General features: G+C 41.8%; 2 protein-coding genes across 3 annotated transcripts; one reads left to right on the top strand and one right to left on the bottom strand.

Moving 5' to 3' along the window:
* Window positions 1-19,652: 19,652 nt before the first annotated feature.
* LOC121551752 (glycerol-3-phosphate dehydrogenase, mitochondrial) lies at window positions 19,653-60,333 on the bottom strand. 2 transcript variants are annotated; one of them, XM_041864488.1, is made up of 18 exons: window positions 60,218-60,333; window positions 49,974-50,080; window positions 49,654-49,662; window positions 48,762-48,933; window positions 44,742-44,866; window positions 43,497-43,594; window positions 42,540-42,703; window positions 36,967-37,131; window positions 35,706-35,850; window positions 34,535-34,728; window positions 30,959-31,093; window positions 30,324-30,499; window positions 29,275-29,406; window positions 28,363-28,521; window positions 27,213-27,325; window positions 26,833-26,911; window positions 24,015-24,113; window positions 19,653-21,880 (listed from the first exon to the last, which is right to left on the bottom strand). In XM_041864488.1, exons 2-18 carry the CDS (start codon window positions 50,073-50,075, stop codon window positions 21,719-21,721), a joined length of 2,229 nt encoding a protein of 742 aa, XP_041720422.1. In that variant the 5' UTR covers window positions 50,076-50,080; window positions 60,218-60,333; the 3' UTR covers window positions 19,653-21,718. The 2 variants fall into 2 exon arrangements, with proteins under 2 accessions (XP_041720422.1, XP_041720427.1); XM_041864493.1 differs by lacking the exon at window positions 49,654-49,662.
* A 3,124-nt stretch (window positions 60,334-63,457) lies between these two features.
* Window positions 63,458-70,189, top strand: LOC121551741 (nuclear receptor subfamily 4 group A member 2). Its single transcript, XM_041864480.1, has 8 exons — window positions 63,458-63,631; window positions 64,227-64,331; window positions 64,570-65,441; window positions 66,010-66,139; window positions 66,306-66,469; window positions 66,852-67,054; window positions 67,216-67,394; window positions 67,508-70,189. The coding sequence occupies exons 3-8, from the start codon at window positions 64,572-64,574 to the stop codon at window positions 67,762-67,764; spliced, it is 1,803 nt and encodes a 600-aa protein (XP_041720414.1). The 5' UTR covers window positions 63,458-63,631; window positions 64,227-64,331; window positions 64,570-64,571; the 3' UTR covers window positions 67,765-70,189.
* The last annotated feature ends 1,900 nt before the right edge of the window (window positions 70,190-72,089 follow it).

Below are 72,089 nucleotides of genomic sequence, written 5' to 3'. Positions count from 1 at the left end.
TATCATGTCATTACTCTTTGCATTCACTCACTGATGCATGTATTTAATCTCATCCAGGTAAATTGGTCCACAAGTGTTGTAACATTAGTGTTTTTTGTGGTCTATTTCCAGTATTTCTGTCTATTTGCCATTGTTTTATGGATTTACAGTGAGGGAAAAAAGTATTTGATCCCCTGCTGATTTTGTACGTTTGCCCACTGACAAAGACATGATCAGTCTATAATTTTAATGGTAGGTTTATTTGAACAGTGAGAGACAGAATAACAACAAAAAAATCCAGAAAAACGCATGTAAAGTATTTGACCCCCTCTCAATCAGAAAGATTTCTGGCTCCCAGGTGTCTTTTATACAGGTAACGAGCTGAGATTAGGAGCACACTCTTAAAGGGAGTGCTCCTAATCTCAGCTTGTTATCTGTATAAAGGACACCTGTCCACAGAAGCAATCAATCAATCAGATTCCAAACTCTCCACCATTGCCAAGACCAAAGAGCTCTCCAAGGATGTCAGGGACAAGATTGTAGACCTACACAAGGCTGGAATGGGCTACAAGACCATCGCAAAGCAGCATGGTGAGAAGGTGACAACAGTTGGTGCGATTATTCGCAAATGGAAGAAACACAAAATAACTGTCAATCTCCCTCGGCCTGGGACTTCATGCAATATCTCACCTCGTGGAGTTGCAATGATCATGAGAACGGTGAGGAATCAGCCCAGAACTACACGGGAGGATCTTGTCAATGATCGCAAGGCAGCTGGGACAATAGTCACCAAGAAAACAATTGGTAACACACTACGCCGTGAAGGACTGAAATCCTGCAGCGCCCGCAAGGTCCCCATGCTCAAGAAAGCACATATACAGGCCCGTCTGAAGTTTGCCAAAGAACATCTGAATGATTCAGAGGAGAACTAGGTGAAAATGTTGTGGTCAGATGAGACCAAAATTGAGCTCTTTGGCATCAACTCAACTCGCCGTGTTTGGAGGAGGAGGAATGCTGCCTATGACCCCAAGAACACCAACCCCACCGTCAAACATGGAGGTGGAAACAATATGCTTTGGGGGTGTTTTTCTGCTAAGGGGACAGGACAACTTCACCGCATCAAAGGGACGATGGACGGGGCCATGTACTGTCATAGGGGCGGCAGGTAGCTTAGTGGGTAAGAGCGTTGTGCCAGTAACCGAAAGGTCGCTGGTTCTAATCCCCGAGCCGACTAGGTGAAAAATCTGTTGATGTGCCCTTGAGCAAGGCACTTAACCCTAATTGCTCATGTAAGTCGCTCTGGATGAGAGCGTCTGCTAAATGACTAAAAAAAAAAAAAAAAAAAAAAAAATCCTGGGTGAGAACCTCCTTCCCTTAGCCAGGGCATTGAAAATGGGTTGTGGATGGGTATTCCAGCATGACAATGACCCAAAACACACGGCCAAGGCAACAAAGGAGTGGCTCAAGAAGAAGCACATTAAAGTCCTGGAGTGGCCTAGCCAGTCTCCAGACCTTAATCCCATAGAAAATCTGTGGAGGGAGCTGAAGGTTCGAGTTGCCAAACGTCAGCCTCGAAACATTAATGACTTGGAGAAGATCTGCAAAGAGGAGTGGGACAAAATCCCTCCTGAGATGTGTGCAAACCTGGTGGCCAACTACAAGAAACGTCTGACCTCTGTGATTGCCAACAAGGGTTTTGCCACCAAGTACTAAGTCATGTTTTGCAGAGGTGTCAAATACTTATTTCCCTCATTAAAATGCAAATCAATTTATAACATTTTTGACATGCGTTTTTCTGGATTTGTTTGTAGTTATTCTGTCTCTCACTGTTCAAATAAACCTACCATTAAAATTATAGACTGATCATGTCTTTGTCAGTGGGCAAACATACAAAATCAGCAGGGGATCAAATACTTTTTTCCCTCACTGAACAAAAATATAAACGCCACATGCAACAATTTCAAAAAATGTACTCAGTTACAGTTCATATAAGGAGATCAGTTTCATATGATCCCGCAGGTGAAGAAGCCGGATGTGGAGGTCCTGGGCTGGTGTGGTTACACGTGGTCTGCGGTTGTGAGGCCTGTTGGACGTAGTGCCAAACTCTCTAAAACAACATTGGAGGTGGCTTATGGTAGAGAAATGAACATTAAATGCTCTGGCAACAGCTCTGGTGGACATTCCTGCAGCCAGCATGCCAATTGCACGCTCCCTCAACTTGAGACATCTGTGGCATTGTGTTGTGTGACAAAACTTCACATTTTAGAGTGGCCTTTTATTGTCCCCAGCACAAGGTGCACCTGTGTAATGATGATGCTGTTTAATCAGCTTCTTGACATGCCACACCTGTCAGGTGAATGGATTATCTTGGCAAAGGAGAAATGTTCACTAACAGGGATATAAACAAATGTGTGCACAAAATTGTAGGGAAATAAGCTTTTTGTGTGTATGGAAACATTCAGGGATCTTTTATTTCAGCTCATGAAACATGGGACCAAAACTTTACATGTTGCGTTTATGTTTTTGTTCAATATTAGCCGGTGGTCTTTTGGAATGTAGAATGTGGGACACATAAAACATGTATGAATGTATCTTTTGTCATTCAGAACTATTTTATTTAGACTATGCAAGAGTAAATTATTATTGTTGATTAATTTTGAATAATTGCACTTATGTTAATGTCATACTTTTACTGTTGTCTATCGAATGTATTATATGAGTCTGCATTGATGCTTGCTGAGGAGAGGTGTGTGCAGCGTAGAGAGGCTCGCCATTTCATGTCAATGCTTTGCACTGCATCTCATCCAGAAATAAAAGACCAGAATCAGCAGCTGTGTGTCCCGTGTCCAGTCAATCTACATGCACCACAACGCAGAACCAAAGCCAGAGCGTTGTAGCCAGCACATTCACACATAGGCCCAGACCGGCTACACTAACAATAAATGAAGTTCCATTAATGAACATACTGTAGAAGCTTAATTACTTGTGATTGTCTTAATCTGTCTGGGGAGAAATTGCATTAAATTAATTTGGATATACATAAAAGTTAAGTAAAGAAAGAAACAGTACACAGAAAGTATGGTGAAACAATTAAGAAAGTAATAGTAATTTAAATGGTAACCGGCAAACAGATCTTCGCTTTAGAATACAGTGTCAAGGCCCTGTAGGTACACTGAAACTTTGGTCAAACTATAAAGAAAGTAACAGTAAAGTACACAGGAACTATGGTGAAACAATTAACATTTAAGAAAGTAATAGCAATTTACATGGTAACAAGGGAACAGCTATTTGCTTTAGAATACAGTGTCAAGGCTCAGAAACAATAGTGTAACTATAAAGAAATTATCAGTAAGTTACATCATCATTTCTTATAGTGCTGAATTTAACGACTGGAAAGTAATAGGAAACAACAGGGAAACAAGACGGAAACAAGACGGCAACGACAAGGTAACTACCCAGCTACAAGCAAAGACCCAAAAGGTACATTTTGAGGTTGGCCCACATACTGTATACGTTTCTCAAATGTTTCTGTTAAATAAACAGTCTTTCTTCAAAGTTTCAACTACATTCTGAATAACTTTATGGTGCTACTGAGAAGAGGTGAAATGGCCTTAAATACTTACTACATAACTTCTGCTTATTAGCCTCTATTATTGAAAGTTATTCAGTAACTAATATTAGTTTCTACATATCAACCATGAAAATTCATCACACTTTATATCAGTATTTGGCCTCTACATACTAATCTTATTTCCCAGTTGTTTCCTGTTACTTTCTGGACGTTACCCTGTTATGTCAGCACTGTAAACTAAAGTGCTTCCGAGGTCTTATTCACAATCACATGAATGATGATTAACCAAATTATACTTTCCGCTTATGTCGTGCATAATTAAGGTAATTCTGATACAATGAAAATGCATTTGATGTGATAAGATGATAAGATAAGAAGTACTTGGCCTATAGGCAACCTCTATTTCTGTATTGTACACCAGACTTGGTTCAATGTAGCTTTGAGCTGTTCGATGAGAGCTCCAATCCACCTGTGTATTGGGGGAGGGAGGGTCAGTGTGTTGAAATATTTCAAATTCTCCCCCATACACATGGCACCTAGTGGATCGATGGTTGAAATGTGGATGATGCCTCGCCTGGGCTCGTCACTGTACTCCTGTAGATGGACACTTCCTCATTATACTACAATACACTTGGCACTAAAGGTCACTCAGAACATAATCACACACAATCAAAACCACAAACTTCATACATCAAGAAGACAGTGAATAGCTGGAGGGTTTATTTTCTACTGCCACAGAAATTCTCCCATTTATATAATCTGATAGTGGGAGGGGTGACATGAATTAAGAACCCACTCATATTACAGTTTATTAACTTTGACTGTGGACAGTGATGCAAATGAATGTGTATATGAAGACTTTACATAGACTTTTGAGATTTACTCAAATCACTTTTAGAACAGTGTTTGATAATGATTTTGATTTGTGTATCGTTAATGTCTGCACTCCAACGTCAGACATTTGAATTGTATGGGTACAATCGAAGAGCTGGAGCTTGCTGTCCAATCAAAAAAAAATTCTGAACCCGGTAGCAGGTTGTCATGAAAAGAAGCATGTGTGTGAGAGCGAGAGAGAGAGAGCGAGAGAGAAAGAGAGAGAGAGAGAGAGAGCGAGAGAGAGAGAGAGAGAGAGAGAGAGAGAGAGAGAGCGAGAGAGAGAGAGAGAGAGAGAGAGAGAGAGAGAGAGAGAGAGAGAGAGAGAGAGAGAGAGATAACCCTCTCCAGCATATTAACATAATGAGGAAAACACACTTAGTGGGCCATGACCTGATGTCATGTGATTATACCATGATTAATGATATCCTTTTACCAAAACACCCAGCCCAACACTCTGGGCTTAAAAACCACCACATACTGTATCTGATTGCTTTGATCAACTCATGTTCCTTTTCTCTGTGGGCCTTGTTTTGTATATGTTTGGTTTGATCCCCAACAGTTTTGTTTTATTAAAATAATACCTATTTTGTTATATTTTTTGCTGAGAAAAAGTCTCACTTTAAGATGACTTTTGTTTAAAGGGACAATCCGGAATTGGTACATCTATTTTTTGACTGTTGTATTTGAGGAAGACAGTTGGAGTAAAGGAGGGGGGGGGGGGGACAATGACCATCCACTGTAAAAACAGACCTTAACAGGTTCCATATAAAGTCCAGGTGTGGATACATACACGTGTGCTTCTACTTCCCATTGGGTCTGAGGTGCAGAAAGAATTGATTCTGTGTTCCTATTAGGATGACATATAGGACCAGTTGGAGGCACAGCTTGAAACTGTTCAACAACATGCAGTAAAATAACCAGTCAAAGAACCTGTTCAACACATTCCACAATGACTGTGAGATGGTCTCGAAATGGTTAGATTTTGTCTGCCTTGTCCAAGCCAGAATGGCCCATAGTTGCCTGTCAAAAACAATGAGGAAAAATCTGAGACTTGAAACCAATTTTGTCTGGTTACCACTCAGTCTCCTCTCCAGATAACAATATGCACTGCAGTGGATGACTCAGTGTAAAATATTTCCCTCTGTTTTGCCTCTGTCCAGACGCCATGCAGACACAAAGCCTTCAGTGTTTCCTGGATAAAGGCTCCAATATCAGTCTGTCTGCTTATTTGCAAGTGGGATGAATGTTCATTTATGCAGTAAAAACCTTCTTTGTAACACTTTTATAGCCCAGAGGTGTAGATTTACATCTTAGGGACACAATGAATTTTTGCCTGTTCAAAAGGGGGAGACAGGCGCCCGGCATTCTTTGGCCTCCTACACCACATTGTTCTATTGTTTTTAAACCTCACTGCCACCGAGGAGCACCAGTAGGTGCAGGGCCTCGTGACCTTTGTATGAACTTGGGCACAGGGTGACGTTCTGGCACTCTATTGGTTCAATATGTGTTGTTAAGACTTGCACATGCCTAGCTGAGCTTCCTTATGTCTGGACTAGGGTTGCAAAATTCCGGGAACTTTCAATAAATTCCCTGGTTTTCCCAAAATCCCGGTTGGAGGATTCCCAAAATCAGGAGGGAATAAGCAGGAAATCCAGAAAACTCAAATCAGGATTTCTTGAAAACCAGGCAATTTATTGAAAGTTCCCAGTGTAGGGATTAGAGCATTGCATTGCATATAGCATTATGTTCATTCATAGACATATTGTTTTGTAAATGTGTCCCAGAGATATATAAATATAATCATCATCATATTTGCTGTTAGCAGACTAGCAGTTGCTATTTGTAGTGATGTAGTTGTAGTTCTGTGCATTGAGTAGTATTGTGTAATTAAATGAGAGGTGTTTCAAGCCTCAGGGGGATTGCTGCTAGATTTCAGTGGAAAGGTTCCATTGTGCTACATGTATATTTTCAACAAATCCGACCTGCATCTGCGTATAGGGCTGTCAAAAAATTAAATGAAAAGTCATTCTAATAGGTGACCTCTGACCTACTTCATATTTTCTGTCAATTATGAAAGTATGAAGTCATGCATAATTATGAGGCCTATTAAAATTCACCAATAATTTGTGTTTATGCGAAGTTACCACTTTATTCCACAACTGGTAGCCATGCAGAACTAATGTGTCACTCCCAAGGAAAACATAACTGCAGCCATTTCAACAAGAGTGCATTGTACTATTACATGAAATATATATTACAAAAATTACACGTTCATTTTTTCACACACTGGCCATGGATTCAAGGGATGCGTTTACAATAAATAAATAAAAATGTGTATTTACTGTACTGTGCTCTTTCATCAGTTGTTTGCGTTGCTAGTGGCTGCATTCAGTCTCAATGTGACACCACTATGGGCTAATTGTTTTTTGTTAATGATACCTTATTCACCAGTAAACGCTACGCAGGCCTCTTGGGCTCTTGTGTAACTCAGGTGTGTGTAATTAAATTTCTTAAGGTCAACCTCTCACCAGGATGAATGAGTGAAATTGCATAGTTGACCACTTCAGGGCTAAGATCAAAATGCAATTAACTATAGTTAATAGATCTGTATTACAATGTAAGACAATGATATGGATGGAGCTCTATGGACACGATTAAACTTTTATTTATTTGGAAAGTATGAAAATAAGTATTGGCTAATTTGATAATTTGACAATTTTAGGACAAGTGTATCTGTGGTTAATCCTAAATGCCAATGTAAATACAGTGTAATACACAATCACTTGATTTGGTTTCTCCCACAATAAGAGGCAGGCTATGAGATATTGATCAGAGCATATCCTGGTCAATCAGACTAAATGATTGCCTATAAGCCCCTGCCTCTCCAGCTGGCTTGCAGGCACGAGGGTATCCAGAGGAAACCAAATTATGGAGGCCCAGATATGAGCCGGCTAGCTACTGATAGTCCCCTGCAGTCTTGTGGAACCGAGCAATGCAAATGTACAATAAACAGTGCCTAAGCTTGGTGGAGGTCTTTCAATCACAGAGGGCAATAGTTCAACCCCCGCCATGCATAATCCCAGCCTTGAAACCCCAGGGACTCGGCGCTACTCCGCGCTCCAACCTGCTCAATGGCACAAAGATATTAGATAGCCATATGTAGATTCACAAGGTAAACAGACCTCTCATGATAACACAATACGCTTCCTTTTCAACCTGGAATATATTTAAACTCAATTCTGTTTTCTTCTGCGGGAAGGCAAAAATTGAAGGCTTAGCTTTTTGCCACTGCCACCAGAATTCCTTGCAGCTGTTTACTTTGTTTAACACCCTGATATATCTCTTGCTAAGAAGAAATTGGTATCTCTTCTCCATGAATTACGTTCCCAGTGTGTTTGTAGTATACCCCAGCTTGGACTGAAGACCTGCTGATAGAGGAAGGGGCCTGCATGGTGGAGGAGTTGGCGTGTGTTTTGAGGGAGGGATGGTGAAAATATGAAAATCACTGAAAACCTCACAAACCCATATGACAGAGAATTGGCACAGTTAATTGGCACAAGTTACTTTCAGAATTGCTGTTCAAAAAATGATCAAAATCAGTCTAAATGGTAGTACATTTAATATGTCATTAGTTTGTTAGAATATGATATGATCTAATTATGATCTATTACTTATGATAGCTGGTTTGACAGCAGAAATGTGGAATCACGTTCCCCTACCTTCTACCTCTGAATATGACACAACACTTGATTTATACCAAGGTATTTTAAGGGTTAGGGAAGCTCCTCTGTCTCTGTCTAAGATGCTCTTTCACATACACACATGGACGACTGACACACTCATTCACGCATGCACACACACACATGCACATGTACACACATGCACACACACACACACACACACACAAAGCGCAAGTTGAATAGAGCGTCTGTCTGTGTGGGGGAGGGGAAATGAGAGGGGGCTGAGGGTTGGGGTGGGGGGTGACGGTGGGGGGTGACAGCGTGCTCCAGGTCCCCGTTCCCCCACTGGTCCCCCAGCAGCCCAGCAGGAGCCACTCCAGCCTGGAGAGAGGATCCTTCCAGCCAGCGGGACATCCAGGGGTGGGGGAAGAGCCATGGAGAGACACAGCACAGGCCACTTTAGACCCCCCTCACATTAGACAGTGAAAAGAGCTCAGTGATGAGGAACTGACACTGATCATCCACCCCTGTCTGTCTGTCCATTATTTCAGACAGTGTGAAGTGACGGGAGAAAATGTCTTTAAAGTCAAATAGATGATCTGCTTTTTGTTTGTGACAAATGTAGCAGAAATAGCCACAGGAGATCATAGATACTGCTAAGGTGCTCTCAAATAGCTCTGCTCGAGGGAGATTATGGTTCAGGTTATTTTCCTTCACATGAGGAGAAATACCATTATTTTAATTTATAAATAAAAAACAGAAAATTCAGTCAGAAAAAACATGTACATTCTATAAATATTTTTAGATATCATTATACACTTTCTGATGTTTTTGCTTACACCATAAAGTCAATTTATTTTTGGTGTCAAAAATCTTTATGCTTGACTAATGTGTTTTATATTCATCACAGAACTTCTAAGGGCGTTATCTCAAAGCAGACTAAAACAGAAGGAGTAGCTACTTCCATCCCCTGTAAACCACGTGTGCTTGTTCAGAAATGTAAGCACTCGTGAGTGTGGGATGATAATGACGGATAATAGGATTCTATTAGCCGTTCAGTTTTTGCACGCCTAATAATTAGATGAATTGAATGACACTAATTTAGAGAAAATGAGAGACCCAGTGGTGTTAATGCAACCTGTGTTTCCAGATGCTCGTCTCTAAACAGCTAAGTGAACTACCTAATCATAGGCCACCATCTGGGAATTCCTCTTCGAGGCAGGAAAAGAAGATGGTGCCATTACAGATTTTAAAACAGGCATCTGATGGTACAACTCACCAAGTTAAAGGGCCCATTTAGGGTCTCTTGCTAACGAATACAGTCGTAAATTTGCTTCGCACCCTGATTATTAACTTCCAGTTCATTTAGGCACTGCCGTAATGTTAATTTCAACTTTGTAGATGAAGGTAAATAAAGTCATTACCGTTTGTTCGACATTAGCATATCTCACAGGTGTAATTCTCCCAGAGTATTGCACTGAGACTGCTTCCCTGCTTCCTTCAGTCAAATCATTCAGTGACACACCAACAAAGATGGGAGACTGACTAATTTATCGCAAAATTTGCACCGGAGTATAAAAAATCATGCAAATGAGCAGGGTTCTCAATTGGAAGACACAACATTTGGGTGACATTAATCAAAGAAAAATATGCAGACAAAGGTGACAGTAATCCCAATACCCCACATAAATGGCACAGCTGTGATTCTGCTCATCCTACACTTGTACAGTATGCATGGACTGCAACAAAAAATGCCATACATTAAATACCTCTCTACTTCTTTCTATCACACATGTGGAATAGGTCATCTAACACCTTTAATTTTTGTTCTTTAGTCCAACGACTATGCCTTGTTAAGGAACATTTGACTAGTTTTCACATATATATATGTGGTGTCTGCTAACCCCCTATCCTTGAATTATGATTTAGAATCCTTTGATCCTCTAATGTTGTCTTATACAGTTCTTCAACCCAAAAGTTCAGAGTCAGTTTTGAATATGAGCAATATGATTGATATTGATGTGACATCCCTTATAAGCATATGGTCACTGTATGTTGAAATCCATATCTTTATTAGTTCCATATACAGTAGACACTAGGGGAGGCCGGGGTTGATTGTCTCACGGCTTGGTTGTCATAGTGCTTATTACTCCCAATCTAGAGGGCTCTGTGTAATAATTTGAAGATGAAAATGTGTGAATTCTTTGAAAGAACTCATCCACCTGGTCAATTCATGTCAGCAGGACAAAACATTTGTGTTTTTCATAGGTATTTTCTTTATAAATGTTTGAATAATGCGAGCATACATGATAAATTATGTTTGTTGAAACGAGGAAAGGGAGTTGCTAGGTCAAGCCATATGGTAATTACCATGGGGGGATGGTTGTCACTATCAACTCCATCATAACCACATTGTTTGGGACATTGCCACTACCAGTATATACAATAAATCCCAAGCTCTATTGTGCCGTTGCTATAAAGACCTCCCTTCCCAGTAAACATGAACACCTTTGGCCGACATATCAAAATGTGTTGGGAATATGTAGTGTGGATAGCGTTTGCACATTGGGAAGACGTTGCCGAGACATCAGAATAGAATGTTGATGCCTGGCCGACGTATAAACAACGTAGAACTGTAGAATTTAGAATGTAACGTTAGGTATTCTAAATGCATCTGTGAGTCTTGCCAATTAGCAAACGATGTCTAAACTGCTCTCTGTTGGGCAGAGGTATCTGAGTTTGTTGCCTCTCTCTCTCATGCAATTCTTTTCTGTCACACACCCCCACACATGTGCAAACACACGCATGCAGACACAGATTTACTCAAAATGTCATATGTTGTTCTCAATGCATAGAAGTCAGATCTTTGTTAGGAATATCGTTAGATCAAAGAAGGGCTTGGCTATTTCTAAGACTCTTTATATGCTATATTGCTTCATTTCTTGTTATAAAAAGGAAAAACTACTAGCAAACATTGTGACAACCAACTCCATACTGTGTGACAACCAACCTCGCAATGTACAGAGTGTGTTTGATGGCTTTTAACACCATGTTGGAATACGATATGAGGATAAAGACCTTGGTCTTTCTATTGAAGTTTAAAAGAGTCTTGTAAGATAAACTGGTGCTGAGAAATACACACAAGAGTAAAAAGTGTGACAGCCAACCCCAGTCCCCCCTAGATAGTCCAGCAGGAAAGTGAAATAGTCCAACCTGAATGTGAGAAGTCACAAACATAAAAATAGACCTATAACAGACCCATTGACTTGAATGAGGATTCCCATTCTAGCGATTGTATTTCTATGGTCTTAATAGTACATGATAATGTACATAGGCCAGTGTCCTCTATTAGAGAGCCGTGCAGTGGCAGCACCACACCAAACTGTCTGCACTCCTCTTCCCTGAGTTGTAGTGGAACCCGCCTAATCCCCCCCAACAGAGCCGTCAAGCCAGCCTGCAAACAGAGCTCAACATGGGCTCTCCCCGCGTGGTGGGAGCAAACCAACATCATAACAAAGGGTGTTTATGGAGAAAAAAAAAAGATTGTCGTGCAGCCGAGCAGAAAGGGCTTAGCAGTGATCAGACCCCGCTATCACCTTTATCCTTCACCATTCACATTGAAATGCAAATATCAAGGCAGGGTTTCCACCCGTGTGCCACTCACAAATTGAAAAGCAGTTTTTATCTATGCAAATGCAAGCATGGTAATTGAAGTTAATCAATCAATGCTAGCTTTCACTAAAACCTTGAACATGATTGAATAAAGTAATTATCATTCAGGAGAAAATAATGAAGTTATAGACAGCATGAACCTTATTAAAGGAGGATTTTGAGTCACAATGGCATAAAAAATCCTCCCTCAGCATCCCCCTCTTCTCTGTTGCTCTCCCTTTCTTTCTTCCCCCTCGTTCTCTCCCTCCTTCACTCTTACTTCATATTCTCTCTCTCACTCAGCCTTGTGTGAAGCAGAATAATCAAGTTTAACTATTGTACAGACAGTATTACAATAACATCAGTCCACTGTAATAAATTCATGCATATCTGAAAGATTACACCCAGTTTTTATTATACAGTATATTATTAAGTTTTGTAACACATTATTACAATAACTGAAGTAATCCTAATTAAGTTTTATCCAACAAGTGTTTATTTTCTCCAGTCTGGCAGCTCTGTATCTAAAATGTACACCTGGAAGAAAAGGTAACAATCCTTTAAGCGTAACTAAACTGACCGAGCCCTTTCTAATTCATACTTGATGTATATGTTCTTAGAGGGTAAAATTACACTTGTACATGGTTGGGGTTGTAAACGGTTGGGGTTGGGGATGAAAAAGAGATGTCGGTGTCAAGCATTTTAGAATGAAGCCTTTTTCCCAGCTTGCACCTGTCAGCAGTGCTTCCAGTAATTGAGCCTTGCAGTGTCCTGTGGTTGGCTACCAGTTACCTGACTCTGGGCTCTGCTGGGCACCTGGCACGACCATCCTTCTCCTCATTGTGGGGATAGTTAAAGGCCTCTGGTTTGTCACAGAGTTTAATATGCACCCTACATAATTATGCAGGATTCACAGTGCTATCAAACTGCAATTCAAATTAGTTCAGGATTAAAGGCACAGAACAGTACTGGTTCCTTAATTGCATTGTACTGCGCTGATCACATTCAAATAGCCATTACTCATTCCCTCTGTGGAGCAATAAGTCAGAGGGATTAATACTGAGGCAGGTGACAGGGCCAAACCATTAAAAGGCAGTTATGCAGAAAGCATGGCTGGTTTTATTCACGTTAATGAAATCAGCGAAATGAAACTGTAATAGATTTATCAAAGCTCAGATGGATTTGCAGTAAATCAGTTTGATTCAGGCAATCAAACTGGACAATAGAGATCGTTTTCAGCTACAGCAATGGATATCAGGAAGCCAGCATGTGAGAAGTGCTGATATTCTTCTTGCAAGGATTTGGTGAACAACCGGTGCCTAGGCCCTATTCCCAGAGTATGGCTGCTCATTGCTGTCAGCTAAACGGTGCCAGTGACTGATAAAACATACACCCCACCAATCTCCTCCCACATCCTCTCTTTCTCCCTCTGTTTGTCTATGAATTTATTAACTCTGCTGTAATTCTGGCTTGCTAAACAGTGCACACTGCACACTCATATGGATGAGAACTTAAATTCACTTGCATCAAACGGATTAGCATTGAAATCCACCCACTCTCCTTCTCAAAGCTTGTCCAATGATAGATTCTCTTAACTAGCATGATAGCGATGTCCAATAGAGGGTGCTAGCTGGACAAAACTAATGAACAATTAACAATGAAATGTAGCTAAAGAAAGTAGGAATCTATTAATTAAATATATTGATGTTATTTTACACAGCATATGATTTTGAAATATATTCATATTGAATGCTATGGGAAATCAAGCCACGTATTCAACCGGACACTTGAACACAATAGCACCAAATTATCAATTAATAGGCTAACAGAATTTCGTATTCACCGCCAACTTTACACATAGGAGCATAGAACAGAGTCAATTCCATGTAGTGTATATGACCTTTGAATACTACCGGTAGCTTCACTCAATGTTGTCTAACAGTTTATTTTCTCCCTCAAGTCCGCCACTACATTTCCCCCCCTAAACAAATGGTTAAATGACCTGAGCTCAAACTACATTAGTTTTCAATGTGTTCTTAATGAGTCGTCCACTGTATAGTATAAATTCCAATTATATTCAATTAACCCCAATCAGAAGCACCTCATCTCAAGAGTTTTTTTATTTAATGGTTCACTGCTGCTTAAACCATTGATTAGGCTGAATGAGCAGCATTACTAAATGACCACCTAGGAGAAGATGGGAGCTGTTAGCCTTAATAGAGTAGCCATGGTCATTACACCACTATGTGCAAAGCTACCTGCTTTAACTGGCAATATCACTAACTTTTTATATTAGGGTCTTACAGGCTGATTCAGGTTAATTTAGACTTTCGCCCATTTGCTATGTGAGAAAATGTTAAGTAGAATTCTCCCATCCATGAACGTTAGCCTATTATTTTCTAATTACAATACATTTGGATACTCCGACGAGCATGCGTAATTATATACAACACCATTCGTATTTGTACACAGTGGAGATGTTATTGGAAGGTAGCAGTTATACCACATGAGAAGTTGATTGCAATAAGTGGATGGCATTCAATACCTGTGGTACACTGCATGTCTATCAGCATTTAGGTTTGGCACTGTAAGACTGTAATGGTGGAAGAATGTTTGCCTTATCTAAGCCACACAATGCAAGAAATAGCCTTTACATGATATGGTTGCAAGATGCTGGCAACTTTCCCAAAATTCCCAGGTTTTCCAGAAATCCTGGTTGGAGGATTCCAGATTCCTTGCAATTTCCTTCTGATTCTTCCAACCAGGATGTTTCCAGAATTTCGCAACACTTGACATTCATTTGACCTTTTTATGGATTGAAAGAAATATCTCCTTGATTGCCACTACCTCTGTCACTCACTCTTATCTAACTGGCACTACACAAGCTATGTTTGCCCTGCCAGAGAGGTGGATCAATAGCTATGTCTTGTTAGCTGTCCACATTACAACCACAATTTATACAAAGTATAATAGAGGACCTAGGAAACCGTGAACATTCCCAGAACATTAGCTAAGATTCCCATTAAGTTCTAGTTATGGTTTAATCTATCATTAGGATGATAACATTCAAATATATTTTTGATAACCATTATTACGTTTATGTTAAAAATGAAATGTCCTTGGCATGTTCTCCTAACATTCACTAACATTTTGTGCAGAACATCTGTAACAACCTCCACAGAACATTCCCTAAAGGTTTCCAGGTAATGTTATAACACAATGTACCAGTAATGTTTTCCCAGCCAACAAAATTGGCTCTGTCTGTGAAAGTTCCCAGAACATTTGTTAGGTTGTGGCGAATGTTCTCATAACACAAAAACTGTCCAGTCATGTTGATGATCCTACAATGTTTGAATAAAACATTTTCCTGATGTTTCAAGAACATTCTCAGAAAACATTATGTCTGTTCTTTAAAGGTTCCCATAATGTTTCATTAGATTGTGGGAACAGTCTATTTTCCCAAAACACAAAAACTGTCCAGTTGTGTGGATGATTCTACAGTGTTTCTTTTAAGGTGCAATATACATTCACCTGTTGTTGCAAGAACGTTCCTAGAACACATTTCGTCTGTTCTTTAAAGATTCCTAGAATGTTTCATTAGGTTATGGGAACAGTCTGGTGGGAACATTTTGGGGACATCACAAAATATATGTTCTCAAAACACAAGTTGTGCAGATTATTCTACAATGTTTATTTTAGACTGAAAAAACAATCTGATGTTACAAGAACGTTCCCAGAACAAAGGTTTTATGTTCTTTAAAAGTTTCAAACACATATCTTTAGGTTGTGGTAACATTGTGGTGATATGACAAGAGATAGGTTCCAAAAACACAAGGTAAACAATTGAGCATATTTTGTGTTTTCGGAACCTACCTCTTGTAATGTACTCACACTGTTCCCACAACCTAATTAAATGTCCTGGGAACCTTTAAATAACTAAAAGGCTGTTCTGTCAACATTCTTCCACCATCAAAGGAATGTTTTGTGAACCCTGACATAAACATTATCTGAATGTCAGCAAAACTGGACTGTTTTAGTGTTTTGGGAACCTATCTCTTGTCATATCGCCACAATGTTCCCACAACCTAAAGAAACGTTCTGGGAACCTTTAAAGAGCAGACAAATGTGTTCTGGGAATGTTCTTGTAACATCAGGTGACTGTTTTTTGCACCCTAAAATAAACATTGTAGAATCATCCAGACAACTGGACAGTTTTTGTGTTTTGTGAACATATATTTTGTGATGTTCCCACAATGTTCCCACTTGACTGTCCCACAACCTAATGAAACATTCTGGGAACCTTTAAAGAACAGACTAAATGTGTTCTAGGAAGGTTCTTGCAACATCAGGTGAATGTTTTTGCACACTAAAAGAAACAGTGTAGAATCATCCAGACAACTGGACAGTTTTTGTGTTTTGAGAACATATCTTTCGTGATGTGCCCACAATGTTCTCACCAGACTGTTCCCACAACCTAATGAAACATTCTGGGAGCCTTTAAAGAACAGATTAAATGTGTTATAAAAATCTTCTTGCAACATCTGGTGAATGTTTTAGCACCCTAAAATAAACATTTTGTGTTTTGGGAACAAATATTTTGTGATGTCCCCACAAAGTTCTAATAATAATAATAATAATACATTTTATTTTAATCGCTTTCACAACACCCAGAGTTACTTTACATACACAAGAAAATCAGCAGGATAAAAAGCAATAAAATCACATTAAACAAATAAGTATATACAGTGGGGGAAAAAAGTATTTAGTCAGCCACCAATTGTGCAAGTTCTCCCACTTAAAAAGATGAGAGAGGCCTGTAATTTTCATCATAGGTACACGTCTACTATGACAGACAAAATGAGAAAAAAAAATCCAGAAAATCACATTGTAGGATTTTTAATGAATTTATTTGCAAATTATGGTGGAAAACAAGTATTTGGTCAATAACAAAAGTTACTCAATACTTTGTTATATACCCTTTGTTGGCAATGACACAGGTCAAACGTTTTCTGTAAGTCTTCACAAGGTTTTCACACACTGTTGTTGGTATTTTGGCCCATTCCTCCATGCAGATCTCCTCTAGAGCAGTGATGTTTTGGGGCTGTCGCTGGGCAACACGGACTTTCAACTCCCTCCAAAGATTTTCTATGGGGTTGAGATCTGGAGACTGGCTAGGCCACTCCAGGACCTTGAAATGCTTCTTACGAAGCCACTCCTTCGTTGCCCGGGCGGTGTGTTTGGGATCATTGTCATGCTGAAAGACCCAGCCACGTTTCATCTTCAATGCCCTTGCTGATGGAAGGAGGTTTTCACTCAAAATCTCACGACACATGGCCCCATTCATTCTTTCCTTTACACGGATCAGTCGTCCTGGTCCCTTTGCAGAAAAACAGCCCCAAAGCATGATGTTTCCACCCTCATGCTTCACAGTAGGTATGGTGTTCTTTGGATGCAACTCAGCATTCTTTGTCCTCCAAACACGACGAGTTGAGTTTTTACCAAAACGTTCTATTTTGGTTTCATCTGACCATATGACATTCTCCCAATCCTCTTCTGGATCATCCAAATGCACTCTAGCAATCTTCAGACGGGCCTGGACATGTACTGGCTTAAGCAGGTGGACACGTCTGGCACTGCAGGATTTGAGTCCCTTGCGGCGTAGTGTGTTACTGATGGTAGGCTTTGTTACTTTGGTCCCAGCTCTCTGCAGGTCATTCACTAGGTCCCCCCGTGTGGTTCTGGGATTTTTGCTCACCGTTCTTGTGATAATTTTGACCCCACGGGGTGAGATCTGGCGTGGAGCCCCAGATCGAGGGAGATTATCAGTGGTCTTGTATGTCTTCCATTTCCTAATAATTGCTCCCACAGTTGATTTCTTCAAACCAAGCTGCTTACCTATTGCAGATTCAGTCTTCCCAGCCTGGTGCAGGTCTACAATTTTGTTTCTGGTGTCCTTTGACAGCTCTTTGGTCTTGGCCATAGTGGAGTTTGGAGTGTGACTGTTTGAGTTTGTGGACAGGTGTCTTTTATACTGATAACAAGTTCAAACAGGTGCCATTAATACAGGTAACGAGTGGAGGACAGAGGAGCCTCTTAAAGAAGAAGTTACAGGTCTGTGAGAGCCAGAAATCTTGCTTGTTTGTAGGTGACCAAATACTTATTTTCCACCATAATCTGCAAATAAATTCATTAAAAAGCCTACAATGTGATTTTCTGGATTTTTTTTCTCATTTTGTCTGTCATAGTTGACGTGTACCTATGATGAAAATTACAGGCCTCTCTCATCTTTTTAAGTGGGAGAACTTGCACAATTGGTGGCTGACTAAATACTTTTTTTCCCCACTGTAAAAGTATACTAAACATAAGGACAGACTAACCATGGAGAACACTAAACATGATGACAGACTAACCAGGGAAGTGAAGTAGACAGAGGATAAAAGCTAAGACAACAGAGAATCTGGCTAAGCCTGTGTGAAGAGGTGTGTCTTTAGTGTGGACTTGAATATGTGTATGGATTGTGGGGTTCTGACATGGAGATGTGGGGAATTCCAGACTTCAGTGGGGACCCCCAGTGGGGTCAGTGAGAGAGGCTCTGAGTCGTGAGCTGTATTTGAGGTGGAAGAAGGCTGACATGGTGATGTTCCAGATGTGGGGTTCAAATGACAGAGGGGGATCAAATGTAACACCAAGGTTCCTGACTGTGGAGTTGGAGTGGATAGTGCAGCCGTCGATTGTCATGACCCAGTTTCTTGATGAGGGAGTTTGGGCCCATGAACATGATCTCTGTTTTGCCGTCATTTAATTGTAAAAAGTTATTTCTCATCCAAGTTTTCACTTCACGGAGACAGTCAACAACAGAGGGGGGTGGCAGAGTGGAGTTGGGTTTTGTGTGGATGTAGATGTGTGTGTCATCTGCATAACAGTGAAATCTGAGTCCAAATTGATGGAGGATCTGACCAAGGGGTAGCATGTAAATACTAAATAGTAATGGACCTAACACTGAGCCTTGTGGGACACCTTGTGATACAGGGGCTGGAGCAGATTTGCAGTTGCCAAGGGAGACAAACTGTTGTCTATCAGATAGTTAGGAGTGGAACCAGGCAAGAGGTGTTCAGGAAACTCCAAGAAGCCTCTCCATGTGGTCAGTTAAAATCTGATGACTGACAGTGTCAAATGCTGCAGACAGGCCCAGGAGAATGGGGGTGGAGATGTGCCCAGCATCAGCAGCACAGAGGAGGTCATTCACTACCTTTACCAAGGCAGTTTCAGTGCTATGCATAGCCCGGAAGCCCGACTGGAGGGGTTCAAAAAGTTCATGAGAGGCCATGTGTTGTTGGATTTGTGATGCTACCACCCGCTCAAGTACTTTGGCAAGGAAGGGAGGTTTGAGAATGGCCTGTAGTTGGTGAGAAGCTCAGTGTCCAGGCCCTGTTTCTTCAGTATGGGAGTTATAGTCACTATTTTCAGAGTAGGAACAATGCCAAATGAGGGATGCATTTACAATCTTGACCACCAGGGGGCAGAGAACAGCAAGGCATGCCTTAACTAAGAGTGTTAGTTAAAGACACTGTTCCCACAACCTAATGAAACATTTTGGGAACCTTTAAAGAACAGATTAAATGTGTTCTAGAAACATTCTTGCAACATCAGGCAAATGTTTTATACAAACATTCTATAATCATCAGCACGACTGGACAGTTTTTGTGTTATGAGGACATTTGCCTCGACCTAACAAATGTTCTGGGAACTTTCACAGAACCAATTTTGGTTTGCTGGGAAGACACTCCTGTTCCTGTTGAAACAGAGGAATGTTACTGTTAGAACCAGGGGATGCAGAAAATATTGTCAGAAATACAGACATAAGATTGTTCAACAATTTTATTGTTTCACATTGATTAAGTGACTCGATAAAAACAATGTTCACAAAAAAATTAAATACAGACATAACTGTTGGAGTTCGATACTGATGAACTTACCAGCATCATTTATTCAAATTAACACTTCCTGCAGCAATTAAATGTACATTCCATTGCTTTTGTCAGAAGGAAGACAAAACTTCACCCAACTGCATAAGAACAACAATTGGCCATCCAACCATCCAAATAAAAGAGTAAATCCAATTCGTACATCAAATACCCTCGTGCTGGAGTTGGCAGTAGAGGAATGGATAAGCCCTCCCACGTACTATGTCTTGAGAATATCACTGTTGTTGTTCTTTTGAGGAGTTAGCATTGCATAATACCCGCATGGCTGGTGAGAAGTAATCTGTAGATTAAGCCCGACAGAAATAAGTATTATAACTCCCTACATTTAACGCTTAAATTTCCGATCAATGTATTCTAAAAACAATTTGCTAATAACGTGAGCTTTATTAATACAAATGAAAAGAACAACTACAACAACCATGGTCTCAGTGAATTGGTTTCATGCTCTCTAGTCAACTTTCAAAGTGGATTAAATTAGAACTGACAGTTAGAGATGTAACTCTTTGAAACTGCCCTCATGCATAATTGTTGTACTAGTGGCAAACACATGAAATCTTTACTTTAACAGTGTGCATGAGAAAATAATTGCTTTATTTATAGTTACTGTGAAATTAAGCACGCTTAAAAGCCAGGAAGAGTATGGTTTAATCAGCTCTGTTGATTCATGCTCTCAATTCGCACTGGATCTGAAAGCAAGGCACATTAAATACGTTCCCTTATTACTCTATAAAAGCAAGTGGCTAACCAGACAAATCATAAGTAATAAATTAATAGTCATAAAAACACCAAGTGCACAGACAGATACAGAAATTAAAAGCCAGCATCAAATACAACACTTAATCCCATTCAGTATAATAAAATCATGCAAGACAATAACGTTTCCAGGAACCAATCACATGCACCTACTGTGGAATATTTAAAGATGCTTACTGTTGATTTGTATCTCATTTGACGTAGACTAAATTAATATAATAAATATCTAGCATTTAGAGTCCATTTGAAAGGGATAAAATATATATATGTAAATGGCAGTGAGTGAAAAATGCAATCATTTTCCAATTAAGCCTTGCATTGAATAGAACAGTTAAATTGCATTACTTAATGTAAACCATAGAACTTTGCTGAAAGTGCGGTCAAAACTCACAACATCCAGCAAACACTATTTGTATAAAACGCCTCCCTTTAGATTGTCAGTATCTAAAATGTATAAAATGGCACAGTAGTACGGTACACAACAAAACCCTTTTGTAACAGACCACAAAGAGTGCAATTCAAGTCGTCAACATACGTTGCACATTACTTTGCATTGTATCTAACATTCAGTTGTACGTGCTTGGACAATGTTAAAAATAACAGTAACAGCATACATTAAGAAAACATTTTTAAAATATGTGTAAAAACGAATAATAAATAAAACATTGAAATAAATACATTGAAATAAACAACAGTGTCTCAATAATTACTAATTTCATATCTCAATAAATAATGAAATAAATATGGAAGCAAGTTTGTAAGATTCAAGGCGAGGCATCAGCTACATGTGTGTTGATGTAGTGATAGAACATGTGTATCAGCAGAGCAACTCCCAAGAAGAACTCCCATCATTATCTTATGAGCTTTAGCCAACCCTTGTGACTTCCGTTGTCATGTCATACATGACATCTATGATATAATATGATATCACATGACATGGCCATGGCAACATACAAGTCAGAAGGGTTGTTTAAAGCACATAGATCTGTGGCAACCAGGCTGGAGCAGGGCCGTACGTATCAAGCATCTCTGAGTGGGAGTGCTGATGTAGGATCAGGGCCCCCCGTCCATATAACCTTATTTATTGTGATCTAAAAGGCAAAACTGATCCAAAATTGGCACTCCTACCTTGAGATGTGTAATACATATGGCCCCAGGGTTGTGTGCGAGGATTGTTCGGAGGAAGTACCATTATTAAGTACCAGGGCCAGGGGGGCTAAGTCTCACACTCCTCCCCCGCTACGGTCCACCGACACGGGCTCCCTCTGGTCGACGGGGTCCCTCTGCTCCAGGGGCTCTGTCTGGTCCAGGCTCTGTTCAGCCGTCTTCATCAGCATGGCCAGACGGTTGGCCGACACCTGGCCCTTCTTCACAGCACTCATCAGCTGAAGACAGGACACAGCAGCAGGACCATTTAAAAACATATAGATCCTTATAGATCTAGATCACCTAATCGCTTCTAGACCACCATCTATAAGCGATATTCTTCTATTCATGTGTTGGGATATCTGCTCCCAATACTTCTCTTGTGTCTTTTTCTATTGTCTTAAACCCTCCATTCCCATCCCATGTGATATACGCGTGTGTGTATGCATGCGTACGTAAGAGAGTCAGAAAGAGAGAGAGAGAGAGAGAGAGAGAGAGAGAGAGAGAGAGAGAGAGAGAGAGAGAGAGAGAGAGAGAGAGAGAGAGAAAGACAGAGAAAGACAGAGAAAGACAGAGAAAGACAGAGAAAGAGAGAAAGACATGCTAGAACATGTGTTCAGCTCACCGGCCATCCTGGTTGTAAGTCAGCTCATGCCTTATGTGAGGAAGACCATGCCTACCCATAATACCACCATAACCAGAAGCTCCAGCTTCAGCCACTGGACTCCACTCCAACACCCCCAGAAAAGCAGGAAATAAATGGTTCTTCCACTCAAAAAGTACACTAATGAAGATTAAACCAGGTTTTTGGAGCCACTAAATCGTACAAATAATTTGGTCCAGGGGCTGTATGTATGAAATGTCTCAGAGTAGGGGTGCTGATCTAGGATCAGGTTCCCCCGTCCATTTGATCATATTCTTTGTGAAACTGATCCTTAAATCAGCAGTGGCGCAGTGGTCTAAGGCGCTGCATTGCAGTTTTAACTGTGCCACTAGAGATCCTGGTTCGAATCCAGGCTCTGTCGCAGCCGGCCGCGACCGGGAGACTCATGGGCGGCGCACAATTGGCCCAGCGTCGTCCAGGGTAGGGGAGGGGATGGCCGGCAGGGATGTAGCTCAGTTGATAGAGCATGGCGTTTGCAACGCCAGGGTTGTGGGTTCGATTCCCACGGGGGGCCAGTATAAAAAAAATATATATATATATGTATTCACTAACTGTAAGTCGCTCTGGATAAGAGCGTCTGCTAAATGACTAAAATGTAATTTGAGATGCTTTATGAATGCGGGCCCAAGTCTAAGAGTACTGAGTCGATAGGTAGGCTGTCTCCTTCTGAAGAGTAAAAAAAAAATATTTGATTCCATGCACACAGCATAATCCTAACTAAATTAACACCCAAAAGACATTGATGAGGTTCATCCTTAATATAACAGCTAAACGTAAAGATTTCCATTCTTTCTCCTAATTAGTTGGATTTCAGCAGAGTGCATATATATGCTCTTAGGATGCAACAAAATGTTCACACATCTGACACATGAAACAAAGGGCTCAGACAGGTCATTCCACCTCAACCTCAAATGAAATCTTCCTTAAACATCGAGCGAAGTCAATGTAATATATGGAGAACATGCAAATGCTTCCCCTCTTTGATTTGAGACAAACCCATTTTCTAAGAGCATTACAGACATTGGCCTGTATTCATTAAGCGTCCAAGAGTAGGAGTGCTGATCTAGGATCAGTTCAGCCTTTAAATCATAATGAATAAGATGACATGGACAGCGGGAAGTTGGTCCTAGACTAGCACTCCTATTCTGACCATTGTTTCTAAGAGCAGGGTGATCAGTGGTGGTAAGTAACCCTAGTGGCAGAGGAAGACTGACCATGTTTAGGAATGGCAGAGGAGCCGGATCCCCATAACCAGGCCTTCACAGCACGTCTCCTATCTCTTGAGGGACAATTACCATTCCCTTTGCCTTGATCTTGTTTGTTTAACTTGACACAGTGAAGAAAGGGCTGACATTGACCAGAATCCCCTGCATTAATGTGTCTCATGTTCTGCATTCATCATTGTCACCGAGCAGGAGAAGCCTGGCAGTGTCAAGAGGAGAGGAGGGAGGGAGGGAGGGAGGGAGCACGTCCATGTGTGTGCGCGTGTGCACATGTGCTTCGCACTCTCTCTAACAGACACGCATGCATGCACTTGCACATGTAAGCATGCACACACATCTATTCACACTATTAACTATCATACACTAGACAACCTAAAAATATAGTTTTTTAGAGAGTGGAAGAAAATGTAAGACACACAAAAAAAATGATTGAGGTGGGATTTTAAATATTTTTTACACAAATCGGACAAAATTAATATACTGTACCTGCAAGAATTCATTAAATTCCACTTGTCCATTTTTATTGAGGTCAACTTCATTCAGAATTTCATGGAGGGTGTCTGCATCTATATAGACATTGATACTCTGAAACAAAGGAAACATAGTTAAGAACAGACATCAGTAAACTGGTGCAGGTACTGAGTCCGCATCTCAAACACCAGAACTATGAACCACATGGCACCCTATTCCCTGTATAGTGCACTATTTCTGACCAGGGCCCATGGGGTCTCATCAAGTCACTTCAGCTACAGTAGTATCCAGAGCGACACGTATCCAGTATATTCATATCATTTCTGAGATGAGGCATCTTATGAATATGTCACCCCGGTATTTGCTCCCTAGCAATGAAACACATTTAATTTAGATTGTGTTGACAGAAACTCCCACACATCCCCCACAGCTAACCCACAGCTCAATTAGTAGAGAGAGAGAGTGGTCTCTTGCAGAGGCCTGTCGCCAGATGAATCTTTGTGTACAGCTAATCCATACTCTTTCAATGGAATGGATGTGAAAAGGTTGGGATTAATGACAGGGCGCACATTATATACTCCCTATAGTTATACCCCAGTGGGTTTCAAACCAAACACTACTTGAATGTTTTCCACTACACGTCATTCTAACAGCAGGAGCTACTACTACTACTACTACTACTACTACTACTACCACAATGGCAATCAATGATAATCAACATCTGAATATTCACTTGTGGAAACTAACTATGCATGGCAAATGCCATTTTTAATTAAATGAATGACATTTTCAACTAAATTAAATGAATTTGTTACAATTATCACCATTATATTTTATTAGTATACCATTATAACGTTTTGATTGGATCTCTAGATAAGTTTTTTTGAATCCAAAGAGTGTGATCAGGTTAAGAGCATATGAACATAACCTTATCATTACATGTTAAAAGGCCTGAATTATACTTCAAACATCATTTGACAATGCTATGTCAACTAATACTTATACAGACTTTTTCCACATTTTGTTACGTTACAGCCATATTTCAAAAATGGATTATATTGATTATTTCCTCATCAATCTACACACACAATACCCCATAATGACAAAGTAAAAAGAGGTTATAATTTTTTTGAGCAAATGTATTACAAATAAACAACTGAAATATCACATTCACATAAGTATTCGGTCCCTTTACTCAGTACTTTGTTGAAGCACCTTTGGCAGCAATTACAGCCACGAGTCTTCTTGGGTTTGACTCTACAAGCTTGGCACACCTGTATTTGGGGAGTTTCTCCCATTCTTCTCTGCAGATCCTCTCAGGCTCTGTCAGGTTGGATGGGGAACGTCGCTGCACAGCTATTTTCAGGTCTCTCCAGAGATGTTAGATCGGGTTTAAGTCCGGGCTCTAGCTGGGCCACTCAAGGACATTCAGAGACTTGTCCCGAAGCCACTCCTGCGTTGTCTTGACTGTGTGCTTAGGGTTGTTGTCCTGTTGGAAGGTGAACCATCGCCCCTGTCTGAGGTCCTGAGCGCTCTGGAGCAGGTTTTCATCAAGGATCTCTCTGTACTTTGCTCCATTCATCTTTCCCTCGATCCTGACTTAGTCTCCCAGTCCCTGCCACTGAAAAACATCCCCACAGCATGATGATGCCACCACCATGCTTCACCGTAGGGATGGTGCCAGGTTTCCTCCAGACGTGATGCTTGGCATTCAGGCCAAAGAGTTCAATCTTGGTTTCATCAGACCAGAGAATCTTCTTTCTCATGGTCTGAGAGTCTTTAGGTGGCTTTTGGCAAACTCCAAGCGGGCTGTCATGTGCCTTTTACTGAGGAGTGGCTTCCGTCTGGCCACTCTACCATAAAGGCCTGATTTGTGGAGTGCTGCAGAGATGGTTGTCCTTCTGGAAGGTTCTCCCATCTCCACAGAGGAACTCTGGAGCTCTGTCAGAGTGACCATCAGCCGGGCTCTTGGTCACCTCCCTGACCAAGGCTCTTCTCCCCCGATTGCCCAGCTCTATGAATAGTCTTGGTGGTTCCAAACTTCTTCCATTTAAGAATGATGGAGGCCACTGTGTTCTTGAGGACCTTCAATGTTGCAGAAATGTTTTGGTACCCTTCCCCAGATCTGTGCCTCGACACAATCCTGTCTCGCAGCTCTACGGACAATTCCTTCAACCTCATGGCTTAGTTTTTGCTCTGACATGCACTGTCAACTGTGGGACCTTATATAGACAGGTGTGTGCCTTTCTAAATCATGTCCAATGAATTGAATTTACCACAGGTGGAGTCCAATCAAGTTGTAGAAAAATCTCAAGGATGATCAATGGAAACAGGATGCGCCTGAGCTTAATTTCGAGTCTCATTGCAAAGGGTCTGAATACTTATGTAAATAAGATATTTCCGTTTTTTTATTTTTATTAAATTAGCAAAAATGTCTAAAAACCTGTTTTCACTTCGTTGATGATGACATTTTTTTATTTAATCAATTTTAGAATGAGGCTGTAACGTAACAAAATGTGGAAAAAGTCAAGGGGACTGAATACTTTCCTCATGCACTGTAATTAGCCCAACTGCTCCGCATGCACAAGATCAGTTGGAGGGAGCGCTGTTATCGTGTGACTGAAACGGAGTGTCATGGTTACTGAACTAAAAGAGGATCATCAGAGCAATGCTGTGTTGTGGAGCACCGTGGTTATATTAAATCTGAGAAATCTGATACCCCTTCTTCAGGCCTGACAAAGGCACACAGGAGAACTCCCACTACTAATCGCACACGCACTCCAGAGGAGAGAACAAAGGGAAACGCAACATGAGACTGAGCATCATTCGTTACCTCTAATACCCGCTGAACATCCACGGTGGTGATGAATCCCTTATTTTCTTTGTCAAACTTGTGGAACCTTTTCATATACCTGTTGACAGAAGAAATGAAGTGGTGGGTGGCTGTTGGCTCTGTGCTAGACCAGCCCTCTGAGACAGACAGGGAAGGAGAGGAGAGGGGAGGAGAAGGGGACAGTAGTGTGGAGTCCTCTCCTCAGCCTGTCTGTCTTTTAAAAATATATTTAAAAGCTTTATTTAGACAGATTGGAAGTTACAAAGGGAATACAAAGGGGATAGTTGGAAGGGACGACTCCGCGCTTGAACCCCGGTCTCCGGCGGGAAGTCATATTTATGTTGAGAGCAGAGAGTTCTGCACCAACCTGTCTGTCTTACCTGTCCACCTCAGCAGGAGTGAGGGTGATCTCGGAGGTGTCTGTCAGCTGCTCTGAGCGAGCCTTGTAGCCCATCTCATAGTACAGGAACTGCTTGGCTGCAGCTAGCTCCTCCTACAGGAAGTACACATAACAGGAAGGTGAAGGCCGATTTGAAGACCAGACATTCATCACAGCAGCACTAGCACTACTGACACACGTTAGCACACATTCATCACATAGCAGACACTCAGACACTCACATACAAACAGGAGGTCTGCAATCTACCACAAATACTGTAGCTTGTAGCTTTCTAAATACCTCCTCAACCACCTGAATCATAATTACAGTAAAAACAGGGGTCAGTTATCCATAGTGGTGAATTAATACTTTCACATTCAATACCGGTTTGCTTTTAATTTGACTTGGTAAAGGTGCTCTAAGGAATGCAGACAATAATCACTCCACAACTGGGCTTACGTTCAATGGTCCTACTGTAGGAGTAGAATTAGAGGAAGGGTGAGGCCCCATCTGAATTCATGAGAATCAAACAGTATCAAAGCTCTAGTTAGGTATTTCTCTATTAATAGTCCAATACAAACAAAACCTAGACTGGAATAGAAATATCAAAACAATACCTATTTAGTGGATACGCAAGCAGTGAATGGCTTTTGTTAGCTGCATATGATTACAGTGTGAATGTAGCAACAGCATAGAGCAAATCTCAGTAATTAACCTATGGTAATGACCAAAGCCAATTTATGGCTCTTAATAAAGATCAAACGTATCCAGGTTAATGTGAGGTCGATCAAATGCATGTGCAGGAATATCCGAGCGGGAAAATCAGTGACTGGATGGGAGAGAGATACTGGGAATGGTGCCAGTCAATTGGAATTTTCTTACATATTGATTGTATACTGTACAAATGGGTTAAGGAAAGATGTGTCAGTTTGAATGGAGTGGTTTTGTCTGTGAGATAGGGTTGCAAAATTCCAGTAACTTTCCCAAAATGTCTAGGTTTTCCAGAAATCCTGGTTGGAAGATTTCTTGAATCAGAAGGGAATGAGCAGGAAATCTGGAAATCCTCCAATCTGGATTTCTGGAAAACCTGAGAATTTTGGGAAAGTTACTGGAATTTTGCAACCCTACAGTGAGAGAGTGGTGCAGCTCACCCTCTTCCTCTGCTCACTCCACATCAGCTGCTTTCCCATGATGTCTACAATGCGTGGGAGGGCCTCCTCGGCCGCTTGCACGTTCAGGAAGCCCAGCCGCGTGCGCCTGGCAATCACATCGATGGCAGTGCACGCATACTCTTTGATGGCATACTGGACCTGGAAACAATATGGCCGTGCACACATACTCTTTAATGGCATACTGGACCTGGAAAAATTTCATGCTTATTCTACACATGTTCTTAATGCACCTCTGGTCATTCACCTATTCACTGTTCTGTTAGCTCTGTTGATTAGGAATTAAAGAGATCCTCCGGTACTTTTGTATACTTTTTAGCCAGTAGTTCTGAAAGTAGCACTCTCAAGGCAAAAGTGCTCCCCAAAAATCTCTCTCTCTCTCTCTCTCTCTCTCTCTCTCTCTCTCTCTCTCTCTCTCTCTCTCTCTCTCTCTCTCTCTCTCTCTCTCTCTCTCTCTCTCTCTCTCTCTCTCTCTCTCTCTCTCTCTCTCTCTCTCTCTCTCTCTCTCTCTCTCTCTCTCTCTCTCTCTGCCCTGCAAACTCATTGGATAACGCTGGGCAGGCCTCTTGCTAGCTGCCACTCAAATGCGAGGGGCTGAAGCTTATTGGCTAGAATTCGAATGCTAGGGGGCTGTCCCACGTGAGGGGAAATGTACGGAAAATAGCTTCACAGCTTCAAGAAAACATTTGCTAATTGAGGTAAGACAGTAATTCTGCTCATAGATTATGCATGTAAGAACTACTCATTGACACATCTAGCCCAAAGCGGAAGGTTTAAAAAATACTTTCTTAGTCGCCAAAGTACCGGAGCATGTCTTTAACTACAGTAACTTCCCAGGTTTCCAGAACTCCTGGTGGGGAATTTTGCAACCCTAGATATAATGTACATACAAACCTCACTCTCAATGTAGGGGAATTCAGATACGAGGCGTTTGCCGACGATAGGCCATCTCTTGCCGGTGACATGGGCCATTTTGGCGACCTCGTAGGCCCTCCCTCCGTAGGAAGAGGCCAGATGTTGGGCCACCTGGACACCACACACAGACACATTTGCAATCCAGTTCAAATCCAAACAGAATGGGCCAATGGTCCCTGGGAAATCTATTGCATTTAAATAGCACCTTTTGATATGAGATCAATATGCTGTATTAACAGTCGAGTCACTCATTGGGAGATGGCTGCAGAGGAGACAGCATGCCTTGACTGTGATACATTATGTGCCAGAACTAAACAAAGAAGAAGTTATTTCAATTCAACCGGTTTGGTTACTTTTTTCACTAAAGGTCAAGCGCTGTCAAAAATATCAGCATATTGACCTTTTTAAACATTCCGGCAACATCAGGATCATAGATTATGCTTTCTTCCCTCTTCCGCGCTAACGAAGGGTTAAATCTCATTCACACTAAGTCACAGGGGGCTGCAACTCTCTCGGCTTGTCATTTGCAGGTCATTGTACAGTTCATTTGAAGTCTAACATGGCGTGCACTGTCCTGGAGATGTGACTGTGTTGTCTGGAGTACAAGAGTCTGAGTGGTTCAGTGACAGAGAGAGTGCAAGCGGCACTGTTAGCACTTCTAATCCACTGTGCTAAAAGCACTGATGTTCAATTCACTCATTGGCCAAGATGAACACATGTGGCTCGTCATTGGTTTGTCAGGGTACTGATGGCACAATTTTCATTTGACAGCAGCTTCTGGGATTGTGTGGACTCATGTACTAAAGGAGCCCTGCAATTCAGCTTTATGGGCCTGACTATTCATTAGTATCCTGCTACAAATTGATGTCATACAATTATGGCAGACCATTACCTCAATAAATCATTACAACTATCTAAAATTATTGGTAACTTTTTTTAAATTCCAGCTGGGATTTTGGGAAAACCTGGGATTTTTGGGAAAGTTAGCAGAATATTGCAACCGTATAGCTACTAGTAGTTGTGCCCACCTCCACTTCCAGGCCATAGTCCTGTACCAGGCGGATGTACATGGTAGGAGTCCAGTCTTTAGCTCCCTCTAGCATCAGGCCCACTGTCTTACTGGGGCCAGCAGAAAGGTTATGGGCCTTGACTGCAGCATCCAGGGTCTCCTCCGCCATGGAGCGATATGTTGTCCATTTCCCACCTAGACAAGGATTCAACATTTGGTGCTATTACCACACTACCTGTAATAGACTTCTGTTAATATGGTGTTATTACCACACTACCTGTAATACACTTGCGTTAATATGATGTTATTACCACACTATCTGTAATAGACTTGTGTTTATATGGTGTTATTACCACACTACCTGTAATAGACTTGTGTTAATATGGGGTTATTACCACTCTACCTGCAACAGACTTGCGTTAATATGGTGTTATTACCACACTACCTGTAATAGACTTGTGTTAATATGGTGTTATTACCACACTACCTGTAATAGACTTGTGTTAATATGGTGTTATTACCACACTACCTGTAATAGACTTGTTAGTATTGCAATTCAAGTATAGGCCTATATTATCTCACACAGATAAGTTATATGTACAGCATGATTAGCATTGATAAAATGCAGAGAAACATTTGACTGTGCAGACTAACCAGCGATGGTGACCAGTCCGCTGTCACTGATGTGGACAATATGATTCCTGCAGATTGACTGAGTGTCCTTGGAGTTGGGGTTTGTGACCAGCGGACGAATACCACTCCAGGCTGCCAAGACATCTCCTCTCCTCACTGCACAGGACAAAGAGTCCAGACAGAGTGAGACCACACACACACCTACACATGCACACACATACACGTTAGGCTACACAAAGCAGGAGAGACACACAGCTATGAGAGTGATGGACAGCTAGTGGAATCATTGCATGCTGCTACTGCAATCTAGAGGCCTCTTTCTCTATTCCACCACATCACAGCCCCAACTAAAGCCTAAATAACACCTCACTCCTCTACTGCTAGAAAATAAATGAGTTCCAACTCCTACACCACAACAGCCGCTCTCTCTTCATATCGCGGTGACATATAAATAATTAAATATTAATATGCTGTTGTGTATCGATTGAAAAAATCGCTGCCACTATAATGGACTGGTTGATATTTCTGAATAAAACAATGACAAACTCATTATCAAAGGGCATTTTTTAAACATTTATGACAGCTGAGTAGCTCTGGGGCTGAAGGCCTCACATGGGCAGTAAAAAGGGAGTAGATAGAGACAATGCACATTTGTACTGCGGTGCAAAGTGAGAGCTATGCATGATAAACAACATCTCTGTGCATCCCAAATGGCATCCTGTTCCCTATTTAGTGCACAACTTTCGACCAGGTTCCATAGGGCTCTGGTCAAAACTAGTGCACAATATAGGGGAATAGGGTGCCAGGGGAATAGGGTGCCATTTGGGACGCAACCCGCTCTGTCTCCACCTCTGGCTGTATTCAACATTGGGGACCTGCTGGCTGCATTCAAGAGTTAACCGGCTCAGTCTGATTGACTTCAACTTTGTGGGTATACAGTGGGGCTGTATGGAGTTCAACTTTCTAGTCCAGTACGGTGTCCATATTAGGACAGCCTCAGAAGTCTTGCTGAGATTGATTCATACCTAAAAATCATTCAACTCACACTGAAAACATATACATTTACCCTTCCTCAAAAAATATGGCTGTGAACAAAGGACATATTCTTCCACGCAGAAATGTGGGTTGTCTGGGATGTGAAGGATACAATATGAAAAAGAGTGCCATTTTTGGATTTTGAGAGACAATATGAGTTGAACTGATGGGTCCTTTGTTGGGATGACTCATTATCAGGGAATGGAGGCCGTGTGGAAACATTCCACCATGCAGAGAGAGTGTGCGTCCCAAATGGAACCCTATTCCCTATATAGTGCACTACTTTTGACCAGAGCCCAATGGGCCCAAGTCCAAAGTAGTGCACTATATAGGGAATAGGGTGCCATTTGGGACACAACCCGAGTCCAGTCCGTACTGCAGTATAAGAACAAAGCAGGCCCAGTGCTTCAGCTGTAGCAGGCCAGTGATGTGCTACTGGTACAGTACTGTTACAGTTAGACATGGGTTCAACACTATTTTAAATCTTTTAAACACTATTAGCAATCGCTTTAGCCTGCTTGGAGAGCCAGATGGGCGGCATTTGCAGTTTTGTGACTATTCTATTGGTTCCATTGTGCCAGGCAAGGTCAATCAAGCCCAGCTAAAAGTATTTGAAATGATTTCAAATAGTATTTGAACCCAGGTCTGGTTCCAGTAGGGATCTGGAGCTGTTTGCTGGGTGTCACTCAGAGGTTGGTGTGACTGTGAGAAGCCATGGAGACCACTTCCTTACAGGAAGGACTGGAGGAAGGACTGAGGAGACACTGCCTGTCCACTCCAGGCCACTATGTCTCTGCTGAGGTGTCACCGCTGCGTAATGTGACAAATCCCCCCTGGAATGATCCCCCTCTCCTCTTCTCCTTTCCTCTGCTGTTCGGAATTACTGGAGACTCCACGTCTGGAGCCCCAGCACGTCCACAGGCAAGGACGGAGAGATGAGACGGAGGAGAAGAGTCCGCTCCCTCATGGCCTCCCGCGCCATCACTTCACACTTGTGTTTTTTTTCTCAGGCTGTAGGGCCTTCTGCTCCGACTGTGACCACAGGACTTGGGGAGACAGGGTCTCGCCCAGACATAAGCCACATGTCAGCCTGGCCGGCTGTCCAGAGCACAGAGCACGCTGGCTGCAGCCTGGAGCCGCCCGGACGCTGGTCTGAGGCCTGAGCCGCAGAGCCACCATGACACATCGTCCTCCTCCATACGCTCCATATAGACAGAGCTACTGTACAGTACAGGTGCCACCTCTCCACTGTCTCCAGGTCTCGGTAGAAGGAAAGCTGGGCAGCTAATGAGTAGGAAATGTGCAAAAGCTTTTTGGGTTAATCTTATGCTGGATATAGATAGATGGAAAATAATGATGGAGAATGCAGTGCTTTGGGATTACTGTGCCATTAGATTGGCTGGCCAGTAGAGGATGTGGATGCAGACTACAATCAAGCTAATCAATCAAATAATCTCGACAACCCCTTGTGCACTGAAAACAATTAGACCACTTCTCCAAAATCAATAGCACTGCATTCTGTTTAGATACCCACCGGTCCTTCATTTAATATAGTCTCCCTGGGTTTTGATAAACCAGTCAGTCGGCAAGGCCATCAGAGGCCCCAAATGGGAAAAACATATACAAAATACATAATAAGAGCTCCAGGAAGGTCTCATAAAAATCGCAAATCGAAAACAATATAATTTAATGTGGTATTGGTTATTTTTCACTTATTCATAACAAACCTCCCATGTGGAGGTATAGGGAGTAGAAAACAGATAATCTATTTTGTCCTAAGTGTTTAGGGAAACAACAGGCAGCAATGCATTATAGTTGAAGGAAACAAAATAACTATGGAAGAAATCAAATAGGGCTTCACAAAAGTTCCTATAAGAAATCCTCAGAGTGGTGTTGGTTGATGTCTCCTGTTTCTCGACTGCAGGTCCCATACATAATTAAAGCAGGAATTTGTATCTGTCTGCACTCTGTGGCCTCCTGATGAATGAATATCTGGTGGAAGTCCTACACTGTGCTACACTGCCATCACATTAGCCCATTTATATCAGTCAGTTGCTTGCTCTATCAGCTATTTGTAAATCTAGAGAGGGAAAAAAATACTGAGATTGTCGGACGTGTATTTATTATCATAAATGTCTGTTATGAATTAGGTATGATTCTAACGTCAGTATAGTGCCGTAAGTGTAAAAGTATAGTACACTGGTGATTCATGGCTTGTGAAGGAAATATGTGTTGACATTGCTACCTTATACCTTTAGCATCATGGCCTTCCCTTCCATAATCCTATGGAAGATTGACTTGAAAAACTATGATGTATAGAATATAACCATTTCACTCATATATCATATTTTTTACAAAATGATCCAGACTTCTGATATTACTGGATATTCAAGTTATTATAAAGATATAACTGGCTAATTGAGTTATTATATAGATAACGCATATGCCATTATCAAAAGTTTGTAAAGAAATGTCAATTCATTATTATAATAGAGATCTTCTACTCCTGCACTGTGAATCCCTCTGAGAAACCATAAGCAGGTCATAGCAGGTTATAGTCACCTTCGACGTCGGGGCTGAGGTAGTTGCGAACCTCCGTGAGGATGAAGTTGATGTCCTCCTCCATGGGGATGGGGTGCGGTGTGATCTCCGTGGGCGTGTCCGTGGTCCCGGCGATGGTCATCTTCTCCCAGGGCAGGAAGAAGATGACGCGTCCGTCGCTGGTGGCTGGGTCCAGGAGCCCCATGTTGTCTGGACTGAAGGTAGGGTGCAGGGGTGTGGTGGAGGGGGTGTGGTGGAGGTGGAGGGGGGGAGCAAACAAGAAGACTGCATTAACCTTTGGTCTGCTGGGGGTCGTGAGCGGGCCGACTGGGGGACACCCCATAATCAGGCTCCTGTCAACGGTCTTTTCAGGAGATTAATTCTGCTGGTTTCAATTCCAGCTATGCCGCTGCTCCCGTATAGTTCCAGCGACAGCATAGCCCTCATATTGTCCTGTTTAAAACACATGCACATGGTACTGACTCAATTTAATACAGGAAACAGGGGAGGGGTAGAGGTGTCGGGAAAGGGGGGGTCGCTTTTTCTTCCCCTGCGAACACAAATAACATGCATCAACAAGAAAACCAGCACTGAGTACACTCTTAGAAAAAAGGGTTCCAAAAGGGTTCTTCGGCTGTCCCCATAGGAGAACCCTTTTTGGTTCCAGGTAGAACCCTTTTTGGTTCTAGGTAGAACCCTTTTTGGTTCCAGGTAGAACCCTTTTGGGTTCCAGGTAGAACTCTTTTGGGTTCCATGTAGAACCCTATGTGTAAACGGCTTCTACCTGGAACCAAAAAGGGTTCTTCAAAGGGTTCTCCTATGGGGACAGCATCACAGGAAAGTCTGGTTGAGTAGGTCAAAAGCTCTCTTCAAAAATCCAAATTAATCTGGAGATAAACGGCATACAATGCCATCTGTTTGCTTGATTTAACTCATCTAAATGGCCTTTTCGACCTAACAGGGAGTGTGAATAAACACAAAGGGACATGATGCACCTGAACACAGCCCCTCAGCAGTAAGCACCTGTTCTGAACCATCCATGCAAGAGCTTCTTGTATCTTAAGAGTGCCTATGTTTTGTCCTAGCTGTCCCTGTCCCTGTGGCTCAGCCGAAGGTGCTAATGAATTGATCAGGCAGGCGCTAATGATGCAGTGGGGACGTGACAGAGACGGAAGGAGGCGTCATTTGTTACCTGTAATAGCCCGGGATGACGATGTGCACCCCTGCACTGGGCTGACAGATGTTGGGGTTCTTCTGATCATCCATTTTCCTCAGTGCGTCAGTAAAAGGTCCCGTGGCATTGATAACACATTTGGCTCTGACATCAAATTCCTGCCCTATGAAAGAAAACAGCATCAATCACCAGGGGCCATTCATCTGTACCCAGTGACAACCGGGATTATTAATTTATCAGCCAACACCCCTTCCGTAATAGAGTGGCTCGCGTGTGTCCATGGGAGACTTCAGAGGATTGTAATTAATAGGAAACAGACATACCTAATTTCCCTCTCGCCTCTTTGTGTCATAGTGCAGCCCAAGAGGCAGTGTGCGAGGGTGTGCTTTTAATGCGCACAGGGAAATGTTTGCATCCCAAATGCCATCCTATTCCCTATTTAGTGCACTACTTTTGACCAGGGCCTATAGGGCACTGATCAGAAGTAGTGCACTATATAGGGATTAGGGTACCATTTGGGATGCAATCAATGTTTGTTAGTGTGCTGCTTGATGTTGACGAGCCTTTACAATGGGGCCCATATCAAAGGTAGTGATGATACTAAATGATCTGTTTTGACAACGACTTGAATGATGGACTACCCTCCTAATTTGACTTGTGACACCGTGTCATAACGAAAGCAGAGAAAAGCAATACTGAAAAACATAAAAATGACATATTGCACAAATGTTCAAGCATATAATTGTAACACTTGACACATTAATATTGTAGAGAGAAATAGGAGTACAATTAACTGAATTAAAGCAGAATAGTGATTCAAAGTATTCTTACTAGCACTTTCCTTGTGAGGCCTCTCTCTCACCAAAGAAAGTGAGGCTTCTTCTTATTTTTCTTCGCAAAGAAAGCACACTTCTATCTTTCAAAACATCAGGGGGCAGTCATGTGTTGAGATCCTCAAATTTTGGGTATGTTTCAGAAACTCATTCTTTCCCTTACAGCTTTATTCTTCCAAAGCCACTCCTATGCATGACATTTAAAAGGGAAGTTAGGCCATTTGGAGTACGGTAATTCCGTATTATATTGCTAGCAGATCTGAAGGAGCCCTCTACACCATAAAACGCTTATAAAATATTAAAGCCCCACATTAGATCTGCGATGACTATGTGCAAAATAGCACTGATTAACAGGGCTACCTAACAGGCAGGCTCTGTGAGCTAACGCCCCATGGTGAGTGCTAGGGGGCAGGGAGGAAGCAGCGGCTTTGTAGCTGTAGTTTCACCTGTGATCACGTCCCTGCAGCGTGCTCCACAGACCCTCTCCGTGCCCATCTGAGGATCTACCCTCTTCAGGAGGTGCACCACTTCAGTGTAATTGGCTATGGCAGCCCCATACCTGGCAGCAGTGAGGGCGATGGCGAGGTTCATTCGAGCATCGTTGTGTTGTCCTGCAGTGGGGGGACAGGACCAGGGGAGAGGATGTGAGTCACCCCCAGCCTGTGACTGGTGGTATGGAAGTGTGTCAGAACCGATATGTCACATCTGTCCCTGTCACTTTGCATCAGTGGGATGGCTGCGCCGGCCACACAAGGAGCACACTTAAAGCCACAGTGGCCCTTTGGCCTGTCTGTGCGCGGGGTACGCGAGCCCCCCCCCCCCCATCCATCCACAAGAAGAGCAGCGGGTTGGGCTCAGCAGGGAAGGTTGGTCAAAGTGTTAAACCTACCAAGTATGCAGGGCTAGGAATTGTCTTACCTGTTCTCTAATAACCCATGCCTATTTCTGTATACACACCGCATGCATGAGTGTGCCATCACTGCCTGCAAACATGAGGATACTCATTCAGTTACATGGAACATGATCACTATAATGTGTATACTTCATACACATTGTTCAGATTCAATCAATAGGCAGCTCAGTTAGGAAACACAGGGGACAAGGTCAAGTGAGGATAAAATCAACTTAAAACCAATCAATAATACTGCTCCTTTTCAAAATGGGTACAAAACGTGGGGAAATGATAATGGTAGTGAGCATTGAAAATAATACATTTGCAATGTCCCTGGTACATCACCATCAGGAGTGGGATTCTGACAGTGACTGATCTACTTGTAAAGCAGAAGATCCCTCCTCAGAATCCATTTAATGAAGAGAGGAATCTGGTATCAAGATTTATGGATTAATCCCTCTCTGGCTTGAGAATATACCCAGATCTATATTCAAGAGTCAGGAGGTCATAAGTTTTGTAATTTAAATGAAAGGGTCTAAAAGGTGACAAATGAACAAAGCCCGGTTTCATTAGGAAGGGATTCTTATGTACATCTTTGAAGATTTATCGCTGGAAAATCCTTTGGTTTAAAGTAGAGAAAAGAACAGAGATGATTAATCACTTTTAATGTTGGTGTCTTGGGTGACTTTCTTTCTATTTGTTATTGCCAGGCGAGGTTCAAGTCCTCATTGTTGGCCTTGAGGGGAAGAGAATGTTCCTACTTTGCAGGAATGTTATTTTGTGCCTTGATTTATTTGCAGTTTGAATGACCAGAGGCTAGGTAACTGGTAGGCTCTGCTGGTTAATGCTACCGCATGCTCTGAGCCATTCCACCACTAAGAAAAATTAATTAATTAATTGGAAAGAAAAAGTAAAACACGAGAAAACAACACATTTAAAGGCCACATTTTAGAATGAATTACATACAAGAGTATGCACCCTGCCATGATGTATTAGGAGGACAATATAATCCACTTCATCATCTCTGTAGGCTGAATATGACCATTAGAGTGTATGGTCGGCTAACGTCTGCTGTGCTGTGGGTGTACAGTCAGTGTGTCTGATCCTGGATGATTGCTGAGCCCCCTGCTGCCCTCTAACCTCATGATTCACAGCTCTCCGCTATGAGCCTGGCTCCGCTGCCAGTCACACATTTGCAGCGCCCAGATTACAGCTACATCCATCACAATGTTAAAATAATCCGATTACAGCTCCATTTACCACAAATGTTAAATGTGATTTAATTCCAGGATTAGTCAGATAATGTAACGAAGGATTATTACTATGCCATATTTATAATAATGGGATTATAATCTGATAATCTGATAACGCTAATAATGATAATACATAATACAAATAATTGGACAATTAAAGCACAGGCCATCAATAGTGAGCATAAGGAGCTGAGTGTCATGTCTCCCTAGAGGAGAGACAGTTGAGTGGGAGCCCCAGCCCCCTCCCCGCCCCTACAGTCCCGTACCTCCTGCTCCACTATAATCCGCACCTCCTGGAGGTACAAAACTCAGTGGAGTGAGAGGAACTCCATGGTTGGACAAAATGCTGCAAAATGACAAGGAAAATAATGACAATGAATTTCAAGTCTCCCAGTCATGAGAGAGAGATGCTTGGCTGGGCTGACTTGTCCAATTAAATTGTTGCAGGTACAGCGGGGGACACAGTTATTATCCCAGACGCTTCTGCGAATGACTCCTCTGGCTAAAGGAGAAGAGGGTAATGAAGGGAGGAGAGATAAATACACACAAAGAGGCTCTATTTCCTAAAACATGCATATGAAAATGATGAAGTGTAATAATGTACATTTACATTTTAGTCATTTAGCAGACGCTCTTATCCAGAGCGACTTTACAGGTTTTTTTCATACTGCCCCCCCCGTGGGAATCGAACCCACAACCCTGGCGTTGCAAGCGCCATGCCCTACCAACTGAGCTACACGGGTCTAATAATAATAATTGTCATATATCACCTTATTACATCTATACTGTAATATTGCATAGGATATAATACTATTCACTGCCATCAAATTTGAAATGGATCCATTTCAGTTGGAATATTTTGTCATTTCGGACTAAATTGTATATTTGTCACGACTTCATGATCTAAGGCTAAGGGATGTCTACATGTTAAAACTATGTGAGCATGATGGCTTGAGGAATCCTGAGGAGATTAACTGAAGCAGTCAAAACCCAATCCCACATAAGGAAGGTCAGCTTTTAAAATGTCATTGCCATAATTGTCCCCAATTGAATAATGGAAGGGAAAAAATGGCAGCTTGAGGAAAAAACTGTTAACTGTCAAACTAGCCTAACACATACAATACAACGTAATATTTTCATTCAAGTCTTCACAGCTTTTAATTTTCAGTCTTTTACCAAAATAATCTGATATTTAGAGAAGTGCTTTTTTAAATAAATATATAAAATCATATTTTGACATAAAAAAAAAGAAAAAAAAAGGTGATATTATAAAACAGAGCTAAATTATATAGCTCCAGCATAACGCCCTCTCTCCCACTTACTTCTGCTAAATGAGTAAGGTTGACAGATCACTGCTCAGATCGCAGCCACATTCCCTTAGAAATATGTTGCCTTTTTGCAGTACATGGGAATCCACATATCCTCAAATGTTAAATGAAGTCTGACAGATAGCCTGGAGAAACCAAGTTGGGAGTTTGAGGCTACGTAGGAGACCTTGAGTAAACAGGACATGCTATGTACACCCCGGCTAACAATCAACATATGCTTTGTTTTTCTGATGCCAACACGAGGCACGGATAGCCTGGAGAAAGATGGGTCCTGGGACTGGATGGAACCAACAAGGGAATGCCTACTGGCTATTTTCTGCTTAAAACCATGTTGTTTCTCTTTTCTTTACACTCACATAGCCAGCAATTACATTGCTGTGTACGAAAAGGAGTTATTTATATGAAGGAACATAAAAGACTAAAGATTCAGGAGATAAAATAATCATTTACGTTCTATACAGGATTATAAACTGGGTGGTTTGAGCCCTGAATGCTGATTGGCTGAAAGCTGTGGTATATTCACAGGTTTGACAACACATTTATTTTTACCGTTCTAATTACGTTGGTAACCAGTTTATAATAGCAATAAGGCACCTTGGGGGTTTGTGGTATATGGCCAATATACCATGGCTAAAGGCTGTATCCAGGCACTCCTCGTTAGCCGTGGTATATATAGTATATACAGTGAGGGAAAAAAGTATTTGATCCCCTGCTGATTTTGTACGTTTGCCCACTGACAAAGAAACGATCAGTCTATAATTTTAATGGTAGGTTTATTTGAACAGTGAGAGACAGAATAACAACAAAAACATCCAGAATAACGCATGTCAAAAATGTTATAAATTGATTTGCATTTTAATGAGGGAAATAAGTATTTGACCCCCTCTCAATCAGAAAGTTTTCTGGCTCCCAGGTGTCTTTTATACAGGTAACGAGCTGAGATTAGGAGCACACTCTTAAAGGGAGTGCTCCTAATCTCAGCTTGTTACCTGTATAAAAGACACCTGTCCACAGAAGCAATCAATCAATCAGATTCCAAACTCTCCACCATGGCCAAGATCAAAGAGCTCTCCAAGGATGTCAGGGACAAGATTGTAGACCTACACAAGGCTGGAATGGGCTACAAGACCATTGCCAGGCAGCTTGGTGAGAAGGTGACAACAGTTGGTGCGATTATTCGCAAATGGAAGAAACACAAAAGAACTGTCAATCTCCCTCGGCCTGGGGCTCCATGCAAGATCTCACCTCGTGGAGTTGCAATGATCATGAGAACGGTGAGGAATCAGCCCAGAACTACACGGGAGGATCTGAAGGACTGAAATCCTGCAGCGCCCGCAAGGTCCCCCTGCTCAAGAAAGCACATATACAGGCCCGTCTGAAGTTTGCCAATGAACATCTGAATGATTCAGAGGAGAACTGGGTGAAAGTGTTGTGGTCAGATGAGACCAAAATGGAGCTCTTTGGCATCAACTCAACTCGCCGTTTCTGGAGGAGGAGGAATGCTGCCCCACCATCAAACATGGAGATGGAAACATTATGCTTTGGGGGTGTTTTTCTGCTAAGGGGACAGGACAACTTCACCGCATCAAAGGGACGATGGACGGGGCCATGTACCGTCAAATCTTGGGTGAGAACCTCCTTCCCTCAGCCAGGGCATTGAAAATGGGCCGTGGATGGGTATTCCAGCATGACAATGACCCAAAACACACGGCCAAGGCAACAAAGAAGTGTCTCAAGAAGAAGCACATTAAGGTCCTGGAGTGGCCTAGCCAGTCTCCAGACCTTAATCCCATAGAAAATCTGTGGAGGGAGCTGAAGGTTTGAGTTGCCAAAGTCAGCCTCGAAACCTTAATGACTTGGAGAAGATCTGCAAAGAGGAGTGGGACAAAATCCCTCCTGAGATGTGTGCAAACCTGGTGGCCAACTACAAGAAACGTCTGACCTCTGTGATTGCCAACAAGGGTTTTGCCACCAAGTACTAAGTCATGTTTTGCAGAGGGGTCAAATACTTATTTCCCTCATTAAAATGCAAATCAATTTATAACATTTTTGACATGCATTTTTCTGGATTTTTTTGTTGTTATTCTGTCTCTCACTGTTCAAATAAACCTACCATTAAAATGATAGACTGATCATGTCTTTGTCAGTGGGCAAACGTACAAAATCAGCAGGGGATCAAATACTTTTTTTCATCACTGTAGTCCCGTGTAGCTCAGTTGGTAGAGCATGGCGCTTGCAATGCCAGGGTTGTGGGTTCGATTCCCACGGGGGACCAGTATATAAAATAAAATAAATGTATGCACTCACTAACTGTAAGTCGCTCTGGATAAGAGCGTCTGCTAAATGACTAAAATGTAAATGTATATTGCCAATATACCAAACCTCCTTGTGCTTTATTATATCATATATGTTAGTGTGACACAGATTTCACTTACAAAACAGGATTATTAGTGAAAAAAGGGACCTTAAAGGTGCAGGGTCTTTTTTTGCACTTAGGACTGATTGGACCAGTGGTTCTATATTTGGTGAAATGGTTTGCGGCTTACCATCATAGTAGACAATGGCTCCGACCAGTTTGTCTCTCTTCAACATAGGAAAGAGCTCCAGAGCCTTGGTCTTGCTGAGGATGTAGCTGCTCTTCAAGCACTGGGCTCCAGCCACCAGGTCGTACATCTTGATCCCTGCCCAGTAGTAGGGAAGCTGCCACCACCTTTCACACACAGTGGAAAAGTTACAATTAAAGGGGAGTTCCACCACTTTTTCGCCTCATATTCAATATCTCCAGCACCATACCAGTGTCTACATATGTGAAAACGCTGCATTTCTACGTTCTGCAATCAAAAATATCATTAGAAAAGGTCATAAGAAAGGGCCACTTGATGATGTCATCAAGTTCAGATTATTTACTATGACTCAATTAGGTGTCATTCTGTAAGTGTATTTTTGGTTCACGCTAAATATACAATGAATAATACATTCTGAGGGTTTCTAGATTATAATAGAATTGGGAAGGTAGGTGTAAAATGTGCACTTCTGAGTGTGAAGGATATAGGGTCTGTGTTGGCATGATGACTTTAGGCAGTGCATGGCAGAGCACTGGAAGCCAATCTGGTTTTCCCACACCCTTCAGTAATGAGACACACCTGTACAATGCTTTAAATACCAGAGAAGGATCTTAAATGTCATGTGCAATTAACGCTCATGATACCAGGCATCACCAATCAAATCAAGCCCCTAAGTTCACACAAGGCTCAGAGAGCTGGGGTGATATAGTGAGATTGTGAGCAGGTACGGTGGACCATCAGCCATTTTACCCATACCCACAATGGGCCTCTCAGCCCCGGGTGATTCTCTTAAAGTTTATTGCCATTCAGGTGAACTTATCTCCATCTTCAAAACTTCATGTCTTTACCAAGGGAAAGGTTTACTGCTTCATGTGATATTTTCGGTGGTATATGTAGTGAGAAACGACCCAAGAGGTGGAGAATCGAGGTTATTCTTACTTGTATATGGGGAGCATGATGGGTAAAAGTGCAGTCAGATGAGGGGCGATATCCAGGAGGTTGGAACGCTCATGTAGTGCTTCCTTCACCATCATATACTGGAGGAGAAAATAAGATCAAAATGGATTATATCCAAATCAAATCAAGCTTTATTTATACAGCACATTTCAGACATGGAATGCAACACAATGTGCTTCACAAAATTATGAAATAAAACAATTATAATAATACAATTAAAAATTAAAAACATAACTGCAATAAAAACAAATAGTACAAGCTCAATCGTATCCACTTAGCCCTTTCTGAAGACTGGTTATATTTTTTTCGGTTATATGTTTTTCTCTCAATGCCTAATACGGTAGAACTGAGGTCACGCGAGAAAAAATACTGAACTAAACTGACTCCTATCAGTATAGCTAATATAACCATTAAGTGTGAATAAATAGCCATTTAACCCATTTATCCTAGTGGCATCCTATGAAATACAGTAAGATCAGGTTCATTGTATTTCTTTAGAACAACAGATATATAGTATACATGGGTCATGTCTTCTTAAGTGAAGGATTTAAATGGTAAAATTGTGATTCATCGTTTATTAGAAGAAACATGTAAATGTTATTGTTATCATGGATGACCAGTGGCCGGCCCAAAGCAAATATGGAATGAATTGCCTTAATTTGCTTTCCATTTCCTCGCTGGCTTGTAGAGTAGGTGAGTAGCCTGTACTTTGCTGCACTGCTGCTGACTTTGCAGTTATGTTTCCTGCAATCACACTAATTGGCCCCTTCTCCAGCTCACCTCCAAGACCCCAGCATGTTCATACAGATAGAAAAATAAGACTTCCAAAAAAACACAGGCCTAAAATAATGAGATTCTTCAAGTGCTCTGAAATGTAACAGAAAACTGTGACATTTGAGTTTGAACCTGGGTGACTCTTCTTAACAATAAACAGACAAAAGAAGGCCCAAATGCTTTATTCCTCCCATTACTCTGATATACATTTCCTGTATTAGCCTAATTTCCGTCTTGTTAATGACAGGGGCGCTAGCTACTCCTTCCTCTCTTTCCCAGTTGTAGCAATTCTTTGAAATAACTTAGAAAATCATAGGCATTCACTCAAGGCGAGCATGTCAAGACCTTTTTTGAATGAAAAATGAATCCAGAGGGTAAATAAAACAATATGACCAGACGGACCAGGAATTAACCGGATAAGTGTCAGCTGCATAGAAAAAATGAAGCATTTACCTGTTCGTAATCTAATTTTACAATGGCTTTCTGTAGATATCGGACTCCTCCGTGAATGAGTTTGGTGCTCCGGCTGCTGGTCCCAGATGAGAAATCGTCTCGCTCCACCAGGGCAGTTTTTAGATCTGACAATGGGAAGGGAACCAAGGCAACAGATCAACAGCAAGCTGATATTTGGCTACTTATTGTCCCAAATGTTTAGAATACATCACATATTATTTTCATATGCATGTCCTTCTGCTGTAATAATGCATGATGGGATAAATATTGTGCAGGCATACATATTCCATTGGGTAAAAACTGACAAGCATTTTCATTACAACCACAAAAACTAGTCAAAATGTTTGGATAATAATTCAAGGATCAAACAAGTAAAACATTTAATAAAAAAGACTGTACAAATCACTTTACTTGATAATGTTTTTGTAATTATATTGTTATCTAAAAGGAGAGTATATTGGAGGAGAAATTGTCTGACTTCCATAAAATTCTTCAACATTGAAACTGCTCCTCACTCCCACCATTAGAGGCTTGTATGCTGTCCCTGGTGGATAGACACTGTAAATCCCAATTTTGAAAAGAAGAAATGGAAAATAAATGTGGATTAGGAAAGGGGGATACGGCGGGGGTTTCCAAAACCCCTGCTATTTCACCGTTAGACAGTCAAATCGATAAAGGAGAAAAACAGCTTAAAGAAACCTCTAACCAAGTTTCAAGTTTTAATGTCACATGCACAAGTACAGTAAAATGACTTTCTTGCAAACTTAAAACCCAACAATGCAATAATCAATAACAATGTATTACTAGAAAAAAACACACGAGAAATAAGAATAGGAAATATGAAATACACAATAAAGTAATAAGTAAGTAAGCGTACTATATACAGGACATATTTAAAAAGTCAGTTCCAATACCATATTTACATGTGCAGGGATACTGGAGCAGCATAGATAATTGATTAGGATGTAAATGGTAATCGCAAGAGGAACCCTCATCAGGGGAACAAAAGAGACATATTTCAAGTTTTGGTGATTGGACTCTGGTCTCTTCTGGGGAAAATAATCCTAGCTATTCTGGAGTTCCAGCCTCTGGAGCTGGCTTCTGAAGCGCCTTACTGTGACACTCTGGCTCCACGGACCTTGATATTTGAGCCAGGGTTGTTTAGTTTCATTGTTTGGGTGTATTTCTATGTTGGGGATTTCTGGTTGTGCATTTTCTATGTTTGGTTAATTGTTCTTGATTAGTCGTATGACTCCCAATCGGAGGTAACGAGTGTCAGCTGTCGGCTCGTTATCTCTGATTGGGAGCCATATTTATACTGTGTGAGTTCACTTTGTGTTGTGGGTTATTGTTTCTTTGTTGCTATTAGTCGTAGTTCTGTTTAGAACTTCACGTATCGTCATTTGTTGTTTTCTTCGTGGTTGCTTTAAGTTAATAAAGTCATCATGTTCACTCGCAACGCTGCGCATTGGTCTCCTCCTTCAGACGATCGTGACAGAATAACCCACCAAAAAAGGACCAAGCAGCGCGTCCAGGAGCAAGGGGTCTGGACACAGGAGTTATGGATGCCTCCTAAGGACTTTTGGACATGGGAGGAGATTCGGGCTGGAAAGGGTCCTTGGGCACAACCGGAGGAACATCATCGCCCTCGTGAAGAGCTGGAGGCAGCTGCAGCCGAGAGGAGGTGGTCGGAGGAGGAATATCACCGCCCTCGTGAAGAGCTGGAGGCAGCTGCAGCCGAGAGGAGGTGGTATGAAGAGGAAGCGCGGAGTCGAGGCTGGAAGCCCGTGGTTACTCCCCAAAAATTTTTTGGGGGGGGGCACATGGCTTGAGCGCCTGGGCAGCAGGAGGCTGCCACAGGGAGAAAAGGAGAGAAGGCTATCGGATTACGGGAGCCATTGGCGAGTAGAGGGAGGGAAGTTGTTGTGGCACGGCATGAGAGACTGAAGTGTGTTCCCAGTCTGGTCCGGTCCGTTCTTGATCCCCAGTTAAGGCCAGTGGTGGGTGTTCCCGGTACGGTCCGGCCTGTTCCTACTCCACGCACCAGGTCCACGATGTGCGTCGCCAGCCGGCCTGAACTGGCCGTCTGCCCAACGGCGCCTGAACTGCCCGTCTGCCCAACGCCGTCTGAACTGCCCGTCTGCCCAACGCCGTCTGAACTGCCCGTCTGCCCAACGGCGCCTGAACTGCCCGGCTGCCCAACGCCGTCTGAACTGCCCGTCTGCCCAACGCCGTCTGAACTGTCCGTCTGCCCAACGCCGTCTGAACTGCCCGTCTGTACTGAGCCTGCAAAGCCGCCCGTCTGCCATGAGCCTTCAGAGCCGTCCGCCAGACCGGAGCCGCTAGAGCTCTCCGCCAGACAGGATCAGCCAGAGCCTTCCGCCAGACAGGATCAGCCAGAGCCTTCCGCCAGACAGGATCAGCCAGAGCCTTCCGCCAGACAGGAGCAGCCAGAGCCTTCCGCCAGACAGGAGCAGCCAGAGCCTTCCGCCAGACAGGAGCAGCCAGAGCCTTCCGTCAGACCGGATCCGCCAGAGCCGTCCAGCCAGGATCCGCCAGAGCTGTCCAGCCAGGATCCGCCAGAACCGTCTAGCCAGGATCCGCCAGAGCCGTCTAGCCAGGATCCGCCAGAGCCGTCCAGCCAGGATCCGCCAGAGCCGTCCAGCCAGGATCCGCCAGAGCCGTCCAGCCAGGATCCGCCAGAGCCGTCCAGCCAGGATCCGCCAGAGCCGTCCAGCCTGGATCCGCCAGAGCCGTCCCGCCAGGATCCGCCAGAGCCGTCCCGCCAGGATCCGCCAGAGCCGTCCCCGCCAGGATCCGCCAGAGCCAGCCAGCCAGGATCCGCCATCTAGTCAGGTACTGCCCCTTAGTCCGGTACTGCCCCGTAGTCCGGTGCCGCCCTAATCCAGTGGGGTTTAGTTGGGGGGTGGTCATGAGGAAGGGAATACGGAAGCGGATAGTGACTAAGGTGGGGTGGGGACCACGACCTGGGCCAGAGCCGCCACCAGGGACAGACGCCCACCCAGACCCTCCCCGAGACTGTATGCTGGTGCGCCCGGAGGTCGCACCTTTAGGGGGGGGTAATGTGACACTCTGGCTCCACGGACCTTGATATTTGAGCCAGGGTTGTTTAGTTTCATTGTTTGGGTGTATTTCTATGTTGGGGATTTCTGGTTGTGCATTTTCTATGTTTGGTTAATTGTTCTTGATTAGTCGTATGACTCCCAATCGGAGGTAACGAGTGTCAGCTGTCGGCTCGTTATCTCTGATTGGGAGCCATATTTATACTGTGTGAGTTCACTTTGTGTTGTGGGTTATTGTTTCTTTGTTGCTATTAGTCGTAGTTCTGTTTAGAACTTCACGTATCGTCATTTGTTGTTTTCTTCGTGGTTGCTTTAAGTTAATAAAGTCATCATGTTCACTCGCAACGCTGCGCATTGGTCTCCTCCTTCAGACGATCGTGACACTTACAGGCTGAGCCCCAGGGAGACGGCTTGGATGCAGCTTCTGCACAATGACTAGGAGGTTATGCAACATCAGGACAGAGAATATACAACCGATGCTGTGAGGGGGGACTGGAACAAAAGTGTGCAGCCGCTCAAAATCCTTGCAAAATGCGGATCCAAACTGCAGTTGTTGTGACAGTTGAATAAAGGGGATTCATCAGAATTTGAGAGAGAAAAATGTGTGTGACTAATCAAAATAGTTTTGCCTTAATAGTTTGTGATATCCACAATGAAGTGGTCATAGTTTACGTACAGCAATCAGCCAATTTCACTATGCTTCTTAGAGGTTATTTTACAGAGATTAGTCATACCATGAGCCCAGATTATTGTCTGCTGATGATATTCTAAAACATGATGATAGAAATTCTGGACTTGCTTCAAGACAGAAGCTGGTCAACCCTGAGGGGTGCAAAGAAATTATCCACATGCAAAAGACATGCAGGGGAAAGGACAGTTAACGCATTAGGTACAACTGGTAGACTGCAAGTGACAAAGACTGCAAAAGGCAACTTACTCCGTGTCACAGCGTCTAAGGCACAACCTGAACCCGTGGCTCCTCCCCCTACAACGAGAACATCAAACTCCTGGGTGTTGCGTAAGGCCGTTAGCTGGGCTTGCCTGGATGGGAGCTCGTCTTGGAAGGCCATGTTCACCTGTTCAATCGCCTCCACGCGCGATAGTCGGGCCTAGACCATCCACACAAACAAACCAGTCATCCATTTCATTGTCATATGACTCCAGGGGACAGTGCACATTAATAAATGTGTTTCATTATTATGCACGTCTTCACATTCTTTATGATGGATTTAGGAAAAAAGAAACCATGCATTTTCTGTGGGAAAAAACCTCAGACCCTACCAAGGAATAAAAAACAATAAATCACATGCTAATTTATAACAACCCCCCTACTACCCCACCCTATTTCAAAATATTGTCAATTTAGATTAATGACTAAATCTGCATGCTACATGCATATGTGTTAAGCTAAGATGGTAAAGTACAAAAATATATTGACAAACTAATAAAAGAAAGCTAATAAAATCCACAAAAAAAGTATTTATAGTAGAGTAATAGTACAGTAACTAAAGATTATAACCAGATTATCTACAACATAGCGAACAAACAGACAAAAAACTGCAGAAGAGGTCAGTCAAAGTCTCTATCAGTAAGGAGATGTGAGGTAATATATATAATAATATATGCCATTTAGCAGACGCTTTTATCCAAAGCGACTTACAGTCATGCGTGCATACATTTTTGTGTATGGGTGGTCCCGGGGATCAAACCCACTACCTTGGCGTTACAAGCGCCGTGCTCTACCAGCTGAGCTACAGAGGTACCCGCCTTCTTAGCAGCATGCATGCATAATGAGTGACATTGTATATCACTGCTTAGAAGATGCTTACCAATTCATACTTTGGGATGATGACATGGAATAAAAGAGAATGACACCAACAACAAAACAATAAGTAAAGTAGCCTATTAGTAGGGAAGGGATCAACCTTCCCAAACCATCTGCTGATAACTGGACCTAATCGTTTCTATACATAAACTTTTTAATACATAAAGAAATTGAAATTGAGATCTACAAGGACAAACATGACCAAAGTCACCAAAAAGTAACCAAAGCTTAGTTGATTTCTGCACATACAGTATTTGACCTGGCTGACATGCAGTCTTCAAGTTTCACTGAAGCATTTCAACAACATGGACGCTAGCAGCTCACCTGTTTTTTTCTGTATTCGGTCAGCTGTGTAAGGCCATAAAAGGCTACCAAGCCTCCACTTGCTATGACAGCAGTTCCTTTGACTGTCTTTCGGATTGCCATGCCACCTGTAAGACAAAATACAATTGGAACTGAGAAAAATACACATCAATAGGCATAGCCTATCATGATACTAATATGCATTTGAAAGCAGTTAGAATTAACCTACCCCTTTTTGTTTGTTCAGTTTGCAAAAAGTTTAGGAAGTTGCTCTCAAGGGCGTTAGTGTTGTGTTGGCTAATCTAACCTAATTTACAGTGGTGGTTTGGTCTGTGACTTTTTCCTGATACCATCAATCTCAACCAGAGTAGTAACCAAAGAAGTGTTAAACAAATCAAAATATATTTTATATTTGCGATTCTTCAAAGTAGCCACCCTTTGCCTTGATGACAGCTTTGCACACTCTTGGCATTCTCTCAACCAGCTTCATGAGGTATTCACCTGGTGCTGGAGGGGATGGCTGCCGTTTTATGGACTCTTAACCAACCGTGCTATTTAGTGTGTTTTTTCGCATTGTTTGTAACTTATTTTGTACATAATGTTGCTGCTACCGTCTCTTATGACCAAAAAGAGCTTCTGGACATCAGAACAGCGATTATTGACCTTGAACTGGACGAATAATTTTGATATAATGAGTCGGACGAGAGGGATTTGCTCCAGACACAAGACAGGGCCCTCATCCCCGTCATTCGCAGTAGAAAGAAAAGGAGATATCGCGGAAGGAGATTGGGGTGCTTGGTAAGGAGCCGGAGACGAGTGGCTAATCTGCCTTTGCCATCGATAATATTGGCCAACTTACAATCGCTTGATAATAAAGTGGACAAACTACAGGCACGAATATCCTACCAACGGGACATTAAAAACTGTAATATCTTATGTTTCACGGAATCGTGGCTGAATGAAGACATGAATAACATACAGCTGGCGGGTTATACAGTGTATCGGCAGGATAGAACAGCAGCCTCTGGTAAGAAAGGGGTGGCGGTATATGTATATTTGTAAACAACAGCTGGTGTACGATATCGAAGGACGTCTGGAGGTTTTGCTTGCCTGAGGTAGAGTATCTCATGATAAGCTGTAGACCACACTATCTACCAAGAGATTTTTCATTTATATTCTTCGTAGCTGTCTATTTACCACCACAAACCGATGCTGGCACTAAGACCGCACTCAATGAACTGTATACGGCCATAAGCAAAGAGGAAAACGCTCATCCAGAGGCGGCACTCCTAGTGGCCGGGGACTTTAATGCATGGAAACTTAAATCCGTTTTTACCTCATTTCATGTTAAATGTGCAACCAGAGGGAAAAAAACTCTAGACCACCTTTACTCCACACACAGAGATGCGTACAAAGCTCTCCCTTGCCCTCCATTTGGCAAATCTGACCATAATTCCATCCTCCTGATTCCTGCTTACAAGCAAAAACGAAAGAAGGAAGCACCAGTGACTCGGTCAATAAAAAAGTGGTCTGATGAATCAGATGCTAAGCTACAGGACTGTTTTGCTAGCACAGACTGGAATATGTTCCGGGATTCTTCCGATGGCATTGAGGAGTACACCACATCAGTCACTGGCTTCATCAATAAGTGCATCGATGACGTCGTCCCCACAGTGACTGTACGTACATACCCCAACCAGAAGCCATGGATTACAGGCAACATCCGCACTGAGCTAAAGGGTAGAGCTGCCGCTTTCGAGGAGCGGGACTCTAACCCGGAAGCTTATAAGAAATCCCGCTATGCCCTCCGACGAACCATCAAACAGGCAAAGTGTCACTACAGGACTAAGATCGAATCGTACTACACCGGCTCCGACGCTTGTCGGATGTGGCAGGGCTTGCAAACTATTATAGACTACAAAGGGAAGCACAGCCGCGAGCTGGCCAGTGACACGAGCCTAACAGACGAGCTAAATTACTTCTTTGCTCGCTTCGAGGCAAGTAACACTGAAACATGCATGAGAGCATCAGCTGTTCCGGACGACTGTGTGATCACGCTCTCCGTAGACGATGTGAGTAAGACCTTTAAACAGGTCAACATTCACAAGGCCGCAGGGCCAGACGGATTACCAGGACGTGTACTCCGAGCATGCGCTGACCAACTGTCAAGTGTCTTCACTGACATTTTCAACATGTCCCTGACTGAGTCTGTAATACCAACATGTTTCAAGCAGACCACCATAGTCTCTGTGCCCAAGAACCCTAAGGTAACCTGCCTAAATGACTACCGACCCGTAGCACTCACATCTTTAGCCATGAAGTGCTTTGAAAGGCTGATCATGGCTCACATCAACACCATTATCCCAGAAACCCTAGACCCACTCCAATTTGCATACCGCCCCAACAGATCCACAGATGATGCAATCTCCATTGCGCTCCACACTGCCCTTTCACACCTGGACAAAAGGAACACCTATGTGAGAATGCTATTCATTGACTACAGCTCAACTTCAACACCATAGTGCCCTCTAAGCTCATCACTAAGCTAAGGACCCTGGGACACCTCCCTCTGCAACTGGATCCTTGACTTCCTGATGGGCCACCCCCAGGTGTTAAGGATAGGGTAACAACACATCCACCACGCTGATCTTCAACACCAAGGCCCCTCAGGGGTGCGTGCTCAGTCCCCTCCTGTACTGCCTGTTCACTCATGACTGCATGGCCAGGCACGACTCCAACACCATCATTACGTTTGCCGATGACACAACAGTGGTAGGCCTGATCACCGACAACGACGAGACAGCCTATAGGGAGGAGGTCAGAGACCTGGCCGTGTGGTGCCAGGACGACAACCTCTCCCTCAACGTGATCAAGACAAAGGAGATGATTGTGGACTGCAGGAAAAAGAAGAGGACCGAGCACGCCCCCATTCTCATCGATGGGGCTGTAGTGGAGCAGGTTGAGAGCTTCAAGTTCCTTGGTGTCCACATCACCAACAAACTAACATGGTCTAAGCACACCAAGACAGTCGTGAAGAGGGCACGACAAAACCTATTCCCCCTAAGGAGACTGAAAAGATTTGGCATGGGTCCTCAGATCCTCAAAAGGTTCTATAGCTGCACCATCGAGAGCATCCTGACTGGTTGCATCACCGCCTGGTATGGCAACTGCTTGGCCTCCGACCGCAAGGCACTACAGAGGGTAGGGCGTACAGCCCAGTACATCACTGGGGCCAAGCTTCCTGCCATCCAGGACCTCTATACCAGACGGTGTCAGAGGAAGGCCCTAAAAATTGTCAAAAACTCCAGCCACCCTAGTCATAGACTGTTCTCTCTGCTACCACACGGCAAGCGGTACCGGAGCGCCAAGTCTAGGTCCAAGAGGCTTCTAAACAGCTTCTACCCCCAAGCCATAAGACTCATCTAATCAAATGGCTACCCAGACTATTAGCATTGCCCCCCTCCCTTTTTTACGCTGCTGCTACTCTCTGTTTATTATCTATGCATAGTCACTTTAATAACTCTACCTACACTACCGTTCAAACGTTTGGGGTAACTTAGTTTTCAAAAGAAAAGCAATTTTTTTGTCCATTAAATTAACATCAAATTGATCAGAAATACAGTGTAGACATTGTTAATGTTGGAAATGGCTGATTTTTTATTGAATATCTACATAGGTGTACAGAGGCCCATTATCAGCAACCATCAGTCCTGTGTTCCAATGGCACGTTGTGTTTGCTAATCCAGGTTTATCATTTTAAAAGGCTAATTGATCATTACAAAACCCTTTTGCAATTATGTTAGCACAGCTGAAAACTGTTGTGCTGATTAAAGAAGCAATACAACTGGCCTTCTTGAGACTAGTTGAGTATCTGGTGCATCAACAATTGTGGGTTCGATTACAGAATCAAAATGGCCAGAAACAAATAACTTTCTTCTGAAACTCGTCAGTCTATTCTTGTTCTGAGAAATGAAGGCTATTCCATGTGAGAAATTGCCAAGAAACTGAAGATCTCGTACAACGCTGTGTACTACTCCCTTCACAGAACAGTGCAAACTGTCTCTAACCAGAATAGAAAGAGAAGTGGGAGGCCCCGGTGCACAACTGAGCAAGAGGACAAATACATTGGTGTCTAGTTTGAGAAACAGGCGCCTCACAGGTCCTCAACTGACAGCTTCATTAAATAGTGCTCTTTCCATGACATAGACTGACCAGGTGAATCCAGGTGAAAGCTATGATCCCTTATTGATGTCACTTGTTAAATCCACTTCAATCAGTGCAGATGAAGGGGAGGAGAGAGGTTAAAGGAGAATTTTTAAGCCTTGAGACAATTGAGACATGGATTGTGTATGTGTGCCATTCAGAGCGTGAATGGGCAAGACAAAATATTTAAGTGCCTTCGAACGGGGTATGGTAGTAGGTGCCAGGCGCACCGGTTTGTGTCAAGAACTGCGACACTGCTGGGTTTTTCATGCTCAACAGTTTCCCGTGTGTATCAAGAATGGTCCACCACCCAAAGGACATCCAGCCAACTTGACACAACTGTGGGAAGCATTGGAGTCAACATGGGCCAGCATCCCTGTGGAATGCTTTCAACACCTTCTAGAGTCCATTGTTTTGTATACTCAGTGTATATCTAAACTATGCGTAGGAATAATTTGGAACAGATTTCCAAAATTAAAATCACTTGGAGCTGATTTGCTTGTGTTTTTAAGGTCTTTTATGTCCAACAATAAAAAACATATTCTTGTTTTTTGCTCAGAAAACTTGGGGGGCCAAGTACAGTTGTGGAACCCTGGCCTAGCCTATTCAACTGTTGCCAGGACACCCTCCTCATCGGCACCACAAGTTGGAGAACAGGCACAAGGTGAGAAAATCCTGCCATCCAGCTGCTTAAGGAGAAAGCCATGCAGCTTATACAAAGCTTGAGCTAATTCCCTCATCCATTCTAGGAGACTTTAGATGGACCGAAATGGAATCACAGCGAATTATGAAGCAAAGATGGAATAACAGTAAACAGTGGCAAGTGGCTCAGGGTCAGAGACAATGTTGCCTCATGATTTCCTCTATTTCTGGTTCTAATATGAATAAATTAGTTCATTGAATAATAGAGAGGTGATTTTAGACTGAGTAAGACAAAATCACATCTAATCAAAACCTAGCAATTTGAAATAAAAGTAGATAAACTGTCCTAAAAACAGGCTAGACCTAAATTCATACAAAGCCTAACAGTGAGATTTAGGCTAGGCCTAACTTTGCCTGTTTGGATCCCCTTGTCTTCCACAATGATTAAGCTAGCTAGATTAATCATCAAAACAAGCTTGACAAAGAAACTATAGGTTTCCCTGATTTTCACTTGAGCACAATCCAACAGGCAATTGATTGTGGCATCAAGGCCACCTGCAGCTTCAGAATACATTTTGAGAAAGAAAAAAGGGGGAAAAAAACACCCCAACTAGGAAATATTGCCCCACGACATGAATATGCAGGCACTCGATACCAGCAGTGTCATTACTAATGTTGCTGCCAATTACAGAGCATGTCATGACACTGTGATTCATGAATATTCATCACTGACTGATATAGAGGCAGTGCTATGCAAAGGCCTTCATCCCCATTTTACTGTCTCATTGTGAATGGTGAACAGGTACCTCCATCATACCATGGCGGCGTCTTCCAGCTGCAAGACAAGCTGTTCCATAAGGCATTGCTAGTTAACAGTATGTTATATAAAGGTGTATTAAAGTGATTAAGTGCTCCCTGGCTCTAAAGAGTAGGCATTAAAGCATATTAAGTAGACATTTAAGCTTGTAAAATGGGAATGTAGAAATGGAAAGAAGACATAGGGCAATGGAATGCCTTTAGGGTGAGACTGCTCGGAAAGTTAAGATTCCATCCAGTCCGTGTCATGAAGTTGGTCAGTTCTATCAACAAATATATATCAAATAGCCTACTGTGGCAAATTCTTATCCCCTGAGCTACTAAACTTGCCTAAATCCATGTATCAGTATGCAACCAAATCCTTTATCCTAGTTAACATTGAGTGACCTGAAACATTGCATTGTAGTAACAAAGGCAGATACTGGGTAATACTGCCAGTGATGGTTATTACATCAATAGGTTACCTGGGTCAATCCACGAAAAGAATGCCTTTTGCATTCCGGTAGAAATTGTGCACCAATATTGAATTTAAAAGCCTGTTATATTAAATGAAGTGCCCTTTAATATAGAATAAAGATTTGCTAAAGTGCCAAAATTCAGCATTTTGACATGTCCCTCCGTGCACCCTCTGTGACTTCCAGGAATATTTTAACCCACTTAACGCCAACATTTCTCCAGGTTTTCACCATCATTGTAAATAAAGCCCTAGTTATTTTGTTGCTTTGACAAAGTCATTTTTGAAGATAAGTATTTGTTTAATGTGATTAGTGATTCATTTTCGTCTGTCGCTTATTTTAAGGTCAACCCTGTTACGTGAACAGAACTCTCGTTTTAATATGGAGAAACTATTCCTTTTTAAATATGTTTTTCAAAAGAAAGATTAAACAAAGCAGGTGAGCTGGTTCTACTCTTTTTGGCCATTTTCTGGTGCTTTGTGGTGGAAGACTGAGTGGGTCAAGCTCAACACGTCAACCCTGCTACCCATAGATAGGGTTACAGGCTAGAAAATTTTTAACAATTTCATTTTTGGGGGGTGAAGCTTGCATTAAATTGCCCCTCCCTGTTGCACACAATAAGCTTCCATTCCCCGTATCACAAGGGGATTCATGGCTGATTTAAGATGAAATCGTCAACCCTGTTATGGTCAAACCTGTGACTTTGTTTGGCACTTAAAGAGAGACTGAACACATGTTTCTCTGTTGCTCATTAAGAAAAAACAGATTTCAGTCTTGGGGGTGTGGTTCGATGTGGCATTTATTGATGTTTGTCCTCCATGAGAACCATAGGAAAAAAGGCAGTATTACTTCCTCAAAATGTATAATTCATGTTTACGTTTTTGCCGAGGAGGTTTTAGTTGCGCAATTTAAAATCTAGCTACAGTGAGGGAAAAAAGTATTTGATCCCCTACTGATTTTGTACGTTTGCCCACTGACAAAGACATGATCAGTCTATAATTTTAATGGTAGGTTTATTTGAACAGTGAGAGACAGAATAACAACAAAACAATCCAGAAAAACACATGTCAAAAATGGTATACATTGATTTGCATTTTAATGAGGGAAATAAGTATTTGACCCCTCTGCAAAACATGACTTAGTACTTGGTGGCAAAACCCTTGTTGGCAATCACAGAGGTCAGACGTTTCTTGTAGTTGGCCAACAGGTTTACACACATCTCAGGAGGGATTTTGTTCCACTCCTCTTTGCAGATCTTCTCCAAGTCATTAAGGTTTCGAGGCTGACGTTTGGCAACTCAAACCTTCAGCTCCCTCCACAGATTTTCTATGGGATTAAGATCTGGAGACTGGCTAGGCCACTCCAGGACCTTAATGTGCTTCTTCTTGAGCCACTCCTTTGTTGCCTTGGCAATGTGTTTTGGGTCATTGTCATGCTGGAATACCCACCCACGACCCATTTTCAATGCCCTGGCTGAGGGAAGGAGGTTCTCACCCAAGATTTGACGGTACATGGCCCCGTCCATCGTCCCTTTGATGCGGTGAAGTTGTCCTGTCCCCTTAGCAGAAAAACACCCCCAAAGCATGTTTCCACCTCCATGTTTGACGGTGGGGATGGTGTTCTTGGCGTCATAGGCAGCATTCCTCCTCCTCCAAACACGGCGAGTTGAGTTGATGCCAAAGAGCTCGATTTTGGTCTCATCTGACCACAACACGTTCACCCAGTTCTCATCTGAATCATTCAGATGTTCATTGGCAAACTTCAGACGGCATGTTTATGTGCTTTCTTGAGCAGAGGGACCTTGCGGGCGCTGCAGGATTTCAGTCCTTCACTGCGTAGTGTGTTACCAATTGTTTTCTTGGTGACTATGGTCCCAGCTGCCTTGAGATCATTGACAAGATCCTCCCGTGTAGTTCTGGGCTGATTCCTCACCGTTCTCATGATCATTGCAACTCCACGAGGTGAGATCTTGCATGGAGCCCCAGGCCGAGGGAGATTGACAGTTATTTTGTGTTTCTTCCATTTGCGAATAATCGCACCAACTGTTGTCACCTTCTCACCAAGCTGCTTGGCGATGATCTTGTAGCCCATTCCAGCCTTGTGTAGGTCTACAATCTTGTCCCTGACATCCTTGGAGAGCTCTTTGGTCTTGGCCATGGTGGAGAGTTTGGAATCTGATTGATTGATTGCTTCTGTGGACAGGTGTCTTTTATACAGGTAACAAACTGAGATTAGGAGCACTCCCTTTAAGAGTGTGCTCCTAATCTCAGCTCGTTACCTGTATAGAAGACACCTAGGAGCCAGAAATCTTTCTGATTGGGAGGGGGTTAAATAGTTATTTCCCTCATTAAAATGCAAATCAATTTATAACATTTTTGACATGCGTTTTTCTGGATGTTTTTGTTGTTATTCTGTCTCTCACTGTTCAAATAAACCTACCATTAAAATTATAGACTGATAATTTCTTTGTCAGTGGGGAAATGTACAAAATCAGCAGGGGATCAAATACATTTTTCCCTCACTGTAAGGTGTTTGGTGTAGTATTTCTCAAGTTGAAAAATTGCATCTTGTCTTAATGTATGTAAACAAAGTCAGATCCACTGCGCTGATGGGCTGGTGTGTCTCACTGTCTGTGTGTTCTGCGTACGGCCCAGTACATCACTGGGGCAAAGCTTCCTGCCATCCAGGACCTCTATACCAGGCGGTGTCAGAGGAAGGCCCTCAAAATTGTCAAAGACTCCAGCCACCCTAGTCATAGACTGTTCTCTCTGCTACCGCACGGCAAGCGGTACCGGAGTGCCAAGTCTAGGTCCAAAAGACTTCTCAACAGCTTCTACCCCCAAGCCATAAGACTCCTGAACAGCTAATCATGGCTACCCGGACTATTTGCACTGCCCCCCCCACCCCATCCTTTTTACGCTGCTGCTACTCTGTTAAGTATTTATGCATAGTCACTTTAACTCTACCCACATGTACATATTACCTCAACTACCTCAACTAGTCGGTGCCCCCGCACATTGACTCTGCAACGGTACCCCCCTGTATATATAGCCTCCCTACTGTCACTTTATTTTACATCTGCTCTTTTTTTTCTCAACACTTTTTTTGTTGTTGTTTTATTTTTACTTTTTTTGTTTAAAATAAATGCACTGTTGGTTAAGGGCTGTAAGTAAGCATTTCACTGTAATGTCTGCACCTGTTGTATTCGGCGCATGTGACCAATAAAATTTGATTTGATTTGATTTGATTTGTTGTAGGATTGGATAGAGGCAATCCCTGTAGCTGTTTATCACGTGTTAGTGGCACTGGGCAAGTGAGCATTGTCGAATTCAAAACCCAACCCTCAAGTAAGTCATGATGAACTCACTTACAAAACTTTGGACGAGACTGACTTTATGAACAAAATTATCCTATTTACACTTTGTTGTCAATTTTTGACACTAAAATAAACACTTTCTATCAAAGAAGTTGTTTATTGCCTTCAGTTGCGCTTTAATAGGCATTTATTAGTCTATTAACTTTTTTTCACCAAGTTACACTTCTCAAAAGTGAATGACCCACCTACTCATGAGTTGCATGAGCAAGTTGCAACTTGTGTACTGTAGCCAAAAACAATGTATATTTCAATATGTATATTTCAATATTGCTAGCCTACATCTCTGCGCAACCTGACCTGTGTATCATTCTGGGTGGACTGGACATCCAGGCATTTCCATACTAGCTAGTAAATGTAGGCCTGCTATAGAGAAGCAGTCCATTATCATCATTATCAATTTAGCTAGCTTTGGTCCACGGATAGTGTCTGGTTAGTTAGGCTACTAGCTAGCTATCCATTATAAACAAATGGTTTATCTAGCTAGCTATTATTTAGCACTGACATGGTTGTTATGACAGGGCAGTTGCTGTAGCTAGCCTACTTGAGTAGTATTTCTACTCTAGCGAATTCAATCTCCCTAACTAACGTTAGCTCTAGCTAAGTGCAATGACATCTTGACAGACATAAGTCGTCACCTCGTAGCCTACTAAATGTTAGCTGAGCTGGCTACGGTAGCCAGAGTTATCAAGAGAAAACCACAGGTTCATAATGCATGCAAAAGAAGATGGCTCAGAATCTCTGGGTGCATTCTGACATGTATGCCGGGGACTTACAGTTCTTCCGATGTCTCTGGCAGCTATCAACCTGCACAGACCTCAGGATCAATGACTGCAGAGCATGAAAACAACAACTTGACAGCCCGGTAGGCGTCTGGTTGCTAGCAACAACCTATTGGCAGTCGAACCAGGAAGTAGATTAATATGATGAACATCACAGTAAACCAATTAAAATAGAGATAAGAGAGTCTTGTCCAATCATTATCGAGCATATTTTATCTTGGAGCTAAACTGGGCAACCCTTGCGCAGTGGTCTATTTGTGGCAGAGGCCGGTTTATCAGATGGTGACCTTGTCAGGGCTAGTGTGCCCTGTCCATAACAATGATGTATATAAACCCTGGATAGTTATGCTATGTTTTGGCCATGGAGAGGCTTTGAAGCCACCGGTCGGCCATATAGTCCTCCATAGGAATTAATGGAATTCTACAGTATTTCATTTAAATGTTTCAAGGACAAAATTACATGTATTTAAGTATTTTTGTTGTTGTAGTGGGGACAGTAACATTAGTACTTATTAGTACTTATAATTATACTTTAAGGAAAATGTTTTTGTATATTTTTTCATGATTTATTTTAATGTTTAATTTAAAAGTATGCATAATAAACGTGGCAAAAAGAAATGTACACATTAGTAAATGCATGTATATAGCTTCGAAAATATTTTTTACAACGTGGGGGAATGCCAAGATGGAGGCACGGTGGCTTCAAAACAGCGCCCCCTGTTAGGCATCTTATAGTGTATTTATAAATCATCGGTCCATAAGCAGTCATGATGGTTCTTGGACAGCACTTATTTCAGCACCTTGGACAGATCACTTTTTATTTTATTTTTTACTGTCTATGACAACAAAACACACCATTTTCAGCCCCATGGACAGCAAAAATGTTTTACAGTCCGTCTATGGACAGAACCCACTCACGCACTCGAGTACGCTCACCCCCCCCACACACACACACACACACATTTGACCGTGATTGGCAATATCAGTCTGAATTCCATCTACCACAGATAAATATATTTTGGGGGAAATATCTTTGCTCTGATTTGATTATATATGATTAGCACCCCACGTCCAAATGATTGTCAATTAATTGTGCATATAAATGAGGTACTTCGTTATTCTACAGTAAAATGGGCAATTAAACTGCTAATTGTATTTTCATTCTAAACTTTAATTGGTAAATGGATAACAGTAGGCTAATAATGTACAGTAACAACTCAGACTTTCAGGATAAAGTTGTTGGACTGTATTACTCATCCTTGTTAGGCAAATAAAACGTGCTTGTTGTTATATGCTAATAAACTAAGTTGCATTGGGTAAAAGGGTCAAATCAGTCCTTGATTTTTTTAAATGACAATGTATAATAATATGGGAGTATCTGTATGTATACGCAAAACCTGAAATGCTCCCATTTTGTATGGTCACTAAGACCTATAGGATGCCAAGCCTATGACAATTTGAGAAACTTTACAATTGACTCACCATACAAGAAAACCTGTAATTCACTGTAACTGATGCACATTAGGCCTACAACAAAGATAGGAGGCATTTTTTTATTCTGTTTTGAACACATAATATGGCCGTCTACTTTTTCAGAGGGTAGATTGAATAAGAGGTAGACACCATCCAGTTTTTCCAAGCAATTCATGCAAATACAACACTGTTTAAAAAACATTGATTTTACTAACCTAGTCTCATTCAGGATCTAGGCCTAGGCTAACAACTTCTGAAATTCTACTAAGCAAGTATACAGTGAAGTCTGCATTTACAAAACATTTCATTTTCCATGTCAGTATGGGTGATTTTATATGCTCCTAAAGTGTACTGCTCTGGCCTTAGTTCATTCAAGTCAGAGGTAAATAGGGATTGGATGATCTATGGGTGATGAACAATAGTGTCCTCTAGAGGTGAGTGCAACAATGAAGTGTTGTTAGGGTTCTCTCTCCACAGTCCACTAGTTATTACTACTTTATGACTATATGGGATAGAGACAGAGCTCACTGATCATGGACTATGTGTGTTCATAATTCCATGGAAATATGGACTTCAATTAACAAATAGGCAAGTATTAGACAATTGAATTGTTGGCCTAGGCCAACTAATTTTTCTTCCAATGCTGCATAAATTTGTCTTAGAATATTCACACCCTATCATTAGCCTCTGTGGCAGATCCATGCTATTAAAATAAACAGTCGTGGAAAAAGTGAGTAGGCCCATAGTGGATACACGTGCAGGTGTAAACTAAAGACCAGTAATATTGTTACAATACAAGAACAATATGGGCAGTACTATTTCTGGAGGTCTGTTGACTGCGTCAAAGCCTGCGTTTTCTGCGTCACTCTCCATTATGTGCTCTCCCTATCGCGTTTCCCTTTCTCGATTAAATTGGCTCAGCCATAAGAATTGGCTCTCCACACTTAATAATGAGCCCTGCCCACCCTATAGTCTGCTCATGAGCAGCAGAGAACATGACTGACGGCATGTGAAAAGACTAGGCCACACACCCACTCGATTATGAGGTCTAAATTTGGAGTCCAATTGAAATCTACTAGTTGATTTGAAAGATAGACAGAAATAATATTGACCCACCGTCCATTATTTAACCAAACAAAGTGGTGAACCGCTCTGGAGGCCACTACAGGCTGATTACGACATGCATGGATAAACAAATCACAGCCACTCAAACATTATTGAATGTTGAGCAAATATTCCACTTGTCAAAAACTGCTTATAGGCTACTGTGCTTTAGACTGACACATACTCGCACATTGCAGCAGAGCTTTACCTGTCAAATTCGTGTAAACCTCTGTGGCCTGCTGTGCGTCTTTCCTAGGCTATTTGAACACATTGCTGCTGCTGCTTCGAAACACCTAAGATGAGACACCTGGTTGAGGCTAAGGATGATAATGATGTGCAGCATGAACAGGTGATACGCTCAGTCTAAACAAAATTACACAGGAAAGCTTTACTTGAATATAAATATTCAAATGTTTGTTAAATAACGCGATTTCCACGTAGAAATAAGGTTTCCCAATACTTTTTATGGTATACAATCCATAAGGAGAGCAGTCTCAGGTGCACATATACACAGGCTATGCAACGGACTCAGCATCTTGGCTGGACCATGTTCCAAAAGGGATTGGTGCATGTCACTGGCGACGCAGATGACGTTGAGATGTGAAACACGTGGGCTGTGGTGCCGAGAGCTCACATAAACAAATGCACATTGGCAGACCGGGTAGTCGAAGGTTGTATCGCGCGCAGTGCTCTCACGAAGTCATACAGATTGCTTGGTTGGTATTGTAGGCTGTACTCTCGCTCACGCTTTGGAGCTTATTACAGAATTGAAGAACACTATCTACATGCTTTATGCATGGATTGACAACCACGATTCTGATGTGAAAGAAGGTAGGTTGGTTTATTTTAATAAGCGTTATGTTTATTTTAATAAGCGTTATGTGTCTGAATTTAGTTGTGACATCTTAGTTTAATTTTTTTATTGATTGGGAGGCATCAAACTAGTTTTTCTGTAACAGTTTATTTCTCACATATTGTGTCATGTTGAGAATTGTTACTTTGCACATTTGGAATGGTACTTACGGATAGAGAATTGTTACATTTTACATTGACTGTGCAACATTACTTTGGAAAGGAGAAGTTGAGAAAGTCATTGATGACAGTGCGGTCGAGGGTGGCTGTTCAGCGACATATGAACTTCTAATTTCTTCATTCAAAATGTCATGCGTGTGTATAGCCTATAACGGGCAACTACGAAGCACTGTGCGATTTTAAAGCTCATCCATATGGTTTTATAATGTACCTTTTGTCATTTAGGCTATACTGTAGGCTATGAGGCAAACATAAGTAAAAGCATAGTGAACATGTCGGAATATTGTGCTTATTAATTGCCTAACTTGTTTCTCATGGATTGATGGAGCATTGACTTATCTGATGGCATTGCGTTTTCTAGATGAATATAAGTTAAATGTATCTATTTCATTAGGGGACGATTCCAGAAAAAACACACTTTCTTGAATCCTGACCCCATACACCTCCAGACAACATTATCCATTTCAAGTGTCACCGAAAAACAGTCCAAAGACTCAAGGTAGGAAAGCTTATTCTACAGTCTATAATAAAGAATGATTATGAATCAATCTCGTAGTTCACTATTATTCCGATAGTCCGTGTAAAACATGCAACTTCAATAAGTTATCTGAACATCAGATCAGATCCGGATCAGAATTGTTTCTAATAATTGTTATTTTGTAGATGATTTGGCATGTCTATACTTTGTAGCTTGCAAATGGATTTGAACATGAACATTTTGCCCCTTTCGTTTTCAGCCATGCCCTGCGTTCAGGCTCAGTATGGGTCATCACCGCAAGGAGCCAGCCCCGCTTCGCAGAGCTACAGCTACCACACCGCTGGAGAATACAGCTGCGACTTCTTAACACCTGAGTTTGTTAAGTTTAGTATGGACCTGACCAACACTGAGATCACAGCTACTACTTCTCTCCCTAGTTTCAGTACATTCATGGACAACTATAGCACCAGTTACGACGTTAAACCGCCCTGTCTATATCAAATGTCCCATTCTGGAGAGCAGTCCTCAATCAAAGTCGAGGACGTCCAGATGCACAGCTATCATCAGCAGAGCCATTTGCCACCTCAGTCGGAAGAGATGATGGCCCACTCCGGCTCTATGTACTTCAAACCCTCCTCACCTCATGCCCCAACCACACCAAACTTCCAGGTTCAGCCCAATCACATGTGGGAGGACCCTGGGTCTCTCCACAGTTTCCACCAGAACTATGTGGCAGCGACCTCTCATATGATAGAGCAGCGCAAAAACCCGGTGTCAAGGCTGTCACTATTCTCATTCAAACAGTCCCCTCCTGGTACCCCTGTGTCGAGTTGCCAGATGCGATTCGATGGCCCACTGCATGTCTCCATGAACCACGACAACCCAGGGGCACACCGAGGCTTAGACAGCCAGAGCTTCGCGGTACCCAGTGCTCTAAGGAAACAGGCCGGCTTAGCCTTCCCTCACTCCCTTCAGCTCGGCCATGGACACCAGTTGATGGACAGCCAAGTTCATTCGCCCGCGTCCCGAGGATCACCATCAAACGAGGGTCTGTGCGCAGTGTGTGGGGACAACGCCGCTTGCCAGCATTATGGAGTGAGAACCTGCGAGGGTTGCAAAGGATTTTTTAAGGTGGGCATTCGTTGATTGTGAATTATGTAGCCTAATTCAATTATTACAATTATTAATTGTATTATTAGTCCTGTTATTTTTGTCAGATAATTGTAGTATTGTTATTTTAATATTCCCCTTATTATTAGTGGTGGGACTAGGCCTAGTTAACAATTATGACAACTATAATAACATTTGGATATAATTTTCATCACGTCATTTAAAACTGTTAGTGTTGTGAGCTCTTTTTGTGAAATGACAGTCTTGTCTGGACTAGGAAGTGCAATATTCCCCATGGTAAAATTGAATGGTCATTTCATTTCCAACCCCCAATTAAATAGCCTAATCTTACATCTTTAAATAGAGTTCGTCTCAGAGGGCCGTACAAATATGAATTCCCACGGATTTGTATTTACTGAATGTCTACCTCTCTGGTTCCTCGCATATATAACAGTCCAAAACTGGAAGGATTAATGTTCTGTTACAATATCAATTATCCTCCATAGCGCAGCTGAATGTGTGCCAACTGTGTATTCATTGTACAGGCACTGATGTCCATGCTAAAAGCCTGTTGTCTTTTTCTTTGCAGCGCACTGTTCAGAAAAATGCTAAATATGTGTGTTTAGCGAACAAAAATTGTCCTGTCGATAAACGCCGAAGAAACCGTTGCCAATACTGCCGTTTCCAGAAGTGCATGGTTGTCGGAATGGTGAAAGAGGGTAAGGACATATTATGGTCACTTTGATTGTTTGTGTCCATGCATGGCCATAAAACACCTGCGGTCCTGCGCGTAAAATTTGCGCGTAAAGCAAGTTGAACCTTTTACGCACAACAATTAAAGTTAAATACAAGTCTATATTTTCTCTTGTCTTCCTCTCAACACAGTTGTCCGGACTGCTAATCTAAAAGGTCGAAGAGGTCGTCTTCCCTCCAAACCTAAAAGTCCCCAAGACCCCTCACCACCCTCGCCACCTGTCAGTCTCATAAGTGCCCTTGTTAGGGCTCATGTCGATTCCAACCCGTCCATGTCTGTCTTGGACTACTCAAGAGTGAGTTTACCATTGAATTCCCTTTAACAAATTGTGTATGAACATAAACACTGTGCTGCTGATTTATAATATAATTAGAGTAAAAATACAACGTTTGTACAAAGCAGTGCATGTCTGGATGTATTTGATCCTGTTTGGATGTGCATTTGCCAGACTACAACTTCAAATGTTTTGTGCAAGACAGGTCTGCATTCTAAACTTTCTCAGTCTTTTCAGGTGGCATATTTTACTTAAGTAAATTACTTTGAAACGGAGAACTCAATAAAAAGAAGACATTAATGTAATAGTAAAAAAGCACTCCCGTCCTAGAAATAGGCTTTGCAATTTCACGGGTTATATATTTTAAAGGACCTCATTAAGCCCTGTTGAAATGAAATTCTAGTTTCAGGCTAACCCTGACTACCAAATGACTGGAGACGACACCCAGCACATCCAGCAGTTCTATGATCTCCTGACGGGTTCCATGGAGATTATCCGAGGTTGGGCGGAGAAGATCCCTGGGTTTTCTGATCTTCCGAAACAGGATCAGGATCTCCTCTTCGAATCAGCCTTCCTGGAACTTTTTGTTCTGCGGCTGGCATACAGGTAAGCCTCTTCTTAATTATTAAATAACCTCGACTATAATAAAGATCAGCCCCCTTCAAGCTCCGCTGTTTTGGCTTTTATTAGCTACCCAATAATTAGGAACCTCTTAAATCCCAATGTATTGCTCAAGGTAATTAATGACACTTTGTTATTAATTGCAGGTCCAACCCAGTGGAAGGCAAACTCATTTTTTGCAATGGGGTGGTCTTACACAGGCTGCAGTGCGTCCGGGGATTTGGGGAATGGATAGACTCGATTATGGAGTTTTCCTCTAACCTGCAGAGCATGAACATCGACATATCAGCATTCTCCTGCATCGCCGCTCTTGCCATGGTAACAGGTGCGCAAATAGGATATACTTCAATTTAATCACTCTCCCAAATGTTACACTGTTTAAATGCATTTCTTATATTCACCTTTTGGTAATTATGTTTTATTATTTTCACATTACAGAGAGGCATGGGCTTAAGGAACCCAAGAGGATTGAAGAACTTCAAAACAAGATAGTGAACTGCCTTAAAGACCAAGTGACATTTAATGGCGGAGGCTTGAATCGTCCGAACTACTTGTCAAAACTTTTGGGAAAGCTCCCTGAACTTCGCACCCTATGTACACAAGGTCTGCAACGTATCTTCTACTTAAAACTGGAAGACTTGGTTCCTCCGCCAGCAATAATTGACAAACTTTTCCTTGACACTCTACCTTTTTAAATTGACTTTAAAACGGACTTTTGACGAGCCCTCAAAGAACTTCCACAGACTCTGTTTGAGTCAGCCTAACAGATGTTAAAGATGTTATCTCCGAATATTTGCAAGCTCCATAGTACAATCCCCTACATTCTGATCAAGGATCCACGAAATAGATATAAAGAAGAGTGTGAAAATTGGGTTCAGAAAATCCACTGATGTTCGATTTTTTAAATGTAATTGCCAGAAATGTTGTGAGTAGCCAATGATCGACCCCACAGAGGGGAAAGTCTCCAAGGCTTCTCTTGACTTAATATGGACAATTCTCGACAAAGTTAAAAACTTTCTTGCAATTCTTATTCCTTATTGTTGACTAAACATCTGCTCCATTGATAACGCATACTGAGATGTAATATATTCCATTTATATATACACATATATGATAGATTGTGATGCGTCCAAATCGTCAATTTATAACACTTGTAAAAAGTTTGTTAATGACAAAATTTCATTTTACTTTTATGACTTGTGCCTATATGTGTTTCTGTCAGGATCCCAGAGGTACGAAAGTATTTCGAAAAGACAACGCATGTTGTAGGTTTTATAGGCACTGGCTGTCGAGGAGACATGTCTATATTATACATTATATACCGGACACTATGTAGTCTGCTAGATTTTATAAAGATTCGTAGTACTGGCACACCTTTTATGTATGACGCATATGTGAAAAAGTATCTCCATCTGTATAGATAAAAAGGGATCCATGGTGTTTGTAAAACTGTCAGACATTCCTTGTTTGTATGTGTTGTAAGTATTTGTTGCTGTTGAATATAAACGTTTATATATTTATTATTTTGTTGCCAAAAGCTACATTAAGCATGGAGCAATTTAAATGATTTCAAACCATCATAATTCATGCTGAGCACGTTGTCTATGTTTTATGTCTTATAGACGTTTAGATTGTTATAATTTTACACATTTGAAAATGAAAAATTCGTCCTATATAAAATATAAATAAGTGTGCGGTACATCCTTTGCCTTCATGGTGTATTTGAGTAGGCTATTGCAATGCATTCGGTGCCGAATTCCAAACGTTTAGAGAGAAAGAGATATTTAATGTTTACAAATAAAACCTTTAAATCATTTTTCTTGCGAAACAACTTCTCTTAACTGATTTTTCTTTACAAATACAGGTGCATCTAAATGAAATTATTTAATTCATCATTAATTGAGTTAAATATTGCTTTCCCGTAGGCATACATATATATTTTACATTTTGATGAAATTCTATCTCGGTAGCCCTATGCTGTATGGAATATGTTTAGTTTGTTCAGACTTAGCAGAAATGAGGTGTTACTAATTATGCTGTGATTCCAGTGAATGTTTGATTCCAGTGAAATAACTTACAATTTACATGAATGCAAAAACAAAAATAGATAACCCTCAGAAATTCGCATGCTTGCTTGAAAGGTAGGCTATATGGTGTACACTCTTAGAAAAAAAGGTTCTGGATAGAATCAAAAAGGTTTCTATGCTTGCTTCATATATGGCACCCCTTATTGTTAAATAAATCACCGACATTGGTTTCATATAGAACCCTATATGGAACCGAAGGATTCTATATGGAACCACTTTTGGTTCAGTGAAGAATAACCCCCGGGGTTCTGATCAAAAACCCTACAAAGGGGTTTATATAGAACCTTTAGGGGTGCCATAAATGAAGCAAGCAATAGAACCCCTTTTGGTTCTATACAGAACCTTTTTTTCTAAAAGTGTAGGCTAGTTTTTCATTGAGGTAGGATACTTTATTTGGATTTGTTTTGCAAGAAAATGGGGAATTCACACTAGCAGTTTCCTAAAAGAAGGCGGAACAGTCTTGGACTCAGAATAATGGACAAAACGTTTACATTGTTTATTAATTTCTCATATATAGCGACTGGCCTACTAAACCAAAAGACCAACAAGTGGGGACATTGACATTTCAAGGGAAGTAGAAGTGGCATGCTGATATTGCGTCCATATAGGGTCATCATTTGAAGGTCCATATTCTCAAATATGAAATTAATAGAATAAGTGACAGCTGAGAACATAATATGAGACTTCCTTGTCTTTATTTATGCAATCACTTCTTACAATTTGGAACGCGAAAAGATTCTCCAGAAGGACGGGTAGACTAGGCTGCTATGAAACCAAATAAGTAAAACAGTCCCAAAACAGTTGGATGGACGGCACATTTTGCATAATTTCTGACAGCTTGTGATTTTTGACAAACAGTTTCTGTAAAAAAACAAAACTACAAAACATTAGTCCTAAATCGGATTTATCGTGCACAAAATAATGGCCAGTCTAATAATAAAAAAAAGTAGGCGCTTTTTTGGAACGAAGTTAACAGACAAGGAGGGTCAATACTTTGGATTTATAGCGTATAGATTTAGGAAAATAACTAAATAAAGAATCCTCATTTCAATTTCACCAGTCTCAATAATTTTCATATAAAATATGACTATATCATTGCTGAAAATATACATTTAAGTTTAAGCTATAGTAGACTTTTGCTTAGCCTACTCGATGTCAGAGGTGCATAACCTTCAGCATTGAAATAGGTCTGTCATTTGTGAACTCAGACTATTCAAAGTTTTGTAAAGTTGTTCTAGTTATCAGTTGTTCCAGAGGTGTGAAAACAAACTTCAGAGCAGTATGCCGGCAGGATAGCCTATACCAAACAAGAAATTGCTCAAACTGAAAAGAGATAGCATCACGTTAATTCATTAGGGTATTGGGTCGTTGCAAGAAAATAGTGCCTTTTGCGTCCCTTTGATGTTTTAAGTAGTAATTGTGCACCAATATTGCATTTTAAAAAACTGTTATATTAAATGAAGTGCCATTTACTATAGACCACATGCAGGATTCAATCAATCAGAATTTTCTATATGAATAAAGACTCGCTAAAGTGCCAAAATTCAGCGTTTTAAAATGACCCTCCATGCACCCTTTGTGAATTCTAGAAGGATTTTAACCCACTTAACCCCAATATTTCTCCAAGTTTTCACCATCATTGTAAAGCGCTAGATATTTTGTTGCTTTGACAAAGTAATTTTTAAAGATAATTATTTATATCATGTGATTAGTGATTAATTTATGTCCGTCCCTCATTTTAAGGTCAACCCTGTTATGTGAACTGAACTCTCGATTTAATATGGTGAAACTATTCGATTTTAAATATTATTTTGAAAATAAACATTGAACATCTAATGGTCAAATCAAAGTGTAAAAGCAGGTGAGCTGATTCTACTCCTTTTGGCCATTTTCTAGTGTTTTTTGGTTGAAAACTGTGCAGATAGAGCATAACATGTCAACCCTATTACCCATTGATAGACAGGCTAGAAATGTTTTATAAATTATATTTTTTGTTGTGAAGCTTGCATTCAAATGACCCTTCGCTAAGCCCCGCCCCCTTGGTTACTGTCGCAACCTTGGACAACGTTTTCCCAGGAAGTCCAATAGACCCTTCGCTAAACCCCGCCCCAGAATATTGGGCAACCAATCGCAGCGCTCTAATGGATAGCAACAGTTTGTCGAGTCTGACACATGCTCACGTTTGGCAGTGGGCAAAACTGAGTTTTTTCTCTCCCAAAAATACATTGTTTAAATGGCTAAATAATTTAACAGTGCACCAGAGGTACTTGCTACTGTGATTCCTGAAATGCAGAGCCTGTTGATGGAGTATTTGTCTCTCAGTCTCATTGGCCACCAAGCGTTGCTAACGCTAGCTAGCGAGCCACTTACTATAACTTGTTTTCTCAAAATGTATGTTAGCTAGCTAAGTTAGCCACGTTATTAATACAACTCCCATCTGCTGTCGACATCAGGATACAATTTGAGAGCACTAGGTAGCTCCAAAAGTGTCCAGTAGCTTTGACTGCATGCTGACTTCATTGGCTAGCTGCACTACAAACATGGTTTTACCAGGTGGTTCCCGTGAAGCAATTGTAATGACAGTCCACCACAACATACCCGGTAGTTTCCTGATTAGCAAGGGGTAGTCTGTGTTTAATTTCATTGTGTATTAAAAACACAGTTTGAGATCATTGTGATGGGGTTTCCATCTGTGGTTTGTTTGGGTGGAAAATGCTTCCCAGGAAAATAAAAAGGGGGCGGGGCTTAGCAAATTGTCAATTCTCCATTCAACCACTGGCGAAATCCCCTCACAATGACCTCAAACTGTGTTTCTAATACACAATTAAATTAAACACAGACTACCGCTTGATAATCAGGAAACTCTTGGTTATGTTGTGGTGGACTGTTATTACAACTGCTTCACGGGAACCTGGTAAAATTATGTTTGTAGT

Source organism: Coregonus clupeaformis, chromosome 4 (genome assembly GCF_020615455.1).
Source record: "Coregonus clupeaformis isolate EN_2021a chromosome 4, ASM2061545v1, whole genome shotgun sequence".
Classification (NCBI taxonomy): Eukaryota; Metazoa; Chordata; class Actinopteri; order Salmoniformes; family Salmonidae; genus Coregonus; species Coregonus clupeaformis.
This window is presented reverse-complemented; position numbering and strand designations above follow the sequence as displayed.

Excerpts from the sequence above, each read along its gene's own strand:
- LOC121551752 (XM_041864488.1), bottom strand. The coding sequence starts at position 50,075 with ATGGCAATCCGAAAGACAGTCAAAGGAACTGCTGTCATAGCAAGTGGA. Across the intron at positions 37,132-42,539 it reads AGCCATTGTCTACTATGATG|GACAACACAACGATGCTCGA; the intron begins GTAAGCCGCAAA and ends CCCCCACTGCAG. Across the intron at positions 26,912-27,212 it reads ACTCCTGCTGAGGTGGACAG|GTATATGAAAAGGTTCCACA; the intron begins GTAAGACAGACA and ends TTCTGTCAACAG.
- LOC121551741 (XM_041864480.1), top strand. The coding sequence starts at position 64,572 with ATGCCCTGCGTTCAGGCTCAGTATGGGTCATCACCGCAAGGAGCCAGC. Across the intron at positions 67,055-67,215 it reads GTTCTGCGGCTGGCATACAG|GTCCAACCCAGTGGAAGGCA; the intron begins GTAAGCCTCTTC and ends TATTAATTGCAG. Across the intron at positions 67,395-67,507 it reads CGCTCTTGCCATGGTAACAG|AGAGGCATGGGCTTAAGGAA; the intron begins GTGCGCAAATAG and ends TTCACATTACAG.